The sequence below is a fragment of the Cheilinus undulatus genome, linkage group 13, assembly GCF_018320785.1.
Source record: "Cheilinus undulatus linkage group 13, ASM1832078v1, whole genome shotgun sequence".
Classification (NCBI taxonomy): Eukaryota; Metazoa; Chordata; class Actinopteri; order Labriformes; family Labridae; genus Cheilinus; species Cheilinus undulatus.
In genome coordinates this window covers 43,037,740-43,090,681 of record NC_054877.1, presented here as the reverse complement: position 1 = coordinate 43,090,681, position 52,942 = coordinate 43,037,740, and the positions used below count along the sequence as shown (strand labels likewise).

At 39.8% G+C, this 52,942-nt stretch overlaps 2 protein-coding genes and 9 non-coding genes across 11 annotated transcripts; 9 read left to right on the top strand and 2 right to left on the bottom strand.

The window, feature by feature from the left end:
• Positions 1-5,875: 5,875 nt before the first annotated feature.
• On the bottom strand, positions 5,876-15,536 carry LOC121520249 (phospholipid phosphatase-related protein type 5-like). Its single transcript, XM_041803624.1, has 6 exons — positions 15,318-15,536; positions 12,513-12,630; positions 10,719-10,969; positions 9,574-9,750; positions 7,283-7,423; positions 5,876-5,905 (listed from the first exon to the last, which is right to left on the bottom strand). Exons 1-6 carry the CDS (start codon positions 15,534-15,536, stop codon positions 5,876-5,878), a joined length of 936 nt encoding a protein of 311 aa, XP_041659558.1.
• A 3,514-nt stretch (positions 15,537-19,050) lies between these two features.
• On the bottom strand, positions 19,051-49,789 carry LOC121519551 (potassium voltage-gated channel subfamily H member 2-like). Its single transcript, XM_041802293.1, has 16 exons — positions 49,215-49,789; positions 46,317-46,489; positions 46,044-46,182; positions 45,626-45,763; positions 45,345-45,499; positions 43,473-43,714; positions 36,805-37,004; positions 36,621-36,708; positions 29,278-29,442; positions 29,061-29,182; positions 28,878-28,949; positions 25,131-25,230; positions 23,571-23,673; positions 23,340-23,488; positions 22,910-23,153; positions 19,051-21,241 (listed from the first exon to the last, which is right to left on the bottom strand). Exons 1-16 carry the CDS (start codon positions 49,332-49,334, stop codon positions 21,010-21,012), a joined length of 2,442 nt encoding a protein of 813 aa, XP_041658227.1. The 5' UTR covers positions 49,335-49,789; the 3' UTR covers positions 19,051-21,009.
• On the top strand, positions 30,541-30,646 carry trnay-gua. The gene is made up of 2 exons: positions 30,541-30,577; positions 30,611-30,646. It is a non-coding gene; the product is annotated as a tRNA-Tyr (tRNA).
• Positions 30,911-31,016, top strand: trnay-gua. Its single transcript has 2 exons — positions 30,911-30,947; positions 30,981-31,016. It is a non-coding gene; the product is annotated as a tRNA-Tyr (tRNA).
• Positions 32,014-32,119, top strand: trnay-gua. Its single transcript has 2 exons — positions 32,014-32,050; positions 32,084-32,119. It is a non-coding gene; the product is annotated as a tRNA-Tyr (tRNA).
• Positions 33,342-33,447, top strand: trnay-gua. Its single transcript has 2 exons — positions 33,342-33,378; positions 33,412-33,447. It is a non-coding gene; the product is annotated as a tRNA-Tyr (tRNA).
• Positions 33,867-33,972, top strand: trnay-gua. The gene is made up of 2 exons: positions 33,867-33,903; positions 33,937-33,972. It is a non-coding gene; the product is annotated as a tRNA-Tyr (tRNA).
• On the top strand, positions 34,250-34,355 carry trnay-gua. The gene is made up of 2 exons: positions 34,250-34,286; positions 34,320-34,355. It is a non-coding gene; the product is annotated as a tRNA-Tyr (tRNA).
• Positions 34,616-34,721, top strand: trnay-gua. Its single transcript has 2 exons — positions 34,616-34,652; positions 34,686-34,721. It is a non-coding gene; the product is annotated as a tRNA-Tyr (tRNA).
• Positions 34,987-35,092, top strand: trnay-gua. The gene is made up of 2 exons: positions 34,987-35,023; positions 35,057-35,092. It is a non-coding gene; the product is annotated as a tRNA-Tyr (tRNA).
• trnay-gua lies at positions 35,359-35,464 on the top strand. Its single transcript has 2 exons — positions 35,359-35,395; positions 35,429-35,464. It is a non-coding gene; the product is annotated as a tRNA-Tyr (tRNA).
• Positions 49,790-52,942: the final 3,153 nt, after the last annotated feature.

Here is a 52,942-nt window from a genome sequence, read left to right as displayed (position 1 = left end):
GACCACACTTTACATCAGCATCACCCTGCAGCCACAGTGATGTAGAAGAAGTCCACCACTGCTCCTTAATGTCTCATTTCACTTTAAAAAAAAAACTCACAGACAGCTCAGTGGGCACAACAGAAGACATGTGAACTTTATGAACCCTACCATTGTGGAACCTATCAGAAATGTTTAGATTTTGTCATCTTCTTTTGAATCGATTAAAAATGTACCTTTAGCCAAACCAGGACAAAAATGACATGGTGTTCAAATTTAGCCCTTTGAATTTGTCATTAAATAGCCCTGCAGCACAGCGCCTATAGGTCCTTTACAGGAAACCTTTTGGGCTATTAATTTGTGTTATGATGTGTTATTTTTATTTATATCAACTCTTGATGCCTTTTTGTCATTCTAAATGCTTGTCCTAATTATTGAGACGATTTTTTTAATGTGCATTTACCCTCTGATGAACACTGTATGTGGTGTCTCTGACAGAAATAAACCAGCCTCCTCTGAGTGAGGCGCCAGCGTGCAGACTGTAAGGAGAAACTGAAGCTTATTAAGGATTAACTTCACCTCACCACTCCAACAACACTGCAGCACACTTCACCTTGACACAGACGGTGTTAACATGAGCATTACTATGTACAGCTCTACATTTATCCTGATTTCAGCCTCATGAAACTCTTCATAACTTCAGCTGAGTTAGGCTGCAGGATAACACAAACTAACATGTGATAAACTCTGCAGGTCTGAAACTAAAACATGTTTAAAAACTCAATAATGACTCCTATTTTAACAGTTATTTATTTTTATACCTCAAACAGTTAAACACTATATTATTAAAGTAGAGGTTAAAAAAGATCCTACCTCTGCTGTCACTGCTGCTCCTCTCTCTCTCTCTCTCTCGCTCTCTCTCTATCAGGGGCTGCAGGTGGAGGCGGGGCTTCGTGTGTGTCTAATGATTAGTGACAGCTGTCTGTCCTCTATCAGCCAATACCAGAGCGGTGGGCGTGGCTTGTAAGAAGTGAATCCTCTGACACAGAAACACACAGAGCAAACAGCCTGCAGCTCACTGAGCTGAGGTTTCTCAGAAAAACAGTGAACAAGAACATTTTTTAGACTTATTTTGATTGTAGAAACCAGCCCCTGATGGTCCAAAATATTACTGTGTGGAGTAGGAGAAGAGGCAAATTAAAATAAACTGTAAACACAATCAGAATACTTTGAAATACCTGGACTGCAGGTATTTCTGATACAGTCCAGTGTGGGATTACTTCTACGGTACAGTCAGAGAGTATGCTACAGTTACAGTTGAAAAACAAACATGTTTTTCCCTCATTAATCTACACTCAGTACCCCATCGTGAAAAAGTGAAAACAGAATTTTAGAATTTTTTGCAAATTTATGAAAATAAAAAAAACTGAAATATCACACTGACAGAAGTATTCAGACCCTGCACTAAATTTAGCTCAGGCACCTCCCATTTCTCTTGATCGTTGCTGAGATGTTTCTACACCTTCACTGGAGTCCACCTGTGGTAAATTAAACTGATTGGACATGATTTGTAAAAGCACACACCTCTCTATAGAAGGCCTCACAGCTGACAGTGATATCAGAGCAAAAACCAAGCCATGAGGTCAAAGGACCTGCCTGCAGAGCTCAGAGACAAATCACAGATCTGTGTCTAAACCAATCAGATTTAAGATTTTGTTTTTTGTTGACTTGCCCTCAAATTCACGAAAAGGAGAATTAAATGAGTGTTGAATATATTTTAAAGATCTGTGAGGAATTATCAGACAAGTATTTCAGTGAACTCCATCACGTCTGCAATTGTATTTCAGCAGCAGTTCAGTCGATGGCCACATGGTGGCAGTATTGACTCATTAAAAATCGTGTCAGCATGAAGCAGCACCAGACAGCTACACCGTGTGTTAATGTGGACAAGTTTTATTTTCAAAGATTTTCACTCATTACTAGAACTTTAAATGTCTGAAAACATGCTGAGTGTGTGAAAAAAAAAAAAAAAATTAAAAAAACAAACCATTATATTATATAAATTATAATGGAAAAAAATCCTAAAATAAAGTATTGGGGGAAAAAAACAAAAACATTAAGATATGTCTAAAATGTACATTTTATCTATTAATTCAAATGCACAGGAGCAGCTTTACATGAAAAAAGTGAAAGTTTGATATTTTTTATTCTAGTCAGAAAAAATATTCAAACTTGATTTATTTTATTTAATTAACAAACTATCTTAAATCATAATATTCTTAAAACATTGTCATCAAGATTTAAGCAGAAATCAGTGGCTCAGGATGAGCAGAGTTTGGGTGATTGGCACAAAAAAAAAAAAAAAAACGTCTGTAAACATTAATAAACATTTCTAAGAACCAATAAATACCAAAGAATAGAATTTAAAACAGTGCTGTAGACTACAAAGAGTTTAAAAGTGGAAATTACAAAATAAAAACTACAAAAATATCTACACAACACACAACTAAACACATCCTTTAACACGGGTTCATATAAACAGGAGTTAAATGACATCCATACATATGATAAAACAACTGTCTGATTTATTGATAGGATCATTTTTATTCTACATTTGGTATTTAAACAAAAAGTTGAAAGAAAAACTAAATAAAGAAGAAATAAAAGCCTGTATATAATAATAATAATAATAATAATAATAATAATAATAATCTCTTTGTCGGCCTGTGAGTTTGAAATAATACGATTCTGTATCTTCAAACAAGACATTGATGGAGTTTACCTCAACATCAGACTATAACAGCGAACGCCCAGGTATCAGGGTGATTTTAGTTTTAATACTACTCAAAGGTTGAAGGGAAAAATGTTAGATAGGTGACAAAAAGCCTGATGTAAACAAACAACACGGTTATGAAGTAAACAAACATAAAAAAATGAAATATCTGATCATTCAGTAAATCATGGAGGTCGATGCCTCTGCTAAAGTCTCATTTATACTCTACATTTGATCCTTAAACAGATACAGACGGCCTTCTGTCCAAACTGCTTCATTTCCTCCATTTTTATAGACGTTTCCTGGCTGGAAGCAAACAGATGCAGACCAGACGATGCATTCCACCTTTGAAATTTCCATCATTTTAATGAGATGTATTTTTGTTGCTTAATATGTTAAGAGAATTTACTCTGACATTTTCAGGAATTTTTGTGTAATTTCGCTGAATTTGCTTGAACATTTCCGAGTAATCTGATGAGAATTTTAGGGTTATTGTTTTGATATTTCTGAAGGAATAAATTCATTTGAAATTTTAGGGGAAATTTGTTTGGAATTTAGTCATTTTCATGGACATTTTGGAAGTGTATTTGTAATTTTCTGGATTTTTTTTAATCTTCTGGGGGAATTTGACTGAAATATCTTTTGGTGGTGTCATTTCATGAAATGCATTTCGTTAACCTCATCGCATATTTACCTAAGTTATTTATTCATTTATTTATTTATTTATTTATTTAGTCTAAATTGTGACTCTGCCCTCTCCTAACACTGCGGGTTTGTTTTGCCTTCTTTTTCTGAAATCCGTAAAATATGATTTAGGCAGTTGTGCTATGAGGCAAACAGTTTGTAGATTAATTTGTAAATTTGTTTCCAACATTTTCAGGAATGATATGCTTTGAAATTTTGGAGAATTTTCATGAAATTTCAGAGAAATTTAATGGAAAGTTTCACTGAAAAAAACGTGGGGCACTTTTTATGGGATAATATTTCACCAAGTTTCACAGAAATTTTAGGTACAGTGATTTCTTTGAAATTTAAAGGACTTTATGAGGATATTTTTGGGAATTTGGTGGGATATTTCAAGTTTTGATGGATAATTTGATACGTATTTGATTTGTATATTTTAAAGAATCTCATGGGGATTTGGGGGGAAATTTTCTTTTATATGTTTTGGCATTTTCATGGGAATTTGTTCAAATACATGGGGGAACATTTCAGGCATTTTCATGAAAAATGTAGGAAATGTATTTGTAATTTCGGGGATTTTTTGTTTTTAATCCTCTGGGGTAATTTAATTTGAAATTGTTAGGTAGCTTCATGGAAATTTTAGGAAATTTGTTTTGTTGAATTTGCTTGGAAAATTAATTTGATGGACATATTGGGGCTAAAATTGTGTTTTTTTTAATAGTTTTATCTGATCTGGAGATGTTTCATTGGAATTTTGATTTTATATATTTTGGAATTTTCATGAAAATTTGAGAAATTTACTGTAACTTTTGTTAATTTATTTGAATCTCCTGGGTGAATTAGATTTGAAGTAATTGTAAACTCTTGTCTGATTTTTGAAGGGGCAGTCCACTGAAATTTTAAAGAATTTTCATGGAAATTTCTAACCTGACACACCAGATGAATTTGTTTCACACATCGATCTGGTAAACCACTCATATTCAGCGTTTTTTTCGTTGTAAAAAAACACTCTGAGGGTGATTGGCTGAACGTTCTGTCTGTCACATCTTTACGGGCCAATCAGAGCAACAGAACACGGGACATAGCCGCTACCGAGGTGTAAACTCCATCGAGAACTGCATAATGTGAACCATGGCGACTGTAGACATGTCAGTACTCGACTTTTGTCGTTTTTGAAAAGAAAACAACTCACTGCTGTTCTTTGTTCTTCTTTTAACAAAGAAATGGCGTCAAGTTCTGATAAAACTGGGACTTTAGCAGCATCCATGCGAATGTTTTCCACCATAATTGCACCGGCCTCTTGTACTGCTTGCGTACATCATGACTGCCGCACCCGAAAGTACTGCTCCTTGTTGCTGATTGGTCCTGTCACTTTATAACCGTGCCCAGACGGTTCAGACGGGAGCTTTGCAAGATGGATTCACCAGCAAGAACAACAGAAGCAGGCAAATCCATCTGCTTTGCAAAGTTAGGAAATTTCAGGATTTGGGGGGAATTTTCCATCATTTTATAGAGTGGATTTGTATAATGTATTTGTGAATTTGATTCTGAATTTTCAGGGGAATTGCTATTGAAATTTTTGAGAATTTTCAAGAAATTTTCAGGGGCATTTTTATGGGAAGTGTCATTGAAACTGTTTTGGAATATTTGTCAAAATATTGGGGATACTTTTTATAGGATGAATGTTTAACAAGTTTTAAAAAAATAGGGAACTTGTGTGGATTTTGGAAAGGAAAATTTCAAAGAGATTCAGAACTTTTAGCGTAGATTTTGTTGGTTCTTAGCTGTGGTCAATCGTTAAAATTCCTCCCCATCTCTCTCTCAATGACTGACGCCATTTCTGACTGACTGAAGACTCCCAACAACAGGCCGACTCACAGCCTAAAACCTGCTCTAAAACCAATCCAGGACCGTACTTCCTGCAGTAACAGCACCTTCAGGAGATCTGCGGACATCATTTTCGGTCACAGCTACTTCCTGTTCAAAGAAAAGGCTGAGGTTTTGAATTTATCAGGTCCTGCTGATCTATCATGTGGATGGGGACGGTCAAATGGTTTAAGAGGCATGGATCTATTTTTACACATAAAGAGAGCATAAATGAACCTTAAGAGTAGAGGGAACACATTTACATCATCTATACATCACTACTGTACATCTTTATAAATCATAAACATGTTATTTATAAATATCATACATCTCTGTATGGTTATTATGGACTAATGAGATCACTGTCACTGTTTAATGGTTCTCTGAAACCATGAGGGAGTTTTAAACTCAAACCACAGCACCTGTCAGACCTTACTGAGGGAGAAGAGAGCCCATGCTGCTGTTAAATAAAGCAGCACTAAGGGTAAAAGGGTCAAAGGTCAGAGGTCTTCAGTCTTTAAATGTGAAGTAGAAACGTCGTCTTCTTTGTCCCCTTGTGCAGGGGACTCACAGTCATGTGATCTCATTGAAGGATGCCGGACTCTGCAGGAACACACGAGAAAAATGTTCAAGTCAAGAAATGATCTGAAGATTTAAATCTGTTTACTTTTAAGGTGTAAATCTAGAGCAGTTCACCAACACTATATGGACAAAAGTATTCGGTCATACCTGTTAATTTTTGAATTAAGGTGTTTCACTGAGACCCGTTTCCACAGGCGAATAAACTCAACCACCTAGCCATGCAGGCTCCATTTTCATTTCCATTTTGGTGGAGGAGAGATAATGGTAGGGGGCTGTTTTTCATGGTTAGGGCTAGACCTCTTACCCCCAGTGAAGGCCAATCTTAATGCTTCAACACACAAAGACATTTTGGACAATGCTTTGCTTCCAACTTTGTGGCAACAGTTTGGAGAAGGCCCTTTTCTATTTCAACATGACTGTATCCCTGTGCACAAAGCGAGGACTATAAAGACATGCTTTAATGACTTCTGCGTGGAAAAACTTGGTCAGAGCCCTGACCTCAACCCCATCCAGCAGCTTTGGGATGAACTTGAACGGAGATTGCAAGCCAGGCCTTCTTGGCCAACATCAGTACCTGACCTCATAAATGCAAATTTCCACAGAAACACGACAAAATCTTGTGGACAGCCTTCAAGAAGAGTGGAGGCTGTTATGGCTACAAAAATCAGGCCAACTCCATATTCAAGTACATGTGTTTGTTGGTGTAACGGTCAGGCGGCAAAATATTTGGTCTATAAAGTGTATCTTGGCAGCGTAATCCATCGATCTGCTGACTGCGAGGCTGAGATCGAGTCAGTATCTTGCGGTCCTTGGCCTCGGTTTTGCTACTTTATACTCTCGTGAGGCCCAGACGCTGACTGATAGGCAGAGATGCCGTCTGTGCTCCTTTGTCACAACTTCACTACACTTTTGTGTATCGCTGTAAAGACGTGTGTCTGATGCTGACGTGCTCAGGACAGCGGTGATGGGAAGGGTCAGCTGCTGGATATGGGAATGGCCCGCTTGCCCAGGCCTGATCCAGCTCACCATGCTCATACTGGAAGCTGGTTGGTTCAGCCAGACCTTGGGGTGAATGGGAAACAACCTGTTTCTTTATTTTGTATATTTCAAAATAAAAATCCATTTTGTGTCAATCCACTGACCATTTTGACCTTTTCAGGGCTGGAATCCTTAAAAAGATTCCAGAGTAAACAGTCGTTTCTACAGTGTCTGTTCTTGAAATGATCAATTCAGTCAAACTAGGCTTTTTCACATTAACATTTTAACCTATTCTAGAAATATTTGCCCTCATTTTCACATTTCATCTATTCTAAACACAGACTTTGTCATCTGATTAACCACATTAGAATTACCCATGAGTATTAGAGTTTGGTGGAAATGTGTAAACATGAGGTTTACCCGTGTGATGACGTATTTGTCACCAGTCGTCATGTTGTGGTTGGTTTGTGGGGAAACTTCATCGGTGTTTGCTGTTCCTGCGTCAGACACGCTGTGTGACATCACTCGCCGTTTTTTGAAATACTGAACCACAAACGCCACCTACAGGGAGAAAAAAGAACATCGTTAACACTTGAAAACAGCAGCTGTGAGGAGCCAACAACAACAATATCACCCACAGACATGGTTTCACTAATGAGGCTCTATCCACATTACTGGTAGTTTTTTTTTTTTTTTCTTATCGTCTTTATCATGCTGTTTAGTGTCTGCTGCCACCTAGTGGTCTTTTTGTTAACCACATCATAGAGGATGTGTATTTTTTAACCCCAGTTCCTAAATATTTGGGACACTGTTGAATGTAAATAAAAACAGAATGCAATGATTTTAATATTGCATAAACATATATTTTTTGCAACATATCGGATGTCCAAACTGAGACATTTTACCATTTCAGAGAAAACATGAGCTCATTTTAAATTTGATGGCAGCAGCACATATTTAAAAAAGTAGGGACGGGGCAACAAAGCACTGGAATAGTAAGTGGTGATAATGAAACCTACTGTAGCTTTAAGGGGTCCTGATTTATCACATGTATAATTATGTTAACCTTGACAGACATACACAGAGTTTGATGATGAAAGCTGATCTGAATATTTGTATGGATATGTGCAAACATTTTGAAAAAGAGCATAATATAAAGAGGTGCATGATGGGATATGTGTCTGTAGGCAGTGTTTGGTATGATTTCTTTGAGCTCTTTGTGTGTTCAGGATTGCCATGTGTGTTAAAGTGGAGGAGAATCAGAGTTCAGTGGAGTGTGAGAGTGTCCTGCAGCGTCTTTGTCCATTAGAGAGGTCTGATATCAAAGATGGGCGACGTGGAGAATCCCTGCAACCTCGAGAGGGTAAATCCGTGTAGATAACGGACGGATGGCGCAGAATTCACTTACATAAAGATGGTCTGAATCTGATTATTTTAATAAATCACAGACTTTTATTTCAAATTTTTCCTTCAAAATCAATATTAAATAAAACACTAATAAAATGCTACTTTTGGCAACTTTACTGGTTTGAACCTGTTTTTTTCAATGTTGAAGTTTAATTTTCTCATTTTAATTGTATATGAAATGTATGTATTTTTATGTAAAAGTTGGAGAAAGGTCAAAAGAAAATAATATTTATGTGAAAAAACATACATATTTTAAGGTTACATATTATGCAAAATACACTTTTGTCAATTTTTTCTTGCAAAAGTATGTGCACCTGGCATGTCCACAATCCCATCAAGTAGTAGTAAGCCCCTAACCCCCCCCTTCTTCCTCCACCTTTCAGAAAACGTGTGCTGAACCAGGCCGTTCTCAGACTTTACCCTCATGATGTCATGTTGGGAGTTAGCCCTGCCCCCAGGTTCAATTAGCCCCCCTTGCATGGAAGAAATTTCACCCTCCTCTCCTGATCCCTCTCTCAGCAGGAGCCACATCCATCAAGCCACATCAATTTCCTGAGAGGGGCGTGGTCAGGGGCGGAGTCAGAAAGCTCATTAACATTTAAAGCCACAGACACAGAAACAGCTCGTTCTGAGCAGGGCTGAAACAGAGGGTTTTTTTTGGACATGCAGAAATCCAATACTAGAGTGTTTTTTCAGCAACAAAAAATTTAAAGGCATGTTTTGAGGACCTCTGAAACCGACATAAACTTGTCTTAAAGGGGTAAAATATCCATCCATCCTTTTTTTATACCGCTTATCCTGTTTGTGGTCACGGGGGTGCTGGAGCCTATTCCAGCTGTCATTGGACGAGAGGCGGGGTACACCCTGGACTGGTCGCCAGTCAATCACAGGGGTGACACATAGAGACAGACCACCAGGCACGCTCACACTCACACCTACAACCAATTTAGAGTCACCAATTAACCTAATGAGCATGTCTTTGGTGAACCAGCGACCTTCTTGCTGTGTGCCGCCGTACAGCCCAGGGCTAAAATATATGGCCTTTAATGCTCAGGAGATAAAGTCTGCCACCAGGGGGCTCCAAATCAAACTAATCAGCAGAGACAGAGACCTATGCTCATGTTACCTGACAGTACAAAGATGAGGGGTCAGTACAGAATGAAGCCTGATGTTCCTCTGTGGAAGTATAACAGTGTTTTCACTCCTATACCTCTGGTTTTGTTCCGACTCAGACAGTAAATCGATTACTTGTTGTATTTTGATAATTGATTGTTTGTGAGCTCAGGATAAGAACAATGACTGACCAGAAAGACAGCAATAGCGCCCCCGATGGTCTGTCCTGCAATCACATCACTCCAGTGGTTTCTGTACTCGGCCACTCTGTTGATACCAATCAGCACGGCCACACCGACCAATGAGAGGCTGAAGACAGGGCCGGTCAGACGACCACCTCCAGACCCTGCACATGACATCACGTACATCTGAAAAAAATAAATAGTAATAAAAGAGAGAGAGTAAGGTCAGGTGTACCCGAGGGCAGTTTTAAATTTTAACTGATTTTAAAAACGCAGAAGACCACTGACCGACTGATTTTTATCGTTACAGTCCTCTGAACACACACACTGGATGATTTGATTTGATACCCATGACTCCAGATGAGATCAGGAGCAGAAAAATAATAACACTAACACACATTTGAGGATTATTTGGTCAAATGACCAGCTGCCACAAGCTTCTTATCAGGCTACACCCCAACACTGGAGGGCATTTGTTCTAAAACTTACAGTGGTCTAGAAGCGCTATATGAAATCACACAGTCTGAAACACTTTTACAAATTACAAAACAAATTTACATTTTACAAAACATCCAGACAACGTCTCTTTCAGCAAGACCATGCTAAACCACATACCACATCCGTCACAACAGCATGGCTTCACAGTAGAAGAGTCTAGGTGCTGAACTGGCCTGCCTGCAGTCCAGACTTTTCACCAACAGAAAGCATTTGGAGCATCAGAAAAGGAAAAATCCACCAGACAAGAATGGGACAACATTCCTCTCCCAAAACTCCAGCAACTGGTCTCCTCACTTCCCAGACATTTACAGACTGTTGTTAAAAGAAGAGAGGATGCAACACAATGGTAGCCATTCCCCTGTCCCTACTTTTTTGAGATGTGTTGCTTTAATCAAACTCAAAATTAGCTATTTTTAATGAAATGGTTAAATATATCAGTTTAAACATCTGATATGTTGTTTACATTCTATTGTGCATAAAATATAGTTTTAAGAGATTTGGCAATCATTGTTTTTTTACACAGCGCCCCAACTTTTTTGGAATTAGGGTTGTAAATATTAGAAATATCCTCTCTGTTTATGCTTATGTAGTTAAATCCAGCTTTACATATGGTTTGATTATTTCTGTGTGAATGTTTTCGTCAGTTGTCGACTCACTGAGAGGTAAACGGCTGTAAACAGGCTAAGCCCCGCCTCCTTGGAGGGAAACGTCTTCCTGGCTCTCATGATGTCATCAGGGTCACCAGTACAGGCTTCTGATTGGCTGACGAATAGTGATGCGTCCTCACAGTCGAGCGTGGTGTAGTTTGGTACACACACTGACAGGAAGTACGGGGCCAGACTTCCTGTGATCAGCTGACCGGCGTTGACAAAGATGTCGGTGGTAAACAAGCCAAAGGCATACACACCTGTGGAAACACACACAAATACACAATCACACACAGGCTTAAATGATGAGCCGACCATGCAGCAGAAAAACAGGCTGTATGTCTGCATCATCACTGACCACATCTGTCAGATCAGTAGGTCCGAAAAGGGGGACGTAAAGGAGAATATGGAGGCATGAGGAGGGAAGAAAGGGGTAATAAAGGGTAAAATAAGAGGGGATTAAAGACGGTACAAGGGAGAAAATTTGGGTTACAATGGGGTGTACAGGGGATATGGGGTGTATGAGGTGGAAAAGGGGGAAATACGGGGTAAAAGGGGCTATAGGGAGAAAATAAAGGTGAATACGATGGGGATAAATGAGAAGTAAGAGCGGGGGAAAAAGGGAAAACAGAAGGAATCATGGAAAATTAAAGAAACATGGGGGTTTGAGTTGAAAAGGGGCAATGATGGGAATGGGGGCCATGTAAGAGGAAAATAATGTAGTAATAATGGGAATATTGGGTTATAAGGTTTGAAGGAGGGATTATAAGGGGATTGAAAGGGGATAAGGAGGAAATAAGAGAGGGATTAAAGAAAGAAGGGGAATAAGGGGGTATGGTGGAAAATGGAGAAAGCAAGTGGGAAAGGAGGATTAAAAAGGGGAATATTGGGGGAATTAAGGGGTATAAGGTGTAAAAGAGGGAAAGAGGGGGGAGAAAGGGGGCAAATGGGGATGAAAAGGGGGAGTAAAAGGGAAAAAGTGGAGGGGCAGGATGAGGGGTAATAAGAGGGGTCCCAATCATGGAATAAGGGGGAATGGAGGGTTGGGAGGAAGGAGAACTATGGGGGAATGAATAGGGGACAAGGGGGAAATAAGGGAGAAAAAGGTGGCATAAAGGGAAAAATGTGGGGGAGGGGTAAAGGTAGAAAAGGGGAGAAATCAGGGGGAATCGGGGGAGGGGATGTTTTAAAATTCAACAAAAGTAAATGTGAATTCATTCATGTCACAACACACTCCTGTTGTATTAGGAGTCAACATGTCGAGCAGCAGGTGGCGCTGTTTATTAACAATATGAAGAAGAAAACACAGAAGAGGGCTGAACGCGGTGCTTTTATATGATCCATAGTCTGTTGGAGAGGATTTAAAGACAGTGAAGGAGGTGTAATAGATGTATGAAGACTTTTATAAACCTTTGTTTTCTCTCAGAGTTCTAGTAACAGCTCATCCACAGATATCACTGTTTCACTGAATGTTTCCACTGTAAAAAGTCACGCTTTACTTTGATCTGTACGACAACTTTTACATTGATACTTTAAGTTTGTTTCTGTTTTTAATTTGAAGCAGCCTCAGTCAGATTTTTATGCACACATTGAAAACTGGTGAGGAAGCCTGTACTGTTACAGACCTAATCTGGCAGTGATTTAAAATAAAATAAAAATGATTTGATTTTCTGGATCATTTCCTCTTATAGACCAAATAAAGGACCCAAACACTGATGGATTAGCACTAAGATGATGAAGTTATGAATGGGACTAAGACTTTATCACAGTCAACTTTATCATTAGTATTTACACTTTGGTTACCAAGAAAACGGAAGGTCCTGCGCACCATGGGGTTGACGTAGCAACAGTCTCCCATGACGACCACCTTCTCCTGGTCGTAGAGCTGATGGGAGTTGTAGTTCAGGAGGAAAATGACAAGCTCGACTCCTGAAATCTGAACAAAACAACAAAACCTAAGATACTTATACTGTCATGGAGGATCAGACATCAGAGCAGAACTACATTATCATAAAACTTTTAACAGAAATGATACAAATCTGAAAAAGAAAACCAGAAAATAAAGTGAATCCAGCATAAATAGCTGAATAATTTGTCTACTTTTTAAAGCAACAAGACTAGGTAAAAACCTGGTATAAGGCTGACCACAACTATCTGGGATGCCTGCTGAAATGCCTGACTGAAATGTGTGTTCTTGTAGAGTGAATTTGTCATGATTGTTAGTAGTTTATTATTTTTAGCCAAAGGCATAGCCACTCTCTGTATTCTGTGCTATTACTCCACAAAGGGGACACAACACTACAAGAAAAAGGGAAAAACCTCTGCACAAGACAAGTTTTTTTGTGTGGCTCTATGCTCTGTTTTTTAAAAAGAACAGCAGTCCAGGTCAGAGTAAACTGCAGCTGTCTCACTGCAACATCCAAGCTAACAGCTAACGGAGGACACTACCAGAAAAGCCCACCACCATGATCGGAAAGCCATGCCGAAACAGACCGGGGAGTAGAGCAAGAGCATTTTTTCTGTGACTTTCAGTGTTGTTCTCTGCACTTGTTTGGATTTAGACATGTCTGGTTTAGATAAAGCGCCACTGTGGCTCAGTCCCAGCTAATGACAGACCTACTAGAGTCATTAGCTGTAATACAACAACTCATTAGCTGTTTACAACAGCTAACCCTTTCCCCGTAACTATCACAAAGTCATGCCAAAGCGGGGTGGCAGAAGAGCGACAACATCGTTTTCTGTCGCAGAAAGCTTTCCGTGTCGCTCTCAGCGCTAACTGTGATGGAGAAATGTGTTGGTCTGGCTAAGGCCGAGCTAACGTTCGGCTAGCAGGCCGTAAAAACAAGCATTCACACAAGGAACCTTTCCCCCTTTAACTATCACACACTCACACTGAAGTGGGTTGGCAGAAGAGCAAAAACATCATTTCTGCTACAGAAAGCTTTTAGTGTCACTGTCTTCACTTGTTTTAATAAAGAAATGTTCAGTTTTGACTTAAGTGCTGCTGTGACCAATTCAGAGCTAATCGCTACACGAGCAGCCAGCTTACACAAGCATTCACACAAGAAGTTACCTTTTCCTCCTCAACTATCACATAGTCATGTCAAAGCAGGTCAGCAGAGGAGTTAAAACATCTTTCCCAACATAAAAAGCTAAGGCTATACGGTTATTTTTATTCTTTTTCAAACATAAATGTGGGCCAGTTCTGGTGAAACAGAGGCTAAAGCTATATCTGAGTATTTAAAGCAGTGGAGGCAGCCATTAGAGGTTTTTCAGCACAAGTAAACCCCGCACATAGAGCAACTCTCTATGTATGGCTCTAGTTAACAAAGTGGAAGCAGCCATGACCGTCAGCATTCAGCAGAAGCAAACACAACTCTGTATCATATGGCTTATAATTTAGCGTCACTCACTCAGTTACTTACTCAGACACAGACGTTGCCATGTGTAGGGCTGACCTCAGCGGTCAGCCAAAAAATGAAGTTTGAAGAAGGAACTGAGATGATGATGTGTATGTGACAGAATGTTGGGACTCTCTTAAGGCCGGCTTAGACTGCATGGTTATTTTTGGTCATTCATGACTGTGCCATGTAAGACTATGAAACAAAACTCTTCTAACTTATTGACCGACAGATTGGCCACACTGCAAGAGCGATTTCAGCTGCTCATTGTATACTATCATCACCTCTGTCTCAAATGGTATGCAAGTTCACAGGTCGTCATTGGGTTGGGTCAAAGAGTGTGAGTCACTCATAGACTGTAGAAAGAACTGGACAAAGCCTGTGTGACATTAGCCGTCTGCTTACAATAGGCGGACTCAAACAGCTTTTGAAAACAATCCGTGGTGGGCTCCATATTGAAATCGCGATCTCAACCGAACTTTGGATCCCACTAAGCTTGACATCCTGTCAGCTAGCTAGCTAGTATTCTAGTTGACAGAAACGTAGCCTCTGCCTGTCGAGCTATCTGTCAATCAAATGAGACGCGCCAATCAGTCCACAGTGAAGTTTTTCCAAATTATAATCTAAACCATGAGAGCACATGAAGACATTAGCTAATGAGACACGTTTGTTTTTTTTTGAACCAGGCTGTAAACCAGTTTATTTCTAGTGTAAAAAACGGCTTTTTATCAGGTGTTAATACAGGACTTCTTGCTGTATTGCAATTTTTTGCACTTCCATATTGGCTTCATTTTTCAGGACCGGAGGTTGCCACTTGCTAATAAAGGAGTATATTATCTTGTCTAAAAGATTTTAGAGCAAGCAGAAATTCAAAACACAGAGAACATCTAAGCACAAGGAAGCAGTTTAGAGCACATGTAGAACATTTATGGAGTTTTGCAACAATAATGATTCCATACATTTTTGTTAAATAGCGTTTGGTTGAGTTAACCTTCATAGGGTGGGTTTCTAAGACAGCAGTGAGTGTAGCTCATGCCTTGTACCCCGTCAGAAGGGGGTGCAAAAAAAATATGGCAATGTGGATTAACTACTTTGGTATCTCACAAACCAAGCTAAGGTGGAGTGTTTGGTGGAACCAAAAACAACTTAAACAAGATCGCCTGTACTTCTTCTCACCTGTGGTGGGGAGGTGTAGGCTAACTGACACATCTGTGATACTCACCAGTACGACGGGCAACCCTCCGAGCACAGAGAACAGGATCACTGGCTGAACTCTGCTGTCCTGTTCAGGTCCAGGATCAGGTTTAGACAGGGCCGGGTCTCTGCAGACAAAGCCCTGCTCTGCTGGGCTGAACGTGTCCGTGAATTCGCAGTAATATGCCAGCATCACTGTGGCTGCTAGGATCACCACCTGGAAGTACAGCATGACGGAGCCGGCAGTTCTGTTACCACGCTGACAAGGATCCAACAGCAGCATCCAACCAGGAGACCAGGATCCTGCTACCACGACTACATGAATCCAACTCAAGATTACTGCTGCTGTTTAACATCCAATAATGATCTGGTTTAAAATCCAAATGTGTTAAATGGTGAAGAAGCACTGAACTAAACTGGGCTCTAAAGATCCAGAGCAGACATTTAACTACCGACGAAGACCAATGACCTAAAGATGAGGATGCTTTTCCCCTCAGAGACACACAAAGTCATCTTTTTGTCATCCCGTGATGGTGAAACTTCATCTTTCCGCTCCTGTGACCTTCCTGAATCAGCTGACTGAAGTGGACCTGAATTTATTCTGTTTGGCTGAACGCTCTGAAAAGAGGCGTTCACAGCCGGCTGAACACCGACTCACAGCAGAGAGCTTTGATTTTGGTGAAGACGAGGAAATGAGGACACATAGCTTTTATAGACCATGAACAGGTTTAAAGGGAGGGTTAATCAATTAAGAAACGTTGTGAGTTTTTACCTCACCAATTTAAACTTCATCAGTGCTGAACTGATGTTATGACCAGCAGGGGGCAGCAGAACATGTTTAAAAAGCAGCGTGTATGAAACTGAGACCACAACCCACTCTGGGCTTGATTCGTTAGACTTTTGCACCTTTATGCCCTCTTCATCCTCATTGATGGATGGAGCTTTCTGTCCATACTTTGGGTTTATTTTTAAAAATAACAAAGAAGAATAATTTGCAAAATGGTTGAACTTTTCTGGAACGTTCTGAGGAAATATTGCTGAATATTGTGCAAGTTGTTGAAACCGCAGTCAGAGTATTTTACAGCCACCAAGTTTTAAAACTTAAATAAGAATTCCAAAATCTAGAAACAAGCTGTTCCCTAATTACCATTTGAAAATAGGAAAAAAAAACTTGCTTCCCTTAATACTTTCAGGCAGTAAAGTAATGCCAACATAGATATGAAAAATAACAATAAATGAAACTAAATGAATAAACAAGACAAAATTAGATTTTGGATATTTAGGTTGGGATCAAAGAATAAAATGTGACAAAGCAGCAACAAGCAGTCAGTTTGACTTCTTCATTCATTTCATGACTGAGGACCAGTGTATAGGCGCACTCACATCAGGCCATCTGTACCACGCCTGGGTGTGTTTGAGCCTTAGTCCAGTACGTTTGACCAGTGTGATTACATTCATTCTGCACTTAGGCACAGCATGCTTTCCTGACCCTGGCACAGAAGGACAAGGTGGACCAACGCAAGGCCCGAACACAAGTGAGGGAACACGTGCGCGGGAATGTGACGTAACGTGAAGAAACCACGTTAAAAGACACGCACACCAGGCAGCAGCTGTATGACACTGTGCATGTGCAAAGGATGAGTTTATTTCACATTTTGTAAGAAGTGAATAAATAAAAGAACAGGTCAAATACAATCTGATTTTTACATACATGAAACATTCAAATAAATACATAAATAAATACGTGTTTCATAAGAGTGAAATACTCCACGTTTGGTCAAACTTTGTAAGCAAAAATGTACATCATGAAAATAATCAGCAACAAACATTCAAATACATAAATAATATGTGTTATATCTTTATCTAAATATATCTGTTAAACAATATGAGTTATGTATATTAAACTGATTTTACTGATGTTATTTCAGTAAAGATGTAGAAAATAAAACTGCAGTCATTCAGTAAAATCCTAAATCTAAACTCAAAGGAAATTCCGGTTTTGCAGAAACACAGCAGTTATTCAGATTTTTACAAACATTGTGGCTTCCTTGGATATCTGAAAAAAGGGCTGAAGGCACTGGAGTTTTTTCAAATTGAAATGCTACTTTAGAAACACAAACTACAAATAATTATTTTCCACAGAATGCACGGTAGGCATTCCCTGTTAGCTGGACTAGACTGGGCCCTGGAACACCCGAGCCTCTTCATATTCCCTCAGCCATCCCTGCTCGCTGAATGCACACTGGAGTCTGTTAACAGACTACAGCCTGCAGTGTTGTTCACACACTTCATCGGTAAACTGAGCCACAGTACAACACCTGATCGATTCAAGTTTTTGTTGCATGTAAGTGTGCACTATTCTCCCTCTGGCTCTTCCAGGGAGTGGACCAGACTGTAGCAAAAATAAATATACACAAACTAAGACACAGAATATGACTATATTATTATTTACAATATAAAATCTATCATTAGCAAGGAATAACAGGAAATTATAATGGATTAAAGGATGTGTAGTTCCTATTCTCCTGGTAGAAAGGATAAACAGTGTCTTGTGCTTTTGACTAATTTCTTGTTTGTTTGTTTGTTTGTTTGTTTGTTTATTTTGTGACGTATCACTGGTTATCAGTCATGAGTGTTCAGTTATCTAGCACTGTTCAACAATTCCAAATATTGATTTAAAGATTTGTTAAATGTTTGCAGAGGATCTGAATGGGGAAATTCGCATCAACATCAAGCAGACTTCTGTATTTACTATGCATGTTGAATGTACTTTAATTATTTATTTATTTATTTATCTATTTTTTTAATTGACTTAATTCATTTAAGTCTTAAAATCATTGTTCTTGTCCATTTCCTTTAACCACTTATATGTTTACCAATCTTGTTTTTTGTGTTGGAAACATGAAAAAAACTGTATATGCCAGCAGTGGATTCTGTTTTTTGAATTTTGCAATTGCTAATAACAACATCTTTACAAAAAAAAAGAATTAATTATTAGTTTTTACTTTTATTGTGTTTTTTCAGTCTCTGTTTAGCTTTAACTAATGTTTCCTGCTTGTTTGTTTAGTTTTAGTTATTATTGACAATTGTTTGATTCAGTTCATATCTATTGGTTTTTAAAACATTTGTTTCAGTTTTATCTCTTAGTAAAAAAAAAGGATACCTGTCAGGGAAAAGACACCTAAGGGCCAAAAAGCTAAACATATTTGATTTTTTAAATTTTGACATTTGAAGACCACTCAGGACCTTAAAATACCACTGTGGTATTCTGCCTCAATCATATTTTTACACCTGGGTGTACATGAAAGTCACTAGCATGCTGTCAAAGACTAAAGGCTGGCTCAGACTACACGGATTCAGCCAGATACAAGCCCGACTGCGACATCGCAGCTCGTCGTCAAAACTTGGGCTAAATTTTGAGAGTCGGGAACGACAAACGATCTTGTTGTGTGACATAATTAACGACGCGTCCAAGACTCCTTCCTCACAACCACAATTCTACAAGACTAGCATGTCAGAATTTTTCGTACATCGTCATCTAGTTTGACACCCTGACCTGATATAACGACGTGAATCCTGACGTCTAACAACAGGAGAACATTTGATCCTTATCTTTGCATCATCATTAACTAGATTTTCCACTTTTATCCCCTTTTATACCATGGTCTTTATGAATACTCGATTCTGATTGGCTCTGGAAATTCCATTGGTGTCGATTAACTTCTGATATATGGACACCTTTCGAACTTCTCAAGTAGTCCCGGTCAAAAAATCTTTTCACTGTTCCAAATTAATGCACAGCCATTAGCCGTTACTCTGGAGTAACTATAGCAACCTGAGACAGTCATTTTTTCTGAGCAGGGAGTACAGCGCTGCCGGCCTAAGGAGCCTGCAGATGGTCATCAACCGTCATTTAACTGACATATCAAGTCCTCTAAGCCACCCCTGGCTGCACCTGTGCAGACGGTCCTGATTCTCGGGATTCTGACCACGTAAATCCTTCCAGGATAAATCCACCACAGCAGCCGCCATTAATGCATTTGTCGGACTACAAACAGTCAATCAATAATCATAAAAGCGACACAGCTCACGATCACAAACTCTATTGTTCTCTTCTGGTGGTAATATTGCATTTTCTTCTTCTTCATGGCGACTGCTACCAGGCGGAGCGTTACCACCTACTCTTGTACTAGTCCAACCTTCTGATTATATTTACATTAACCGTCAAATTAGCCATGTGCTATCATGTACATATTTACACAACCAGCAGCACTGAAAAGGAAGTTCTTAAAAAATAAACACATAACTTGAGTTTAAATATAAGGATTCTTGCAACATCTAGTTTCACTAACAATGTAGTCAGTCACTAATTACTTATTTGACAAGTGGCATTTTTTTTCATCCAGACATTTTGGTGATTAATGTGTTCATCCGTCAGACATCCACCTGTGAAAGTGGCCAAAAGTTGGTCGAATACCGGCCTTTGTAAACTCTGGTCCTAAGGCTCGACCAGTTGGGACTTTCCTTACTCTACTTTAGCCAATGAGGGCCTGAGTTGAAGTGAGGTGGCCCACCTCTCCTGTGATGTCACAAGCCCCAGCCATATAAGGACAAGCTGTGTTGCCATTAACACAAAAATGGTTAAATTCATAGATAATGTCTCTAGTAATGTAAATATAAGTGCAGGATATGTAAATGTAAAATTTATGTTGCTATTTCTCCACCATAGAACTTTTTTTGACTTTTTTTCAAGCTCAGTTTTGATGCATAAAGAGTCAAAAATGCACTGTATTGTATTAATCCCTCTCTTTTTCTTCCAGTAATCCTGATCATGATTCTAGATTATGTACAGGGTTTCTCCAAGAGTCAGTTTTCCATAAACAGCAGGATTATGTCTGTATGTTGAAGCATTCAGGAGTAGCAGCCTTTTAGCGTAGGGTGCCAGTTTGAAAACACCTGGACTTTTCCCCATAAAACAGGTGTTAAATCCTCATTTTCTGTTATCAGCTTTGAACCTGAACTAGTTCAGACTTCCAGGTGAGTTTTCAGTCATCCACGTACTTCTGTTTCACTATAAACATTCGTTACTCTATACATGTAGCACCTATAGTGAGTCTAACAGAAACTTTAGTGTTTTCTTTCTAAAGACATCTTAAGTGTGCTTTGACTCCAAATGGTTCAAACACAGAGTTCAGTTTTTTTTAGATAAGCCTGGGAAAAGTTGTTTTTTCCTAGTTTTACTGGGATTTCTACGGGATTAATCTTTACGTCTGAAATATTTGTTATCAACAAAATCAAAACATGTTTCCAGAATTACAGTCACAAACATGAGACATGCTAATTTAGCTAACAGAGATAATGCGGTGTAAAGTTCAGACATGTATGGAAGTGATCAGACAGCTGGTTTTGTATTTACATCCCAGAATAAATATAAATAAATAAGTAAACCCCATATATAAATCTAGATTATTTGTGATCATCAGTGTAGTAAGGGAACAGTCTATGTAACCCCAAGGTCAGATGCCATGATCTTTATGTTTATAAAAATGCTTAATGACCCGGCTTAGATGACCACACAGCCACGAATGTGTGCTGTGATTTGACTGTCTGATACAGAAACCCTATGGCTGTAGGACTGGGATATAATCATGGTTAAAACGGGTACTCTGACCTTGGCGTTCGTCACCTTTTTCTCACAGATGGGTTCAGTGGATGGCGTCTTGTTTGGTGTCTGAGTGGGAGGATGGCGTCGGATTGCTGGTGGGGGAGGATGGCGTTGGGGTGACTGTGGTAGAGGACGGGGTTGGGGACAGGATGGGAGTGGAGGGTGCGTTAGATCCCGTCGTCAGCGTGCTGTAGGAGGGTGGGATCATGGAGGTCTGTCTCTGCAGCAGCTGCATGATGGTCCGGATGTCTGCAGACATGCAAGACTCCAATCTGGAACATAGAAATAAAGTTAATTTATCTTAAACTGTAGGTCTCCACTCTGACAGGTAACATTGTTACTAAAATGCTGCATGATAAAGAATGTGAATGAGGGTCTACATTAGTAATGGATGTGATGATGATGACCCAGAATACCCAAACCCTCAGACCACTCACTAGCACTACTGATCAATTAGGGTCCAAATCTTGACATTTTAGCACAACGAATTCAAATTTTATTTTACAAATGTCAACAGGGACTTCCCTCTACAGGTAGAAGTCATCCTCTGCAGTGGTATTTTGTTGATAAATTTCTCCTGGCTGATCTGCTGCTCTGTGACGGATGTGGCGCCATCTGTCGTCACCACAGAACTCAACAGATACCGCCCACTCTTGCCCTGACTGTTAACTTCACTAGTAGCAGCCCGAGGCTGGAATCCACACTCCACCAATTAGAGACATTGCTGTGACACCAGAGGGTTCTGGGTAATGTAGTGCTGTTGCCTGAGATCCTGAATAAACCAAATGTATTTCTTAAAAGAAGGTTGAATAATAAACTTCTTTGTGTCTTCAACATCACTGGTTCCCAACCTGGGATCTGGGAGATCTTAAGGGAGGAGCGAGGCTTTGTCTGCTCTGAGGCTGCCAAAATTAGATTTGCAAATATTGACTAAAACCATGGTAAAGCAGTTATTAAGTAGTTTATACACAGGTCTTTTGATTATATAAAAGGATGCACAGGCCTTTTTTTTAGGGCTTTATCAGTTAAACAATTACAATCTATGTTAATTTTTAGTGGCAGTGTGTGACTTTTCCTTCTGTCTTGGGTCCTGGGGGGCTCTGCTTTCCTAGGTACATGCTGGGGGGCTCCAAGGAAAAATGGTTGGGAAACACTGGTCTACATGATCATATATCTTTAATTCAACATTCAACAATTGTTAAATTGCTTCTACGTATCGATGTAAAACTCTAGGATTGTGGTTCATGCAGTATTGTTGACCAGGACTGTGAATAAACCAAGAATAAAGGGGTTTAAGTTGATAACATATAAACTTATGCCTTCAACATGATCATATATCTTACACAAACCTTCATATTCCATTGAAAACAGCTGTTAAATTCACTCCAAGGAGCAGTACTATTGAACACAGAAGTTTTGCACCGAAAGGTTTGTTCAGCCAATCAGGGACGCCACTGGGACACTCAGGGATTTTGGGTAATGTAGTATTTTTGGCTGAGATTGCACATAAACTAGGTTTTCTTCAAATGAGGTTGATTACATGAAAAATAGTGCATTCTCAATGACCATGGTTCCTCCCCCAGGTAGCTTGTTTTGATTCTGCCTTGAATGCTTATGGCATTATGGCTAAAAGGGCTAAAAAATGTGCTTCCATAAGTAAAAATCCCAATTATTTTCTCCATAGCAGATTTTATTTTTTTGCCATATTGTTTGAAGTATCCATGTTAGACTTACCACTCGCTACCTGAGAGTGAAACGATGGTTTATGCTCCTGTAGAAGGCAAAAGTTTGAAGATATCAACCTTGTTTTACAAAAGACATCAATCTCAGCCAAAATACTACAATACCCACAATCCTCAAAGTGATGTCTCTTGATGACGACAATATGTCGAGGCAGTATGAAGTAATAAATACTCAAAATACTGTATTCAGGCTCTAACCTGAAGATCTGTCTCTGCAGGGCCTCCAGCCTCTTCTCCAGCTCTTCCCTCTGCTTCTTGGAGATGACGGCTGCTGGAGGAGGCTGGGGAGGAGCAGTGGAGAGACGGGGGAAGGTGGAGGGCGGATCTGGAGGAGGAGGAGATGATGGGAGGCTAAAGGAGCACGGCACCTCCTGGTATCTCTGCTCCTCTCGACTCTCTGAGCCCCAGAAGGTGAAGATGTTGGAGACGCTGGATAGAGCATCTAGATCAGAGATATAAACAGTCAGACTCGGTCATGAGGGTCAATCCCATGGGCTGTTAGAGGTCTGAGCACAAGATAAAATAAAAAACATGGGAAAAAGTCAGAGGAAAGAGCTTAGAAAGAGGATGGGAGATGAAGAGCCATGAACATAGACACATGTAGAGGTGTATATTCCTGTCCACCTGCCTGTCAGGGGGTTACAGCTCCTCTCTCTCCTCTCGCTGTCGCCACTCCTTGCCGCGTTTGAAACGGCAGCGTGAAGTCTGGAGGTGTGATCAGAGTTGGTCACCTTTGGATCCTCCTCTTCGTCCTCGCTGGAGAACACTGGACCGTACCTTCACAGGTGAGACTTGTGTATTCAAACAGGTCGGGCACAAAGCAGCATAGATTTTAAACAAGCATTTCATGGTTGCTTACAGCGTGTGTTTATAGTCGTCTTTGTTGTGACCGTCACGCTGCTCCCTCTTATTTCTTCTACACCTGTAGGTCACCCTCTGTCTGCTCACGGACACCGTGTCACCTACAAGTATAATAGTATAAATACATAGAGGGCTTTCAGGAAGCATTCAGACCCCATCACTTTCTTACATTTTGTTATGTAGCAGCAAGATTCTACAGTCGGCAAACCTGAGCAATAAGGGAGAAGCTCTACATGTTAAAGGTCACATATTATGCAAATACACTTTTTCAGGCTTTTCTAACAAAAATATGTGCCCCTGGCCTGTAAACAATCCCCCCAACAATCAGAAAAATTCATTCCCATCTACCCTCTCTTTCTCCACCTTTAAGAAAATGCGTGCTGAAACAAGCTCTTAAGATTTCCCCTCATGATGTCATGTAGGGAGTTAGCCCCGCCCCCAGCTGCAGTTGGTCCTCCCTGCTTTGAAGAAAGTTCCGCCCTCCTCTCCTGACCCTCCTCTCAGCTGGCATCTGAGGCACATCCATTAAGCCACATCCATTTCCTGAGAGGGGCGGAGTCAAGGGCGGAGTCAGACAGCTCATTAACATTTAAAGCTACAGACACAGAAACAGCTCGTTCTGAGCAGGGCTGAAACAGAGGGGTTTTTAGACATACAAAAATCCAACACTGGAATTTTTTCTGCAACAAACCTTACAGGCATGTTTTAGGGACCTCTGAGACCGTCATAAACTTGTCTTAAAGGGTAAAATATGTGACCTTTAAGTCTGGAGGAAACATGGTGATGCTCATGGTGGCAGCATCATGCTGTGGGGGTGTTTTTCAGCAGCACGGACTGTAGACTAGTCAGGGCTGAGTGTATCAAACATCTCTGCAGAGACGTGAAAATAACTGTCCAACTGAGTTTGAGAGGATCTAAAGAATGGCAGAAAATCCGCCAATCCTGGTGAGCGTTCAAGGCTGTGGTTGCAGCCAGAGGTACTTCGTAAAGGGTCTGAATACTCATGTCAATGTGATATCTTATCTTTTTTATACATTCGCAAAAAAATTCTCAAACTCCATTTTCACTTTGTCATGATGAAGTCCTGAGTGTAGATTAATGAGAGAAAAAGAAAAACAAATGTAGCATCAGGCCAAATCCTTTGTAAGCCAAAATACCTTTAATTGTTACTAATCTAATCTGTTTCTGTTAATTGCATCCTTTTTGTACACCTTTAAATTCCGCTAGTTTGCATTTAAAATCATTTTGTTTCATTGTATATAATTTTACTGTCTTAAACCAAGGATAATTAACTTCCTGCTTTTATTGGTAAATCAAAATTATTATATGAACTTTTAGCATTTATTGAGATGATGGATTTCTGACATTTTTGTGACCATCAGTAACCATCAAGATTAAAATTTTAAAAACCTTTGAAAATTTTCACTCATGTGGGATGAATCTAGAATATATGGAAGTTTCCTTTTTTGACTTATTTACGGGGGAAAATTCAACTTTTGATCAAACTTTAATTTTTAGATGCACCTGTAAATAAATAAACAAGTCCAGAGTTAGTTACCGGTGTGTGTTGAGGAGAGTTTGTGTCTTCTGCGTTGTCGGCTGAAATCGTCGTAGTCAGAGTCGTCTCCACCAAGCAGACCAACACCTTCACTGTTTACCTGGGCAGGAGAAACAAATGAAAACTGGTACATGAATAATGACTACAAACAAACAAACAAATAAAATAAAAAAGTTTATATACCTCCACGCAGAACGTGGAGGTATATAAACTTTTGTGAGTTGTGAGTTTAAGAGGGCAAAATATGAAATAATTGTGAGTTTAAGAGGGCAAAATATGAAATAATAGTTGAAATCTTGAGTTCTAGAGGGCAAAATATGTAACAAAAGTTGAAATTGTGAGTTTTAGTGGCCAAAATATGGAAAAAAAGTCAAATTTGTTAGTTTTAGAGGCCAAAATCTAAAATAAAAGTCAAAATCGTGAGTTTTAGAGGCCAAAATATGGAATTAAAGTCGAAATTTTGAGTTTTAGAGGGCAAAATAAGAAATAATAGTCAAAATCGTGAGTTTCAGAGGGCAAATTACGTGATACAAGTCAAAGTCATGAGTTTCAGAGGGCAAAATATGTAACGAAATTCAAAATCATGAGTTCAAGAGGGTAAAAATATGAAATAAAGGCAAAATCGTGAGTTCTAGAGGGGAAAATATGTAACCAATATCGAAATTGTGAGTTTTAGAGGCCAAAATATGAGTTTGAATTTTAAATTGTGAGTCCAAAAGGTCAAACCTTGGGATTAAAAGATAAAGTTAGAAGTTGAAAATGTGAAAACATGAGACAAAAATCAAAATCATGAGTTTAAAAGGTCAAAATATGAAACTAAAAAGTTACATCCTTAATTTGACTGTGGGATGAAAAATTGAGAATATGAAATGAAAATACAGATTAATTTCTTCTCCCACATTCCTGACTTTTACTAATTTTTACATTTTACTTTTTCAAAATGTTTTGACTTAACAAGGATATTCCAAGTTTACATTTTTTTATACCGGAGGAATCTGCATGCCTGTGGGCCAGTTACGATAAAAATATGATATGATCCTTAGGGCCGAGTGTAGCTGTACCACAGGCTGGATTCGGCCCCTGATGTAGGCAGACAAAGAGATGGTGCGGCCCCATCGAGAGGCCATAAATAAAAACCCTCCCTCTGTCAGTAAAATATGCAAAAGGGAGTGGGAGGAACGGTAAGAGAGGAAAGAGTGGGCCAGGTGCATGTGTGCTCTGCAAGCTGAATAAATAAGTAAAAATGGGTGAGGGATGGCGTGAGGTTGAAGGGGCTGTTCACGCAGACGCGTTGAGGAGTTCATGTAAAGTTCATGTTCTTGTGGTAATGAAGAAAAAGGCTGTAAACCATACTGATAAGAACTGACGGGGAAAAACAGACTGTAACGTGACAGATTTAAGAAAGACAGCGAGGCTATGAAAAATGGCGCCCTTTGACTCAATACGAAAAAAAATAAGTGATGCAGCCAGAGGAAGGAAAAAAGCTGAGTAAAGGAAAACTACGTTCTTGCTGACATTGACCTTTGAGAAGGGGAGGGACTTAAACAATACAATGACCTAATTTGGAAGCAGACGCCATTTTTCGTGCTGATGAGTAATGTTGTTTTGGAAAAAAGCAGGGTGGACACAGCTATGAAGAAGGGTGTCAGACATGTCTAAAAACCATGGTCAGAAGAGAGAAAATCTGTTTTTGTCTACATACACTCAAGTTGATGACCGTATTCATCTTGAATGCACCAAATCCTGCCTGTCTTTGAGCATTTATTGCAAACTCCTGTTGACTTCTTAAAGAAACTGAATTTTTGCGATAGGGAAACAACACTTGAACCGTTTCAGCACAAGTGCCTTCTTCTGAAAGTGAAAATAAATTTCTATTTATGTTTGTTGTATGACAGGTCACTGTGTTATGAACCCCCAGGTCAAATTTCAGTCAAAAAAAACATCTGTAATTTTATAAAATGAAGCTTCAAAATCATGAAAAAAGAGGCAGTAAAATCTGCTCCAGGATGGTGTGGGCGTGTCTGTTGAATGAGCTGAAGCCACGCCCACTCAGGCGTGAATCAAATTTAAAAATGTTACAATCTGAATGGAGGAAAGCATTCACGCCATTAGCCTGCCTCTTGACCTTATGTTGACCTTATGCAGCTGCCTGGCTCTGTGCCAGAGAAGAGACAAAGTCTGTCTCAAATCTCTGTTATGATACTTGAAATACTCCATAAACCACTGTGGATAGATTTGGCAAATTTACCTCACAATGAATAAAAAAAAAACCAGCATTTAACTGACTGTTAACTTTCAATAAAGGCAGTGACATCAGCTAACAACAGACTGTACAGAGATGAACTGCTCTGTGATTTTATATTGTAGTGTTAGAGGGGCGGGGTCATTCCCCACTGTGGGCTCGTGACATCACCAGCCCACATATTGGCCCCGCCCAAATTTAAGCAAGCCAGGAAAGAGGTGAAAACATTTCTAACGGTCAAAATCCAAAATTCACTCACATGTAGATCTCAGTGTTTCCACATGTTTACAGCAACCATATTCCAACATATCTAGAGTGTTAAGACACAATTTTGGATTTCACTGTACAGTGTCTTTAAAGGTCAAATTTTGGCACTTTTCACCTATTCACAAGTTTAATTTTTAACAAACTCGTCCAAAGGATTTCATCAGATTGACTCAAGATTTTTTGGGGTCATCCTTGACAAGTTGGCAATCTTTGGAGGAGGATTAGGGCCACAGGTGAAGGAAAAAATAAAGCTTAGCACTGAGATTTAAGTCGAAATGAGAAGAAAAAAGTTGAAATGAAGTTTTAAGAATACATTTGAAATGAGTAGAAACAAAAGTTTTTGTCAGTCATCGCCAAATATCTCAGAGATAATCCCACATTCTGAAAAAATTATTCATGCCTTTGATACCTGTTTTTGTCACAGTGCCCTCATGTGGCAAAAAGAGGAATCAAAGCCTCTTTTTGGTACATAGTCACGTGGAAACATAATTCTGTGTTCTTCACAATTTTATGGAAAACCATGACAGTGAGGCAGTGGAGGCAAGAATTTCAATATCTCGCCATTTGACAGGAAGTTGGTGTAACTCTCATATGAAACATCTGACTGGCATGAAATTTCCCTTGTATGACCAAGGTCTGCTCCTCTACAAATGTAATAAACATCCCACCTCCTTTGAATTTTACATAACTGATATCAGTTCTTCACCAGTCACATATACAAATTAGCATCTTCCTTTGTCATACTGCCACCTACTGTTAAAAGGCCAGTATTACCTCATATACAAAGTGTAATAATGGCAGCCCTGGGAGGATCTACATGATCTCTACTGTGTTGTGGCACACTGTTGCTATTGCTACACATCTGAAGTTGCGACATGGAGTGGAGTGCGAGGCCCCTCAGTGCTGCTTGCAAATTGAAAAGATCTTCCTTTAAATGATTTGCAGTCCAACAATATATTCAACTTCCTTCCTTCTGCATGCACACAGAAAAAGCATGCATGGCTATGTACCTTGGTGCATATGTTTACACACTTTCAACAACTTTTTTTTGCATTTTAGCCTGATGTAGTGCCATTGTTAGACCTGACAAATGCATCTTACTCCCATGTATGCAACAGAAGTTTAATATATTTCCTGAAATGAAGCACTAAAGTTGTGATAATTTTAAAAACAAATATTCAGACAGTGATTACGTTTGACCATCCTGTTGTCTTAAAATGTTCACATAAATAACTCACATCTCTGAGGTTGAAGGTGATCTCCAAGTTTGACCAGAAGTATTTACAGAACTCAGGGTACATGTCCAGAACCTGCAGACAAAGAAACACTGCTATATTATCAAAGCAGTCATTAATATTCCTACAGTACTCTGTGCTTTTTATAGAGTCCACCAGAGAAAGCTCCCTCTTCTGTGATGTTACCTCTGTCATGTCGTCTCTGTAGATCTTGTGTAGGTCACAGTAGGTCAGAGCTCGTACGTCAGCAATCGACTTTCCTGGGAGAGGGTGCAGGTTGATGGGTTCTCCAAAGATATCATTCTTCCCTGCAGGACACGATAACGGCGATTCACTCGACTGGGAGTTACTGATGAAAGTAAAGTGGAGGAGATGTGCAATCATGGGATGTACGATCACCTACCCAGTATGGCCACCACCACGTCTCCTTTAAGGATCTCAATGGACCCTCTGGAGATGAAGTACAAGGCTGAGATCAGGTCTCCAGCGTGGACCAGTGTGTCACCTGGGGGGGCATGGGTGGTCTTAAACCTCATGGCCAGAGCTCTCAGACAGCCTTTGGATGATCCTACGCATGGCAACAAGAAGAACAGCAACTTTAGACATCCTTAACGCCACAAAAACAAAGGTACAGCAGCTTCAGATGACCCAACACACCACAACAATAACAACATCGACAGCAGGTATGTAGTGATGTTATCTTTAGCATCTGACACGACTGTTAGGGCTGAATGTCAAAACTTCATATTATGTTGTATAATCTGTTAAAGCATCAGATATGTTCACCTGATGAAGACTTCACAGAAATGACTTCAATATTTGGGTAAATATAAATCAGGTTAATTTACAATGGTTTCTTTATTTCATCTGTGATGAATATCAGTGGATTTGACAGTTGTTTTAGTCTTTAATGCATTATACTGCTATCACGTAGTCTCGCCTTTTCTTGCACATTTAAATAACGTTACAGTAAAGGCCGCCCATCAGAGGGAAAAGGGGAGAGCTTTCTGGGGCCCAGGCAACTGGGGGGTTGTGGAGGTCAGCAAAACCATGGTCCATTGTTAAGTTAAGCTATGATAACCAATATATTCAACCTGAATAATAAATCACTATTGCCACAAAAAATGAGTTTTATTTCTTTATGCTTAGGTAGGATATAGGCTTCTTAAAAATGCTGTCCCCTTAAACAGAATGACCTTTTTATTGGTACTGTTAACATTTGATGGAGATACTGAACTAAATGATTAGGGAAGTAATGCCAGCTTCATATCTAGTTCCTAATGTGCAGAAACATCAAATGGAAAATAGAGTAGAAGATACTGACATGACTTTAACTGAGAAGAACGGAATAATTGTGAAGAGACAACAAATAAGTTGGCGTGGCAAAATTGTGATAAAAGTGGCCAAACAACGGCAAAAGTGGGCAAAAAATATGGGAAAAAAGGGTCAAAAGTTGCAAAAAGGTGATCAAAAGGGGTCAAAAGCGATGAAAAGTGTGGCAAAATTGGGCAAAAAAAGTGTCCAAATGCAGGCAGGTAAATTGACCAAAAAACTTGATAAATCACGTGTTTGTGCATTTTTCCGATCTACTTTCCTTTGTTAAAAATTGAATCCACATGCTGCTCATAAAAGTGTTTTTCACATCATTTTGGATGCATCTTTGCATCCTTCGATAGCTCAGTTGGTAGAGCGGAGGACTGTAGGACATGTACCCACCAAGAGTGGAGATGAGAGAAATCCTTAGGTCGCTGGTTCAACTCCGGCTCGAAGGAGGAGCTTTTAACTGTGGAATATTGTACACTGCAAGCATGAAATGGCTCATCAGCACATAGTTGTGAAAATGCATATAAATGCACTTAAAAGAAATTTCCTGTTGCACGTTCTGCACATATTGTCCACCTCCCAGGCTGCTTTTGGAAGCACTTGATATTTCACATGTTTCTGCATTTTTCCTATCTACTTTCCTTTGTGAAAAATTGAATCCACATGCTGCTTTTAAAAGTGTTTTTCACATCATTTTGGGTGCATCTCTGCATCCTTCGATAGCTCAGTTGGTAGAGCGGAGGACTGTAGGTTATTGACACACCAAAAGTGGAGATGAGAGAAATCCTTAGGTCGCCGGTTCAAATCCGGCTCGAAGGAGGAGCTTTTAACTGTGGAATATTGTACAGTGCATGCTTGAATTGGCTCATCAGCACACAGTTGTAAAAATGCTTATGAATGCAGTAAAAAAAAAAAAAAAAAACAAGTTCCTGTTGCACGTTCTGCACATGTTGTCCACCTCCCATGCTACACTCAAAAAACCCAACATGGGTGTCTGCTACACGAACCTAAGTCTAACATGTACCTTCTATTATATAAAACCAAGTTTTATGGTTGAACACTTTCAAATTATGTAGTTTTAACGTAACATGCAACAACTTAAAATTTACTAGACTAATTTATGTTAACACAGAGTTCAAACTGCAAATCACCGCTGCTTACAACTCCAGACCAGTAGGTGGCAGTAATGTGCAACTTTGCTTTGTTGGATCAGCACAATTTATTCATGTAACTGTACTATTTTAAAAAGTAGTTGCAACTACCCTATTAAATTAAGTAACTCATAATCTTATTGTGGCGCTCCAGGAAGCAGTCGCATGGAGCAGAGACTTGTGGGATTGTTTTGTGCAAAAGAATTTGCTCTTCTACTGCTCTATAATGTCCATGTTTCATTGCAAAGTTATGACTGTGCTTGTTTTGTTTATTGGTTCATGTTTTTAGGGGAAAATGTTTGTCCAAGTATGACACCATTAGTGGGGGGGTTAATGCTGCAGACTACCCTGCCTGTGTGTCTCTGTATTTGAGTTCTAAATAAAAGATGGTTGCTCGTGCGCATTTGCAGGAGGGCTTGATAAGCTTATTCAGCTTGTCTTGAGCCATTCCTCTTCACGGGTTGCCGCAATATCATATTTTTTTTTTTTTTGGCCACAATAACATACAAGTTTAAATGGCCAAACGCAGGAAGGTAAATTGACAAAACACTTGATGTATCACATGTTTCTGCATTTTTCCGATCCACTTTTCTTCGTGAAAAATTGAATCCACATCCTGCTCTTAAATGATTTTTTTTCACATCATTTTTGATGTTCTTCTTCATCCTTCGATAGCTCAGTTGGTAGAGCGGAGGACTGTAGGTCATTGACACACCAAAAGTGGAGATGAGAGAAATCCTTAGGTCGCTGGTTCAAATCCGGCTCGAAGGAGGAGCTTTTAACTGTGGGATATTGTACAGTGCATGCTACAATTGGCTCATCAGCACACAGTTGTGAAAATGCATAAGATGCAGTAAAAACTAGAAAAGCACTCGGAGAGCGCAGACCTCTGTCATTAGTCCTATCTCCCAATAGTGAAGAATCCTTTAAAAAATTTCTGTATCCAGATGGTGATTCGGATCACTCCCAAAATCTGATCAGTTCTTCCTTATGCCATTTCTGACCTTTTCTGAAAATTTCATCAGAATCCATCCACAACCTTTTGAGTTATGTGGCAAAAAAAAAGACAAAACCTCCCTGGCAGAGGAAAAGATCAAGTTCCTGTTGCATGTTCAGCACATATTTGTCCACCTCCCATACTACTTTAGGAAGCACTTCATATTTCACTTGTTTCTGCGATTTTCTGCGTGACAAATTGACCCAAAAGGCTGCTCATGAAAGTGTTTTTTACATCATTTTTGATGCACCAGTGCATCCTTTGATAGCTCAGTTGGTAGAGTGGAGGACTGTAGGACATGTACCCACCAAAAGTGGAGATGAAAGAAATCCTTAGGTCACCAGCTTGAAGGAGGAGCTTTTAAACTGTGGAATATTGTACAGTGCATGCATGAAATGGCTCATCAGCACATAGTTGTGAAAATGCATATAAATGCAGTTAAAAGAAATTTCCTGTTGCACGTTCAGCAGATATTGTCCACCTCCCATGAAGAACTTCATATTTCACATGTTTCTGCATTTTTCCCATCCACTTCTCTTTGTAAAAAAATTGAATCCACATCCTGCTCTGAAATGTTTTTTTTGTTCACATCGTTTTTGAAGCAGCTCTGCATCCTTGGATACCTCAGTTGGTAGAGTGGAGGACTGTAGGTCATGTACCCAGCAAAAGTGGAGATGAGAGAAATCCTTAGGTCGCTAGTTCAACTCCGGCTCGAAGGAGGAGCTTTTAACTGTGGAATATTGAACAGTGCATGCTTGAATTGGCTCATCAGCACACAGTTGTGAAAATGCTTAGAAATGCGGTAAAAAAAAAATAAAAAACAAGTTCCTGTTGCACGTTCTGCACATGTTGTCCAGCTCCCATGCTACAATTGGAAGTACTTCATATTTCATGTGTTTCTGCATTTTTCGCATCTACTTTTCTTCGTGAAAAATTGAATCCACATCCTGCTCTTAAATGATTTTTTTTCACATCATTTTTGATGTTCTTCTTCATCCTTCGATAGCTCAGTTGGTAGAGCGGAGGACTGTAGGTCATTGACACACCAAAAGTGGAGATGAGAGAAATCCTTAAGTCGCTGGTTCAAATCCGGCTCGAAGGAGGAGCTTTTAACTGTGGGATATTGTACAGTGCATGCTTGAATTGGCTCACCAGCACACAGTTGTGAAAATGCATAAAATGAAGTAAAAACTAGAAAAGCACTCAGAGAGCTCAGACCTCTGTCATTAGTCCTATCTCCCAATAGTGAAGAATCCTTTAAAAATTTCCTGGATCCAGACGTTGAGTCGGATCACTCCAAAAATCTGATCAGTTCTTCCTTCTGCCATATCTAATATTTCCTGAATATGTGATCAAAATCGGTCCACAACTTTTTGAGTTATGTTGCTAACAAACTAACAAACCCTGCTGAGCACATAACCTCCTTGGCGGGGGTGAAGATCAAGTTTCTGTTGCATGTTCAGCAGATATTGTCCACCTACCATGCTACATTTTGAAGCACTTCATAATCATTTCCTGCATCCTTCGATAGCTCAGTTGGTAGAGCGGAGGACTGTAGGAAATGTACCCAGCAAAAGTGGAGATGAGAGAAATCCTTAGGTCGCCGGTTCAAATCCGGCTCGAAGGAGGAGCTTTTAACTGTGGAATATTGTACAGTGCATGCTTGAATTGGCTCATCAGCACACAGTTGTGAAAATGCTTAGAAATGCGGTAAAAGAAAAATAAAAAACAAGTTCCTGTTGCACGTTCTGCACATGTTGTCCACCTCCCATGCTACAATTGGAAGCACTTCATATTTCATGTGTTTCTGCATTTTTCGGATCTAGTTTTCTTTGTGAAAAATTGAATCCACATCCTTTTCTTAAATGTTTTTTTTTCACATTGTTTTTGATGCATCTCTGCATCCTTCGATAGCTCAGTTGGTAGAGCAGAGGACTGTAGGTCATGTACCCACCAAAAGTGGAGATGACAGAAATCCTTAGGTCGCTGGTTCAACTCCGGCTCGAAGGAGGAGCTTTTAACTGTGGAATATTGTACAGTGCATGCTTGAATTGGCTCATCAGCACACAGTTGTGAAAATGCTTAGAAATGTAATAAAAAAAAAAAACAAGTTCCTGTTGCACGTTCTGCACATGTTGTCCACCTCCCATGAAGAACTTCATATTTCACATGTTTCTGCATTTTTCCCATCCACTTTTCTTTGTGAAAAATTGAATCCACATCCTACTCTTAAACGTTTTATTCACATCATTTTTGAAGCATCTCTGCATCCTTCGATAGCTCAGTTGGTAGAGCGGAGGACTGTAGGAAATGTACCCAGCAAAAGTGGAGATGAAAGAAATCCTTAGGTCGCTGGTTCAACTCTGGCTCGAAGGAGGAGCTTTTAACTGTGGAATATTGTACAGTGCATGCTTGAATTGGCTCATCAGCACACAGTTGTGAAAATGCTTAGAAATGCGGTAAAAGAAAAATAAAAAACACTTTCCTGTTGCACGTTCTGCACATGTTGTCCACCTCCCATGAAGAACTTCATATTTCACTTGTTTCTGCATTTTTCCCATCCACTTTTCTTTGTGAAAAATTGAATCCACATCCTGCTCTTAAACGTTTTATTCACATCGTTTTTGAAGCATCTCTGCATCCTTCAATAGCTCAGTTGGTAGAGCGGAGGACTGTAGGATATTGACACACCAAAAGTGGAGATGAGAGAAATCCTTAGGTCGCCGGTTCAAATCCGGCTCGAAGGAGGAGCTTTTAACTGTGGAATATTGTACAGTGCGAGCTACAATTGGCTCATCAGCACACAGTTGTGAAAATGCTTAGAAATGCGGTAAAAGAAAAATAAAAAACAAGTTCCTGTTGCACGTTCTGCACATCTTGTCCACCTCCCATGAAGAACTTCATATTTCATGTTTTTCTGCATTTTTCAGATCTACTTTTCTTCGTGAAAAATTGAATCCACATCCTTTTCTTAAATGTTTTTTTTCACATTGTTTTTGATGCATCTCTGCATCCTTCGATAGCTCAGTTGGTAGAGCGGAGGACTGTAGGTCATGTACCCACCAAAAGTGGAGATGAGAGAAATCCTTAGGTCGCTGGTTCAACTCCGGCTCGAAGGAGGAGCTTTTAACTTTGGATATTGTACAGTGCATGCTTGAATGGGCTCATCAGCACACAGTTGTGAAAATGCTTAGAAATGTAATAAAAAAAAAAAAAACAAGTTCCTGTTGCACGTTCTGCACATGTCGTCCACCTCCCATGCTGCTTTCAGAAGCATTTGATTTATCACATGTTTCTGCATCTTTCATTGTGAAAAATTGAATCCACATGCTGCCCTTAAACCTTTTTTTTCACATCATTTTTGATGTTCTTCTGCATCCTTCGATAGCTCAGTTGGTAGAGCGGAGGACTGTAGGACATGTACCCAGCAAAAGTGGAGATGAGAGAAATCCTTAGGTCTCTGGTTCAAATCTGGCTCAAAGGAGGAGCTTTTAACTGTGGAATATTGAACAGTGCATGCTTGAATTGGCTCATCAGCACACAGTTGTGAAAATGCATACATATGCTGTAAAAAACATCAACTTCCTGTTGCACGTTCCAAAGAACCATCAATCATTGCCTCTTACTTGTCTTTCCTCTTGAAGCTAGCGATTGTGCCTCCCAATTGCCTTTTAATCTCTTGCGGCAGCATTTTCAGCAAGCCGGGAACTTTTGTGACATTGGGGGCTTCAGCGATTAAATCCACACCAGGTTACCCAATATTGAATGTATTTTTATCCATTTAATCGACTTACCATCATTTTTTACCACTAGCTCAAGTGCTAACTTAAATGCTAACCACCATTTTGTTTATCCTTTGTGAGGGTCTGTTGGCCAATTGCAGGCTGTAATCACGGCATGCTACCTGTGTAGAACATAAAGGAAAGATAGGAATGCTATTGATCCAACACATGCACTGAGGAGGGCCCATTCTCGGTTTTTTTTTGTTTTTTGTTTTTTTTTTGTTTTTCAGGGGCCCAGCAGATCTGTGGGCAGCCCTGGTTATGGCACTTGTCATAAAGTTGTAGTAAAAACGTATGGCTGTACAAATTCCCGAAGCACACCTAGAGTTACCTCAAGGCCTTGCCACACCATTTGAGAACCACTGGTTTAGATTCTATTCACCACCAACTGAATGCTTGTGGTAGCTTCTGTAAAGTCCTTTCGGACTGCCTCGGAAAGAAGGACCTGCAATATTTACTGAGAGTTGGGCGTGGGGTATGAATCTGAGGTTACCTTTGAAAGCCTTACAGTTCTGCAGCAGGGTTCGGTTCAGGTGGAGACAGATGTCTGCCTGCAGACACTCAGGAAAGCCTTTCAAAACCTGAAAACAGGGATCATTTTGATGAGAACCAATCGCCTTTACAATGGAATGATGACTAAGCCTGTAGGAGACGCCCTGAAATCATCGTGTTCTCACGGCATTCATGTCGATCCCATTGGTGTAGGACCAGGCGTGCTGGAAGTACTCCTCCAGACGCTGCCTCAGAGGGTTTGGGATCTGGTGGAAGCGGATGAACTCTCGGACTCTCATCATCTGTGCGTGGTAACGAGCCGTACCGGAGTACAGCCGCTGGATGATGGCCGACACATTACCGAAGATACTGGCATACATGAGAGCTGCAGTACGGACAAAAAACACAAACACAAACAGAAACCTTGATAATTAAGCCTAAAAGAAAGGTTGACTATTAAGTTTCCTTCAGCAAAGAGAGAAAATCAAAGTCCTATCGATTAATCTTCTTCTGCTTATCCAAGATCAGGTTGTGGTCGAGCAAGTCAACTCAGACATCCCAAATATCAAAGTATTTCTTGACCAGACTGGTATATAATCCCTCCAGCAAGTTCTGGGTCTTCCCTGAAATCTCCTCCCAGCTGGGTGTGCCTGGAAGACCTCCAAAAAGAGGCTCCCAGGAGGCATCCTGATCAGATGCCCGTACCACCTCAATTGGTTCCTTTTGATGCAAAGGAGCAGCAGCTCTACTCTGAGCCTCATGGCTTAGACTGAGCCCATCCATCCAGGACACTCATTTCACTCACTTGTACCCACCTGTACACGGGAAACTTTGCACGTACATCCCGTCTCGTGAAAATTTGGATATTTTTTGGGTCTCCAACATGAAAATTCAGAATCGCAAAAAAGAGCCCCTAACAGTTTTCAAAGTTAAAGCCCCCACCTTTGACTTTGTTGTAGATTCATGAAATTTTGTGTGCAGGTGCGGCTTGGGGAGATCTACAAAAAAGCCTCTTGGGCCTACACTCTATCTCCAACAGGAAATCCGCCATTTTGAATAAATATGCAAAAAAGGAGCTGGTTTTGGCCTTTTCCAGGGGTCATATCTGGATTAACTCCGCTGAGGGATTTCATCCAATCGACTTGTACTTCGGCACAGAGCTACATGAGACATAGATGATGAAAAGTTATTCGGGGTTTTCTGATTAGTTGAAAGGTGTGGCCATGGCCACAGACCCATGCTGTAAAACAAACAGAAAGTCTGCCATTTTTATTTTTGTGGTCAAAAAGCAGCACATTTAGCATGATTATCACTACAGCCATTTTTACACAAAAACTATCCACTGAGAACAGAATCCCTCTTCTTCTTTGTTTTTTTTTTTAAGGTTTGGTGTTTAAATGTCAATCAGATCCACTAATGTGCCTGAAACTGCTGTAGTATGCATGCCAGGCCAGTAGATGGCAGTGTAACTGACAATGAAACACATGCATGCACACCATTCCTTCCTCCTGGTGGTGTCAACAGACAAACATGGCTGACACACAAATGTTTGCGTGGACAGATGAAGTCGGGTTGCTTCCTAGTGACAGTCAACCACAAAATAAATAGATATTTAAAAAATGGGAACATATAAACGTTGGCAGGAAGTGAGCAGCACAAACAAACAGCAATTTTTGTGTGGTCTGTGCAGCACCAGGCCAAGATCAAGTCTCTGACGGACTACATGCAGAACATGGAGCAGAAGAGACAGCTGGAGGAGAGCCAGGACGCTCTGACCGAGGAGCTCGCTAAGCTGCAGGCTCATGGTTCGCACATTTATATTAACCATTAAAACATCTTAGCTCAAGTAAAAACAGGTGAACTTGATGGAATTTTCCTCTTTGTTTTTTCATCAGAGAAAAGACACAAGATGTCAGGAGAGGAGAAGGAGAAGGAGGACATCAGCAGACACGATGGGGACAGGGACATAAAGGTGAGGAGGAAACACGTCACTGAGAATCTCTGTTACAGAAATGTGAAATAGCTGAATGTTTTTGTGTCTGTGTGGCACAGAAAACTCTGGAAGAGCAGCTGGAGAACCACAGAGAGGCTCACCACAAACAGCTGAGCCCACTGAGAGACCAGATCGAAGATGAGCAGAGGATGCTGGACGAGCTCACAGAGTAAGTCTGACTGTTTTAAATCCAACTACATATTTAAAGATGTTAGAGACCACAGACATAAGAAGAAACACATGGCATGAAATATTTGAATGAAAGTCTGCAGTAAAATAAGTACACTAATTATTTTGACCTGTGTTACTGAAAACTGCTCAACCAAAGAGCCAAATTGTTGAAAAATACCTTTGCAATAGCCACATTTAAAGTGGTGAAAAGTGGCAAATATGGATTAAAAGAGACATAAATGTCAAAAAGCAGAAAAAAATGGTATAAAGGTTCAAAATTTGAATAAAATAGCAAAAAGTGGGAGAAAAGTGTCAAAAAAAGGAGTTACAGATGAGAAAAATGGTAAGAAGGCAGCAAAAAAAAAATTTGCAAAAAATAGTGAAAAGTGACTAAAATGGCCCAAAAGCGGAAACAGAATTGGTGAAAAGGCAAAAAATAGGCATTAAATGGCAAAAACTAGGAGACAAGTAGCAAAAATTTAGGAAAAGTGATATAAAAAAGGAGTTATGGATGATAAAAATAGTTAGAAATGGCAGAAATGTGGTAAAAAAATATTAACAGGTGACTAAAATGGTCAAAAAGCTGCAAAAATGTGGTATAAAATAGCAAAAAGTGACTAAAATGGCAAAAAGCTGAAAAAAATGTGGTTAAAAATAGTGGATGGTGACTAAAATGGGAAAAAAGATGCAGAACTATGGTAAAAATGAATGGTGATTAAAATGAACAAAAGCAGCAAAAAATGTTGAAAAGGTGCAAAATTGGAATGAAATGGCAAAAAAAAAAAGAGTGAGAAGCGACATAAAAAAGGGGTTACAGATGATAAAAACGGTCAGAAAGTGGCAAAAAATGTGGTGAAAAGTGACTGAATAGGCAAAAAGTGGCAAAATGGCCTAAAAATTATGTGAAAAGTGACTTAAATTGCAAAAGGCAACAAAAATGTGGTTAAAAATGGTGAGAATTGAGTTAAATAGTCAAAAAATGGCAAAAATGTGCTAAATTATTGGTGAAAAGTGACTAAAAGGGCAAAATGCTGCAAAGAGTGACAAAAACGTAAACAGTGTAAAAAACCAGCTTAAACTGGGTGAAAAGTGGCCAAAAAATTGCCAAGAAGGGGAAAGAACATCAAGTAGCAAAAAGCAGGATAAAGTATCAAAAACTACAAAACTGGCAAAAATAGATTAAAAGTGTCAAAAAAAAGGAAAAAAGGGAGAAGAATTAGAAATAAGGGTAATAAAAACAACTAAGAGAAAAAATAAAGGTTGACAGTTAAAGCCTCCTGTAAAAGAGTGGAAACAAACTGATTAATGTGACTTGATATGGATCATTCCTGAGGTGAAAGTTTTTTAAGGTTTTCTGGGGAAAAATATTTGAAATGAAGACATAAAAGAGCCACAAACCATCCCAATGAAGCCACATGTTGAGTTTTACTCATTTAGACTAATAACTGTTTGTGACAAGACTTCAACTGGATCAGGAATGTAGTCTAAAATTTTGACTTCAAGTCCACAGAGACGAAGGAAGCAGTAGAAAAATCAACAAACCTATTCATGTTTGATGTTTTTTAGATCTAGGATATTTCCACAGATGTAATTGGTTCTCACTGAACCACTTTATGCTGTTTAAATGATCATAAAGTTAGTTTTTTATTGTTTTTTCTAACCAAAGTAGTGACAGTCATTACAACTGTCTACTGTGTGTGATCCTCATGAGGAAGGATGTAAAATCCTCGTACCACTCCTCTTTACTGAGCCAGGAACTTTTAGCTGCATACGACTGTAGTCTGGCTTTACACTGGCTCTAAAAGTCTACACACACCTGTTACATTGTTGTCATGTGAAGGTTCCCTACCTGGGATCCGGGCACCCCGAGGGGGGGCGCCTATAATGAACTTTAATTTATAGAGTCATGATTGAAAATGTAATGTAAGAGGAAGTATTAGAGCCCTCTAAAGGTCCAACAAAATAAAGAGGATCTGTACATTTCTTGGAAAAAGGTGACATTTAAAAGTACATTTTTGAGATTATAAAGTTGTGTTTTTTCAAGAACCTGAACTCAGAATTTTCTAGTTCAAAAGTCATAAATTATTACATCTTGGACTTTAAAATTTCAAGTTTGTGACATTCTAAACTAGTGAATTTACAAGGATCCAAACTGAAAACAGTGAATAGAAATATCTCTTCAGAGTGTGGGGAATAATGATATTGTGATTATTCTTGGATCATTTCCTCACTGATCAATCCTACTAAGAAAAAGCTCTTGATTAGGCGATCAACTGTAGGACTTATGGAAGGAAAACAGCTTCTTCCCTTGTCATTTTCTTTTTCCACGGCTCTTTTGGATTTTATATCTTTATAGGCAGATATTTATGAAGAACTCATTTATGCAGGCCTGTTATGCTGGGATTTTGTCAATAAAACAATTAAAAGTAATGTTTAGATTGTCCTGGGGGGCTTTAGAGTGTTAAGAGTAGAGGGACCCCAAAGAAAAAAGGTTAGGACCCACTGATGTAAAGCTCCAACATTTCAGAAATGTTCTGCCTTTTACCATTTTAGAAGCCAAATAACTGTTTGGAGAAATTTCCAGAAACCAGAAGAACAAAATGAATATATGTTTATGTGGTTTGTTGACATTTCTCCAGTTACTCTGCTGTTAAAAAGCGCCCAATCAGAGCTTAGCGAGCATCTCCTCTCAGTCTGAACCAGGGTCTGCTGCTGGAGCAGGAGAGGCTGATGTCAGACTACGACAAACTGAAGACTGAAGAGCAGGAGAAGGACACCAAGCTGCAGAAACTCATGTGAGTAAAGGACTCATCCGTATGTTTATTGATGTGGAATGTGAATTCATGTGGTTTTTGTTTGCAGGCTGCTGGCTGAGCAGAGGGAGCAGGCCAGAGAGGACCTGAAGGGCCTGGAGGGTCAGGGTACCAAAGTATCTTTTATTTTGAAAGGGCATTTGACCGTACGGAAATCAAGGAAATGGACAACTTCACTCGTTTTTTGATTTGTGTCCAGAATTGAAAAACGAGTAAAGTTGTCAGTTTTCTTGATTTCCGTATGGTCAAATGCCCTTTCAAAATAAATGATACTTTGGTACCCTGACCCTGGAGGAGAGCGTGGTAAGTATTTCCTGTTTCTACATTGGAGGAGATGAAGTCCCCGTGAGGGCTCAGTGATCATCCGTGCATGCAAATAAAGACTCCATCCTGTAAAACCCCTGCTTTGTCTGCGTTTTTGTTGTATAACCCCTTACTTACATCTCTGATGGCCCCCCAGGGGGGCGCCACACCGCGTCCCCCCTCCTCCATCAGGCATGCCTTGATCCAGGTACCGGCCACAGTGGGGTTTGAACCCCAGCATCCCCTGCAGAACTGGTCTAGTCCAGTCCTCTGTGCCATCGCCGCCATACCTTTCACACTACCATCTCTTCTCCTGGCGCATTTATCCTCTTTGTTCAGGATTTGGCTTTAAAATTCACCGAGACCAAGATGGGAGTCGAACCTGGAACCTCCAGACTCTGAGTCAGTCCACTATCTCTTTAGGCTACAGAGCCAGACATGTAGCAGAGCCTCAGAGGAGCTTTTCCTTCTTTATTTGGACTCAAATCTTGAAAACTTAAAGACATTGGTTAGATTTGAAAGACCAACTCCTGTCCAGGTCTCCTGAAGTCTATATGTGGACTCAGACTTTTAAAATAGATGAACCCATGGTAAGATTTGAACCTGTGAACTCCTGATTCACAGTTAGTTGGCTTTTCCACTAATCCACTGAGACACACACCTGTTCATGTTTCTCAGAGGATCTGATCTCTGCTTTTGGGGACTGGACTTAAAAATGCACCAAGAATCAAACCCACAACCTTCCAACTCTATGGCAGTCCTCTTTGCTCCTGAGTCAGCGATTTACCCCAGCAGCTTCAAAAATCCACAGAAGATTTGAACCAACAACCTCATGATTCTAGGGCAGTTACCTGTCCAACTGAGCTAACGCACAGGCTAAATCTAGCTGCAGTTTCTATGAGACTTCACATCTGGAGTAGAACATCTCTATCATCCACAATCTTTGCTTCTGAAGACCGTTTTCACATCTTGAGTTGCACATCTCCATGACTGATAATCTGCTGCTGAAGACCATTTTCATACTTGAGAGGAGATATAAATAGATATTAAAGCATTGACGAAAATGATGAAACAAACTTGTACACATCTTGAGCTCTCTATTTGCTCCTCTGGTCGATCTTCATCACCAATGATTGGAACATTCAGTTAATGCTTTTAGCCAGAGGGAGAGGGAGTGAGGCTGCAAGCATGCAGGAGAGAGAGAGAGAGAGAAACAGTGGCTGAGCCAAGCAGAGCAGAAAGAGGAGCTGTGAAAATGACAATACAGTGATTTGTTCATAATTCGGAGCTGCAGTCAGAATTTTCAGGGCGCATGCCTCCTTCCCATTAGTTTTACTGCCAAAATAATGGCAAGCTCGGGTATCGCCTCTGTTTCTGTGACAGTGTGAGTGTTGCAAAGCTCACATAACCCATGGGTGCAGCGCGCCTTGTTGCTGGCATGCAACGGTTGCTACGTATCTGCTTTAGGGTAACACCTCGACATGCAACGGGTTGCGAGGGCCCATTATCGCTGCTTGCAGCTTTAGTTTATCTTATTTTTATTTTGCCTCCAGTTGTTTGGTGCATGACTGACCTCCGATCAGCATGACGCAGATGGAGAAGATCTTCTCTGAGTTGGTGTTCGGGGAAACGTTGCCAAAGCCAACGCTGGTCAGACTGCTGAAGGTGAAATACAGCGCCGTGACGTATTTATCTCTGATCGACGGACCCGACCCCATGATGGATTCATTGTACGGCTTCCCCAGCTGGTCGCCCAGCGTGGCCAACCAGCCAATCCCAGCCGAGGTGGTCCGCTCCACATTACCTATGGCATACCTGGGACAAGAAAACCGACAGCTGAAAGGTAACATCGTCACTTCGCATGATTATACCCTTAAAGTAACACAAACTGTTTACATTTATTTCAATTCATGTCATATGCACTCAGTGAAGCCTGTCCTAAATAAAGGCAGACTAATTTACAGGCTCTATGAAATAGACACCTGGGATATTGGTTGGTGTATTTCACAGCCAGTGGGTTTCTAATTTCAAAATTTAGAAATAAACTGTTTCCCAATTATCATTTAAAAATAGAAGAACAAAACAAGGAAAAAATATGACCGTGGTCCTTTCAGGCAGTTCACATTAATAAAAGATTTAAAACAGGAAAACCTGAAATAGCCTGCATAGCAATGCACTGTTTTACAGTATAATAATAAGCATGTTTACTCTTTACAAAGTTTTATGAATTTTCCATTCATGACTGCATGTTTGCTTTTTTTTTTTCCTACATTAAAATTGTAAATAAAAGTTTCCACCAAGCAATACAATCCCGAAAACTTGACTTGTACTGTGTACATGGATAAATATCTCCAGTCCAGGCTTATTTATCTATATTATTTATTGTTTTTCTTCTGATAAAAAATAATAGTAATAATAGTAGATTTATAAGTAGTTATTTAAAATACTTTGTGTAAGTCAAATATGGCTATCGTTAAAGGGGAAATATTTTAAGTTTTAAGACAAGTTTATACTGGTCTCAGAGGTCCCCAATACATACCTGAGAAGTTTGCTGCTGATCAAACACTCCAGTATTGGATATTTGCATGTCTAAGGAGCCCTCTGTTTCAGCCCTGCTTACAATGAGCTGTTTCTGTGTCTGTAGCTTTAAATGTTAATGAGCTGTCTGACTCCGCCCCTGACCACACCTCTCTCAGGTAATGGATGTGGCTCTCTTGAATCTTCCTCAGCTTTCTTCTGAGGAGGAAGGGCCAACCAAACCTGGGGGCAGGGCTAACTCCCCATATGACATCATGAGGGGAAAATTTGAGAACGGCTTGCTTCAGCACATATTTTCTGAAGCGGGGGGGGGGGGGTTTCTGGTACTTGAGGGGTTTGTGAACAGGCCAGGGGCACATATTTTTGTTTGAAAAGCCTGAAAGAGATTTTTGCATAATATGTCCCCTTTAAACTGTAAAACACAATGGATGACTATGAAGGCTTTTATCTTAACATGCAGGCTTTTATTTTGAAATGTTTACCTTTCCCATTGGGTCACATGTTTTCCTGTTCTTCAAGGTCTTATGTAAAAATGAGACAACAAAATCAAAAAATATTTTTCTGATTTTAACTGAAAAAAAAAAAAAAAAAAAAAAAATAAACACAAATACTGCTCAGTTCTTTGTTGTCTTTTCCACCCCTTTAACAATGAAAAAATAATAATAACAAGAATTTCCTCAGATTTTTTTAGGCTTGCTTTAACCAGGAAATGGAACTGCCTAAAGGTACAATGACCATACAAGAGCTTAATTTTCCTCTGTTTTGTTCTACTTTCAAACAGAAATTTGGACAAATTTAGTTCAGGATTATTAAAAACACAGTGATATACCAGATAATAAATAATAAAGTTTTGGGATAATAAGTTTGTGTCAGAGTGGAAAATAGATAAAGATGGTTTATGACGAACCAGATGCAGGCCAACCAGTGAGCGATGAGGGCGAAGGTGCACATGAGGAGGAAGAGGACAGCCGCTCCATACTCTGAGTATCGATCCAACTTCCTGGCTACACGGACCAATCGTAACAGCCGAGCCGTCTTCAGCAAGCCAATCAGAGTCGTGGTCTGTTCAGAGGACAAGAGCAGCAGTGAGATCACAGGATGTTAAAAATATTCATGAAAATAAAAAAGTCTCCTGGAGCCGAGTGCATCAGCTGGGGTTAGTCTGGGTGTTATGGTCCTCCCCCGTACCTCTCCTTCTCCCCCTCCTCGGACCACCTCCTCTCCTGAACGGTAGATGAGCAGGTCAAAGGGGATGGCGGCGACCATGTCGATTAGAAACCATCCTTTGAAGTAGTGGACGGCGATCCGAGAGGACTGACTCACCACCTGAGGACACGAACAGCAGACAGGACGGTATTAATGTGTGCAACAGTGATCGCCCACTGTTTAGCCACTCTGCTTCCTGTAGTACATTTCCTGTTTGAACCCTCCCTTAAAGTTTCATATGGAGTTATTATTGTTCCAAAACTCAAGAGCACATTCTACTGTTACTATGAAACCGACACTGTCTGATTTTTTTCTCTATTTCTCTTGTTTCAGAATGTTTGGGGCTCCTGAGTTTTGTAACAATAATGACTCCATAGACACAGAGGGTTACTCCGCTGACCTCGTCATTGGAGTTGACGTATGTGGTCCTGAAGTTAATGATGATGTCGACGATGAACATGATGTCCACAATCAGATCGACCACGTTTAGCGGGGAGCACGAGTACCCGCAGGTCTGCATGGCTGCCTCCTCCTGGTCACTGGGGTCACAAACATTTGTCCAGCAGGGGGCGACAAAGACACAGGATGTCTCAGGATCTATTTCTCAGTGAGTCACAAGCTTGATCTAAACAACACAGAACCTGTCTGTTGCTCAGTGTGAGCGTGCTCTCACCTGAGCAGAAAGGTGGCCGAGTACGGGGTGAATATGGCCGTGTAGATCACTAACAGCAGGATGACCCAGTCCCACACCGCTTTAAAAGGACTGTAATGAAGGATGGTCCACTTCTGGATCCTTGGAGTCTGCAGCTTGTACTCTGGTAATACGTCAGCACCTAGAGATAGCACCTGTGGGGAAGAGGGAGAGAGGTGAGGATGGGGGTCAAGGAGGGAGAGGGAAAGAGATGATGGAAATGATGGGGGAGAGAGAGAGATGTACTCCGTGACTCCTCCACCTGGTCCATGATCTTTGAGTGTAGCTCAGTCTAGATCCATTCAAACCCGTGCCCATTGTCTGAACAATGTGACTGTTTCTCGCCTCCTTCAGGCCATAACGCCCGTTTATTTCTCCAGAATGTAGTTCATTGTCTCTAGGTTACAAAGATCTGTAAAAGTTTTTACAATTTTTATGGTACATTAGCTAGAATCTTTAAAAACATCTGATGACTAAAGCAGTGTAACTCAACCCTGCTCAACCAAAGAGCAAAGTTGGGTGAAAAGTGGCAGAAATGGGTGCAAAGTCACAAAAAATGGAATCACCGATGGTCAAAAAGCATCCAAAAATGAGTGAAAAGTGACCAAAATGGGCAAAAAAAGCTGTAAAACGGTCAGAAAATGGGGAAAAAAGAGGCACTTAATGGAAAAAGACAGCTTAAATCGGCAAAATGTGACAACAGTGGGGGAAAATTAGCAAAAAAGCATGATCAAAGTGGCCAAAGAGTGGTAAAAATGGGCTAAAGGCAGCAGAAATTGATTACAGTGGCAGAAAATGTTAAAAAAAAAAAAAAGGGACAAAAATTGCAAGTAAGAGCAATGGAAATATACAGAGAAAAAAAAAGGTTGACCATTAAGTTTGACAATTAAACCTACTGTGTAATCTCAGGAAACAAACTGATTAAAGTGACTTGCAATGGATTGATTTTGAGGTCAAGGTTTCCATTTTTAAGGTTTTCTATATATAACTATTTTTCAAATTTAGATGAGCCACAAATCATCACAAAAGAGCCACATGAGGCTCCAAAGCCACGCGTTGAGTATCACTGGACTATTTCTCCTAAGGTATAATCACATATTTCTTTATATAACCCCCTCCCCTTATTCAGGTCATACCACGGCCTCTGAGGTAAAATGGGGGGGGGGGGGGGGGGGGTCATTTCTTTATAGTCAGCACATTCATACAGAACATCTATCACTTCCTCCTTTCTCAATAAAATACTGGGTCAGAATGACACCAAAACAGATCACAGAGGTGGAGGGAAATTTATCAGCCATAACCCATCTCTGTAGTGTGCATAAATTAGTATTATCATTCTATTTATTTCTGTTGATAACTTGGAGCTCTGGTACTGAACAAAGATGGTGACAACCAAAGTGAGCAGGAAATAATATAAATTGTTATGCAGTGAACCAAAGATGCTTCATGATCATATTAATAGTACTTATGTATGCATCACAGGTATTTTATTTTGCATTAAGTTCTCTTCAGAGCAAACAATTCTCATTTGAGAACAGTGACACTAGGGGACTAAGAAAGCAGGCCTCTAGCCTCAGCCTCTAGGCTGCCCTCTAAGTGGGAGAAATTAGGGGTAAAAAAAGGGGAATAAATGAGTTAACAGTTAAAAAAAAAGTGGGATAAGAATGGAAAAAGTAGCCTAAGAGCAGCACCCTATAATTGCTAATAAGTTATTATTGGTTTCTGATGCTTATTCGATCCACTTTTGAACCACTTTTCAACGCTGTTTTAGCTCATTTTTGACACTTTTTTCCACTTTTAACTCCTTTTTGCAGCTTAATTTAACCCTCCTTACTACCTAATCTAGCCATTTTTAAACTATTTTTAATAAACATTTTCCATTTTGCCTCTAACCCCTTTTTTGCCCTTTTTAACAGCTGTTGAACAATTTTTTTTGCCATTTTTTAACCATTTTTCACCATTTTCTACCCATTTTTGAAACCCATTTTGCCCTTTTATAACCCCCTTGTGCAACTTAATCAGTTTTTTAATTCTTTTAGCTATTTTATCAGGCCATTTTTGCAACTTTCAGACATTTTGAACCCATCGTTCCCCACTTTATTGCCATTTTTGTCTAACTCATTTTTGCTAATTCTTTAGCCACTTTTTAACTGATTTTCGCCATTTTCGACCCATTTTTAGTAACCCATTTTTGCCTGTTTTATCCCTTTTTGCCACTCTTTGACTATTTTGGCCTCTGTTAAACAATTTTTTTCACCACTTTTTAACCCCTTTTCACCACTTTTTCTCAAGTTTTGCAATAATTTCATATTTTTCCTTTACAGCTGAGCTATGATGTTCACAAACATCAGGATCCCATAAAATAGAGTGGAAGGTCCAATATTGCTTTCCTAATGGTTTAGTTCATTGTTAACATTAACAATAAAAAGGCAGCTCTGTTCTAAGAGAAGTTTTTTTAAATATATATATATATTTTTTTTTTTTTTTGAACTATATATTTGGCTATATTTTACTACAGAATGAATAAATAAAATTATCTGCTCTGATAAAAGTTATTATTGAGGTTAAAATTAAATATGGTTATCACAGCTGAACTTTACAATGGACCAGGACCTCCATGACCTCCATGGGCCCCTTATTTGGCTGGGCATCAGAAAGATCCCCCCCTTTTGTAGTCCCTCATAGGCGGCCTGTACTGACCGTCTTATTAGGTGCAAAGATGATTGAACAAAACGAGAGATTAAGCAGAGTAGAGCTTAAGTTAGCACAAGTTAACCATTTTCTTACCCAGTTTTCTGCTGAAAAGGTAAATCAGTTAAACAGACTAACAGAGTATGAACTAGGAGAGCAGCTCACACACTCACACACAGGTGGTCTCACCTCATGAGCGACCACTGAAGATATCCGTACGGCTCTCTTTACTTTGTTTCTTTGGTCAGAGCCGTGGTCAGACACACTGCCATCCACGATGCTCACCGACGACATTATGAACAGGTTCATATAATTTTAACAAAATTCTTCTAATGTGTCCTTCTAGCTGATCGTACTAACTATTTTTTCCACTTCTGGTCTCAGATGGAAAGATGTTCACTCCCTTTTCTTTCCGTTTTCTTCTTTCTCTTCTTCCTTTATTTCTTCTCTAAACTCCCTCTTTTACTCCTTTTCCTTCCCCGTTATGTCTGAGAGCCTTAGGATCCTTTTTCCATCATTACAAGGAGATAAATTTAACATTTAGTTTTCTTAATCGTAGTTTATCCAGCAGTAGTTGTCTTTAATGCTTCACTCTTTGCAGCTCTCTCCTCTTGATGTAAAGTTCAGCCTGATGATAATCCCATATCTGAATCCTGTTTGTCCATGATGTCCTTAGCTTGTCTTCAGTGTCACATTAATGAATCCATAAAGTCCAGAGCCAAACAAAGACATCATTGATAGCCCATATCTGTATTTGCAGTAAGTTGGTCAGAGCACCAGTTAAAAATAAAATCATTTCAGCCTCCGGTCCTCCACAGCCCCACACGGATCCATCCTGATGCTCTCAGCCCCTCCTTTCTCTCTCCTCCCTCCTCTGCCACCCAATAAGGGCTTTGTTTACAGCAAAAAAGGTTTTCTGATTTGCTGCTAGAACAGTAAGACATAAAAACTAGGGTACAAACTTCATGTACTACTTTCTGATAACCAAATAACTAGAAAGCAGTAGGTCAGGGTCTGAACAGACTTGTTTTTGTGCTACCAATGCCCATCAGCTACAAGTGAGATCAGCTGATATGATCATCTGTGAGGGAGATCAGAAGATCAGAGGATCATACCGATCAGTCGAAATAATCACTTTTGAGTGAAGATTTGTGTTTTTTATCCTCCTTCAACATTTCTGTTCATTTCTCAGCTCTGCTTATAAAGCCAGGTTTACCACAGTAACACCCAGTTTAACATGTGAATGACAGTCAGGATGAGGTGAAGTGAAGGGACTCTCTTGTTGTTCACTTTTATTTTAGGAAAGATGTCCTCTCCTGGCGGAGAGCCGCCATATGTGCTCTGACAATCACACAGACACAGAGGACATCTAGATCACTGTGTGACGTCCTCTCTGACAGTGAGGAGACGAAGTGAGAAATAATGATTCACCTTGATTCTGATTTACATCACAGTCAAGACTTTGTCCTGTACCATTACTGGCATCATCATCATTAGCATGTGGGGATGATGATGATGATGATGATGATGAGAGAACATCAGCAGCTCAGATCACTGTTGAATAGCCCTCCCAAACTTTGTAGTCTTTACATTGGCAGAGTAAAAGTTAATGAGTGGACTTAACAAGCTGAGGTGAGTGTTAATAATGTCAGGATGTCTTTGAATGTAACATGAAGAAAAAGAAATGTCAATTTTTCATGATAAATTTCAATAAATTCATTTGTGAAGACAAGAAATGTGTATGTTTTTTCATCAACAGAAGGAATCATGACGTTCTTAACTTTTTAACTCCAGCTGTTGTCCTGGGGTTTAAACCATGAGGTATCAAAATTGTATCAAAGTTCTGAAAGTCTTTACAACCTCAGTAACAAAGAACCTGAATTCTAAGATTAAAGTCAGAATTCTGAGATCAAAGCAAGAATGTTGACTGATCTCACAGTTCTGACTTTGATCCTAGAATTCTGACTTTTATCTCAGAATTCCATTTTGATCCCTGAATTCTTGCTTTGATCCCAAATTCTGACTAGATCACAAAGTTCCGGCTTTGATCCCTGAATTTTGACTTTGATCTCAGAATTTTTGACTACGATCTCAGAATTCTGACTCTTACCTCAGAATTCTGACTTTTATTTCAAAACTTTGACTTTTATCTCAGAATTCAGACTCTGATCTTAGAATTCTTGCTTTGATTCCAGAATTTTGACTTTGATCTCAGAATTTTGACTCTGATCTCTGAATCCAGACTTTGATCTCAGGAAACCGACTTTGATTACAGAACTCAGACATGATCTTCGAACTTGTGCTTTGATCCCAGATCTATGGCTGTTGTCCCAGAATTCTGACTTGATCTCAGAATTCTGACGTTTATCTCAGAACCCTGACTTTGATCTCAGAATTCTTGCTTTGATTCCAGAATTCTGACTTTGATTTAAGAATTCTTACTTTGACCTCAAACTTCTTGTTTGGAATTCAGAATTTAAAAAAAAAAAAGGGATCTCAATTTTTTCCGGTTGACCATATCCTCCTCTATAGGTAATGATGATGAAATGCAGAATTTAAAAAGAGTGTATTCCTTTAAAAAAATACATTGGTAGGTAGAAACTTACTTAGTTTTCTTGTTTCAATTTTTATTATTGATATGTAGGAAAATATCACTGGTTCAATATTATATTGACATTTGTGTTAATGTGAGTAAATTGAATACCTGTAAAAATGTCTACATGTCATAATGTCTTTAGGAGCTAAGCACCCCTAGATCTAAAACTGCCACTACCATCAAAAGAGAGATTTTTTGTTACTGGACAGAAGAAGTCACCTTTTGGACAAACTCTGGATTGCTTCTGAGGCAAAATATACTGTGATAGATGAAATAGAAAAACACTGAAATCGGTATCAGCATTGGCTGACTCATTGTAAACATGAGTAGAAATATCAGCCCTTAATTTTCACAATCAGAGCATCTCTACTCAGAGTGAATATCAGCGTGAGGTTGTAATATCCAGACGTCCTCTGACTGAACCAGAGGATGTCTGATGTCATCGAAGTGCCCACGGGTCATGCTAAATTAACTATATGATATCAGCAGGTGCCCCTCATTAATCATCTGCCCCTGAACAGAAATATCTGCCCCTTCCCCACCACCCCCCGTGTCCTTCGATAGGAACAGCTGAGAGCCTTGGGGAAAGTTGGGGGTGGGTTCACACTGGTGTTGGAGCAGGAACATTAACGCTCCTTCAAACAACCTCTGCTGTATGAGCGGCTGATTTATATCTGCATTTAAATAAACGTCCTTCCAGATTGTTTCTCTATGTCAGTTAATTTTACCCAATATATTACTAATTATTAACAAAAGCTGTGATATATTTAACTCCACCCTCTCCTTAAGCAGACCGCTGTCCTACATGTCTCTTTATATACTGTTTGTACATTTTAACATCATTATCTAAGCTTAACAGGGGTCTCTGGTGGGCAAAGACATGATGACAGGGACATAATTATCATATTATAGAAAATAAAGTATGGATACAGTGCTCAGCTGCTCAAAACACAGTGACATGTAGACATCATTGCAAGGGTTCAGCACATCCACCAAAACAGAAATGCCCCCCACATGTAATATTGTCTTACTTAAAGACCATGGAGGAGTAAATAGATGGGGGTTATGGTCCCTTTACTCCTCCATCTTCCAACCCTTACCCCAATCCCTTACTCCTTCATCTCTCGACACATACCCAAATCCCTTAATCGTTCATCCTTCGACCCTTACACCAATCCGAAGTAATGGAAAGGGTTTAAGAGTTGAGAGGTGTGGAGTAAGGTGAGGTGTGTAGGAGTAAGGGATTGGGGGAAGGGTCAAGGGATGTAGGAGTAAGGGATTCTCTCAACCTGTTCCCCAGTCCTTTAACTCCTCAATCTCT

Excerpts from the sequence above, each read along its gene's own strand:
- LOC121520249 (XM_041803624.1), bottom strand. The coding sequence starts at position 15,536 with ATGCTGTACTTCCAGGTGGTGATCCTAGCAGCCACAGTGATGCTGGCA. Across the intron at positions 10,970-12,512 it reads CAGGACCTTCCGTTTTCTTG|GTGTGTATGCCTTTGGCTTG; the intron begins GTAACCAAAGTG and ends GTGTTTCCACAG. Across the intron at positions 9,751-10,718 it reads TTACAGCCGTTTACCTCTCA|ATGTACGTGATGTCATGTGC; the intron begins GTGAGTCGACAA and ends TATTTTTTTCAG.
- LOC121519551 (XM_041802293.1), bottom strand. The coding sequence starts at position 49,334 with ATGAACCTGTTCATAATGTCGTCGGTGAGCATCGTGGATGGCAGTGTG. Across the intron at positions 46,183-46,316 it reads TCGGCCACCTTTCTGCTCAG|TGACCAGGAGGAGGCAGCCA; the intron begins GTGAGAGCACGC and ends TTGTGACCCCAG. Across the intron at positions 23,154-23,339 it reads GAGCTGTAACCCCCTGACAG|ATGCTCTATCCAGCGTCTCC; the intron begins GCAGGTGGACAG and ends TCTCTGATCTAG.